Source organism: Enhydra lutris, unplaced genomic scaffold (genome assembly GCF_002288905.1).
Source record: "Enhydra lutris kenyoni isolate GAN:26980312 unplaced genomic scaffold, ASM228890v2 scaffoldscaffold49, whole genome shotgun sequence".
In the NCBI taxonomy this organism is placed as follows: Eukaryota; Metazoa; Chordata; class Mammalia; order Carnivora; family Mustelidae; genus Enhydra; species Enhydra lutris.
In genome coordinates, this window is record NW_019154133.1 from 5,834,267 (window position 1) to 5,906,355 (window position 72,089).

Genomic DNA, 72,089 nt, shown 5'->3' on the forward strand with positions numbered 1-72,089 from the left:
ATGGAGAAGTGAGAAAGAGACGGGGAAAAAAAAAAAAAAAGTAGAGAGAGAGTGGGGAGAAGGCGGGGGACACATCCATTTAAGTTACCAATATCAGGAATAAAAAGGACTTCAGTACAGATGTTATGAACATCAAACATGACAAGAAATTATTGTGAACAATTTTGGAAGCATTGATTTTGACATTTTGAATGAAATGGACAAAATTGTAAAAAAAAAACACAACTTAAGAAAGCTCAGAGAAAATGAATAGAAAATCTTATAAGCAGATATTTACTAAAGTAATGGAATGCACAAATACAACTTTTTGTACAAAGATATTCCAAGTCCAGGTGTCTTTATTTGTGGATTGTTCTCAGTATTTACAAATGTTTTGCAAGTGCTTCCAAGAGTAGAAAAATTAGGAATGTATCCAAACTTTCTATAAAGACCAAGAAATTCTAAAAGCTGATGAGAATATAAGAAAGGAAAATTATTGACTCATCAACAATATAAAATCTTAAGAGAAAGAAAAACTTTGATCATCTGTAAAAGATAAAAATAGCATTTAAATACAAAGAAGAGAAAGACAGCAGAGTACAAAGCATCAGGAGTCAATCTCCCCACCTAGACAACAATCACAGTGGCAGGATCTAATATAACTATTTTGGAACTCCGGAATCTATGAAGGCTTGCAAATTCCAGGGGAAGATTTGGACTGTAAATTGTGGTTAATTTTGATCAATTTAAGCTCTTTGCTCAGCAACAAGTTACCCATTTCCCACCTCAGAGTCTTACAAGGCTCATGCACGCATCCTGAGAGCAACTTGCGCACATCTTGTGGGAGCCAACGGAACAAATAACCCAATTTAAAAATGGGCATATGACTTAAATAGATATTTTTTCCAAAGAAGATATATGAATGGCCAATAAACACATGAAAAGATGCACAATAGAACTAATTACTTGGGAATGCAAAGCAAAACATTGTAATACTTATTAGGATGGCTACTAAAAAACAAACCAAAACCAAAACAAAACAGAAAGTAAGAAGTGTTGATGAGGATATAGAGAAATTGAAATCCTTGTGCACGGTTGGTGGGAATGCTCAGTTTTGTGGAAAACAGTACAGTAGTACCTCAAAAAATCAAATATAGAATTATCATATAATCCAGTAATTATTCTTCTGGATATATGCCTCAAAGAATTGAAAGCAGATTCGCTATGAGATATTTGTACAGTCATGTTAACGGCAACCTGATTTACAATAGCTAAAATGTGAAAGCAACCCAAGTGTCCACTGATAGATGAATGGACCAGCAAAATATAGCATATACATACGATGGAATATTACCCAGCCTTACAAAGGAAGGAAATTCTGACATATGCTACATGGATGAAAATTGAAGACATTATGCTAAGTTAAATCAACCTAAGACAAAAGGGCAAAGCCTGTATGATTTCATTTCAATGGTGTACCTAAAGTAGTTAAAATCTTAGGCAACAATATGGTTGTACTAATTATCACTGAACTATATACTTAAGAATGATTAAGATGGTGAATTTTGTTATATGTATTTTATCACAGTGAAAATATATTAAAATATACAGAAATGTAAATGGGTGAAAACAGTTAAGGCAATCTGGAAAAGAAGAAAGCTGGGACTTATACTACCTGATATCAAGTTTTATTATATAGCTATTGTAATTAACAGAGTGTGATACTGTTGCAGACACAAATAGAATAGTGGAGAGAATACTGAGACAAGAAACAAACATCACACATATATGAACATATTTTATGAAAAAATGATTCTACAATGCATTGGGGAAAAGTGGTTATTTTAATAAATGAGCCTATATCAATGGTTTTCCATATGAAAAATAATGTAAAAAACTCCAATTCCAAATGAATTGCAGATAGATTACATATTTCAATATGAATTTTGAACAATGAAGGATTTAGTAGACAACCAGAAACATATCTTAATGACTTCCAAGTAGGCAAACATTTCTAAAAATGGACATATGTGCTAAATATGAAGAAAAACAATCAATAAATGAATTTATATTAGAATTAACAACTCTTATTCATGAAATGCCCATTAAGTGAGAATGAACAGTGGTAGAAGTTATTCCAACATCATGTACCTTGGAAAGGAGTACACAGACTACTCCTGAAAATTTGTAAGAAAAAGACACACACACACACACACACACACACACACACAAGACAACCAAACAGAAAAATTACCACACTTCAATAAACAAAGTAAGTCTTCAAATGTCTGTTTTAACATACAAAATGGTTGCTCAACCTGTTAATTGTTAAAGAAATGCAAATTAAGGTTATAATGGATTACTGTTGCAAATCACTTAGAAATACTAGACTAAAAAATAAGGAATGTATGCATTGTTGAAGATGCAGAACAAGTGATAAAATTACTTTGGAAAACTGTCAGCCTCTGCTACAATTGAACATGTACAGAGCCCATGACTCAAAATTTATCCTCCAAGGTGTAGTTCCAACAGAATATGTTCAAATGTCCACTCTTTAGAAGACATGTATCAAAATGTGTACATAGAAGCCCAGTTCATAGGGCTATACACATTTCTGTTTTTATCTTATTCTTTAATAAATAGACAAAATTCCCTAGTGAAACACTAGGATGTTCTAACTTGTGAATACAACTTGTATGAACTACTCTGTTCTGGCCTTCTCTTAACCCTTTAGAGCATCTCTTATTGTTTCCCTTTTCCATCTCATCATTCCATGTTCCTGAAACAGTGTGTTCTCGCCGTGTTGAATTTCTCATGTTTTCCCAAATGCACTAAGCTACAGTATTCACTAAGGTACATTTGTAGGCTCAGCTTTTCCTTTTACTCTTTACACCTCTACCCTTCCTCATTTTTTTAAACTATTCTTCAAAAACTCTTATTGTTCTTAAGAGCTTAGCTCTCACTTCTCTGAGACTTCCTTCACATTCTTCTGTACTGCTCCACACCAAAAAGAGTGTGTGCTCTTCTTAGATATAACCTTTTCACTTTCTGCACATAAATATGACAACACTGGCCATGATTGGATATCATACTACTTGTGTTTATTCCTTATGAGATTATAAATCCATTGAGGGATGTTGAGGAAAGGACTTATGGGCACATTCACTTATTTTTGATCCATCAATCCATTTTGGACAATTTGTTAGAAAGTAATTACAAAATAGGTATTTGCTCAATGATCAAGTGAATTATTAAGAGATTTCCCCTAATGAACAAGTAGAATTGGCTGTTTCAACATGCATAGCTTCTATTTCATCTAGGAAATGTATGAACCTCATCTTTCAGCTCAGAACAATATATGGTCCAGAATATAATTACAGCAACATTTTCAATGTGTGATTCAGGGACTCCTGGGAGTCTGTAAGGTCAAGACAATTTTTCCTAATAACACTAAGACATTGTTGGTTTTTTTCATCATTGTTTCATAAGTGGACTCTTCCAGATTATGCACATTCTGTAGTATCACAACCACTTGGATGCAGAAATAACTATGAGATTCTAGATGTCTTCTAATGAGCCAGAGATTAAAGATATATGTAAAAACATAAAACAATGTCTCTTTTCTCATTGATATTTTCTTCCTGAAAATATAGCTATAATTCATAAAAATGTGCAATTTAGAATCATATGTAATAGGCTTGTTATTGTTATTTCAGAATCAAGTAATTAAAAAATTCTCAGTTTTAAACTTCTAACATGGGAAATATCAATAAATATAACCCACAAAAACTAAAGATCTTTGAGGTTTTGGATAAAAATGTAAAGTATCCTTATAGTAAAAAATAAAAACAAGCTGGGACTTCTGGGGAATGTGGTGGAGTAGGAGAAGCCTAAGTTCATCTTGTCACATGGATACAACTAGATAACAGCCATATAAGTGTAAAACTGATAAGTTTTGAAGACTGAAGACTGGCAGAACAGTCTCTCCACAGCCAACTATAGAAAGGAACCTGCGTTGAAGAGGGTAGGAAAGGTAGAGACATGGTTGGGAGCTAAACAGACCCACAGGACAGTTCACAGGAGTGAGGAATTCTTGGAGATGAGGAGAAGAATGAAACAGACTCCCCAAACCAGGGAACTTACACAGGGAAGACAAATCCTCATAACATTTGGCTTTGAAAACCAGAAGGGGCAAATCTTGCAAGTTCTTAAAATCAGTAGGGCTTAAAATCTGGAACTTTAAAAATCGGGAGGCTTGTGGAGGGCAGGAGGAAACTGAGTTACCACCCTTAAAGAGATAGTACAACAAACAGCCTTGTGGAGATATAGATAGAAGCAGCAGTTTGAAAAATGCTGGGGGTGTATACAGGAGGGAGATTTGTTTACTAAACTCAGAGCATGTGGTGGAGGGGTGGCGATCATTGGGAAATTTCTCCAGAAACGAAGGAGCTGGTAGACATCATTTCCCTCGCTGCTCCCCAGAATAAATTCAGGAACACCCATGGGAACATGCAAGCACCAACACTGGACACCTAATTTGTTCACACCACACTTTTCTCCCACATTCTCCTGTGGACATTCCTCCTCCAGCCAGGCTTAGGCTCCATGTCCCGCCCACCCCCTACAACAGACCCTGGCAAACCTTGTTAACATCAAGTCCAAACCCTGTGTGGTTCTGTAGATCTGCTTGTTTCAACCCAGCCTGCTTAGGTCCTGGCATCTTCAGGTCCCCTCTCACCTGCACAGAACTTACTGGCACCTATTGCCCCACCTCCACATTTTTCTGCAGTTTGGTGCTACTGCATGTCTGGCAAACACCTGGTCTGATTCAATTTAAGCCCAATGCAGATCCAGACTGGCCCACTAACCACACAGGGACAAAAGCCTGCCCACCATAGGCAAAGAGAGCCATTGCCAACAACTAGACTAAAGGCAAAAGAGGCTCAGCCACAATAGCAGGGCACATGCAACATACATAGGAGACATCCCTGAAGCTCCACATTTTGGTGAACAGGGGGTATTACATTGCAGGGCAAATAGGACCTCTTATTCATAAAGGTATTACTTCCAAGAGCAGGATGCATAGCTGACTTCCTTAACAGACACAGAGTTTGGCAAAATGAGAAGATGGAAGAATATGTCCCAAATGAAAGAATAGGACAAAAATCACAGCAACAGACCTAAATGGAAGGGAGATAAGTAGTATACCTAATAGTGAATTTAAAGAAATGACCATAATGATATTCACTGGACTTGAGGAAAGAGTAAAGGACCTTTGTGAGACCTTAAAAGAAGATAGAAAACATAAAAAAATACTAATCAGAGATGATGAATCAATAAATGAAATAAAAAATGATCAAGATGGGATAAATAGTATACTACAGGAAGTAGAGGAATGAAGCAATGACCTGGAAGACAGAATAATGGGAAGTAATCAAGCTGAACAGAGAGAGAAAAAATAATAATAAGTGAAAATAAGCTCAGGGAACTCAATGATATCATCAAATGTAGTAATATTTGCACTATAAATATCCCAGAAGAAGAGAGAGAAAGGCCTAGAAAATTTACTGGGACAAATAATAGTTGAAAACTTCCCTAATCTGGGTAAGGAAACAGAAATCCAGGAACCACAGAGAGCCTCCAACAAAGTAAATTCAAGGAGGTCCGCACCAAGGCACATAGTAATTAAAATGGAAAAAAGCAGTGATAAAGTGAGAATTTTAAAAGCAGCAAGAGAAAAGAAAATAGTTGGAAACAAGGGAAACCCCCATAGGCTATCAGCTGATTTTTAAGCAGAAACTTAGCAGGCCAATAGAAAGTGGCATGACATATTCAAAGTGCTGAAACAAACAAACAAACTACCCTACATCCAATAACACTTTAATAAGGCTATCTTTTAGAATAGAGGGAGAAAGGAAGACTTTCTCAGACAAACAAAAGTTAAAGAAACTCATGGCCACTAAACCAGCCTCACAAGAAGTATTAATGGGGCTCTTTGAATGGAAAGGAAAGACCGTAAGTAGGAGTAAGAAAAGTAGGCAGAACAAAAGCAGTAAAAATAAGTATATCTATAAAAATCAGTAAGGGTATTCACAAAATAAAAGGATGTAAAGTATGACACCACATACCTAAAATGTGGGGGAGAAAAGAATGGGTTTATACTTAAGTGACCATCAACTTAATATACACTGCAGTATGCAGAAGATGTTATGTATAAACCCAATGGTAACCACAAGTCAAAACCAGTAATAGATATGCAAAAAATAAAGAGAAAGAAATCCAAGTATAGTATTAAAGGAAGCCAGCAAACCATTGGAGAAGAAAACAATAGAAGAAAGAAGCAGAGAAGAACTACAGAAACAACCATAAAACAAATAACAAAATAGCAATAAATACACATCTACCAATAGTAACTTTGAATGTAAATGGACTAAATGGTCCAATTAAAAGACATGAGATGACAGAATGGATATAAAAATCAAGACCCATACATATGCTGCCTACAAGAAACTCATCATTTCAGATCTAGAGACATATTCAGATTGAAAGTGCAGGGATAGAAAAGGATTTTTCGTGTAAATGGCAGTGAAAAGAAAGCTGGAGTAGCAATACTTACATTGGAAAAAATAGACTTTAAAACAAAGATTATAACAAAAGACAAAGAAGGATACTGTATAATAATAAAGGAGAAAATTGAACAAGAATATATAACAACTCTAAGTACTTATGCACCCAACATAGGCGTACCCAAATACATAAAGCAGTTAATAACAAACATAAAGGAAATAATCAATAATAGCACAATAGTAGGGGCTTCAACATCCCAGTTACATCAAAGGGTGGATCATTCAAACAGAAAATCATCAAGGAAACAGTGGCTTTAAATGACATATTGAGGGGCTCCTAGGTGGCTCTGTCGGTAAGCATCTAACTTTGGCTCAGGTCATGATTTCAGGGTCCTGGGATCAAGCCCCATGTCAGGCTCCCTGCTTAGTGGAAAAGTCTGTTTCTTCCTCTCCTTCTGTTCCTCCCCCTGCTCATGCTTTTTCTCTCTCTAATAAATAAATAAAATCTTTAAGAATAAGATACATAGATAATAAATTTAAAAACGATGCATTGAAACAGATGTATCTAACAGAAATATTGGGAACATTTCATTCTAAAATAGCAGAATATATGGTCTTCTCAAGTGCATATGAAACATACTCCAGAATAGATCACATTAGGCCACAAAACAAGTCTCAACAAATTAAAAAAGATCAAAGTCATACCATGCATCTTTTCTGACCACAGCATCATGAAACTAGAATTCAAACAAAAGAAAAAATCTGGTAGTAGTAGTACAAATACATGGAGGTTAAATAACATGCTACTAAACAAAGAATGGGTCAAGAAATCAAAGAAGCAATAAAAAAATACAAAGAGACAAATGAATATGAAAACAAAATGGTCCAAAATCTTTGGGATGCAGCAAAAGCTGTAATGAGGGAAGTTTAGGGTAATACAGGCTTACCTCAAAACGCAAGAAAAATATCAAATAAACAACCTAACCTTAAATCTGAAGGAGTTAGAGAAAAAGAAAAAGAAAACCTTATAAACCAATAGAAGGAAAGAAGTAATAAAGATTAGAGCAGAAATAAATAAAATAAAAACTAAAAAAAAACAATAGAACATATCAATGAAATTTTTTTTCTTTGAAAAAAATCAACAAAAAACTTTAGTGAGATTCATCAGAAAGAAAGAAAGGAATAAAGAAAGAATTCAAATAAAATCAGAAATCAAAGAGGAGAAATAACAACTGACACCACAGATATATGAAGGATTCTAAGAGAATATTATGAAAAATTATAGGCCAACAAATTGGACAACCTACAAAAAATGGATAAATTCCTAGAAACATATAACTTTCCAAAAATGAAGCAGGAAGAAATAGAAAATTTGAAGAGACCAATTACCGGCAATGAAATTGAATCAGTAATCAAAAAACTCCCAACAAACAAAAGTGCAAGATCAGATGGTTTTACAGGTGAATTCTACTATATATTTTTAGGAGAGTAAATACCTATTCTTCTCAAACTATTCCAAAAATAATAGAAAAGGAAGGAAAGTTTCCAAATTCATTCTATGAGGCAAGAATTACCCTGACCAAAATCAGATAAAGACACTACAAAAAAAGAGATCTACAGGCCAATATCTCTGATGAACTTAGATGCAAAAATCCTCAACATCATATTAGCAAACCAAATCCAAAAATACATTAAAAAAATCATTCACCATCCTCAAGTGGGATTTCTTTCCAGGATGCAAGTGTGGTTCAAAATTCACAAGTCAATCAGTGTGATACATCATATCAACAAAAAAAAAGATAAAAACTATAAAATCATTTTAATAGATGGAGAAAAAGTATTTGATGAAGTACAATGTCCATTCATGATAAAAAACCCTCAACAAAGTAGATTTAGAGGGAACATGCCTAATAAATGCCATATATGAAAAACCAATAGCTAACATCATAATCAATGATGGTAAACTAAGAACTTTTCCCCTAAGGTCAGAAATAAGACAAGGATGTCCACTCTCACCGCTTTCATTCAACAAAGTACTAGAAGCCCTATCCACAGCAATCAGACAAGAATAAGGAATAGAGGGTATCTAAACTGGTAAAGAACTAAAACTTTGACTATTTGCAGATGACATGATACTGTATGTAGAAAACCCTAAAGACACACCAAAAATCTATTAGAACTGATAAATGAATTCAGTAAAGTTGCAGAATACAAAATTAATACCCAGAAATCTGTTGCATATCTATAGATTAATAGTAACAGAAAAAAAAAATAAGAAAACAACCCTGTTACAATAGAACCCAAAATAATAAAATACCAATGAATGATCTTAACCAAGGAGGTGAAAAGACCTGTACTCTGAAAACTGTAAAACACTGATGAAAGAAATTGAAGATGACACAAACAGAAAGATATTCCATGATCATGGATTGGGAGAACAAATATTGTTAAAATGTCCATATTACTCAAAAATCTAGAGATTTAATGCAATCCCTGCCAAAATGCCAAGTTATTTTCACAGAACTACAACAAATGATCCTAACATTTGTATGGAACACAAAAGACCCCAAATAGCCAAAGCAATTTTGAAAAAGAATGAAATTAGATATATCACAATCCTAGATTTCAAGATAAAATACAAAGCTGTAGTAATCAAAACAGTATGGTACTGGCACAAAAATAAACACATAAATCAATGGAACAGAATCAAGAACCCAGAAATAAACCCATGATTATACGGTCAATTAGTCTTCAAGAAAGACATACAGATGGCCAACAGACACAGGAAAAGAAGCTCAACATCACTCATCATCAGGGAAATGCAAATCAAAACCACAATGAGATATCATCGCACACATGTCAGAATGGCTAAAAAATACATGAAACAAGTGTTGGCAAAGATGTGGAGAAAAAGGAATTCTTATGTACCATTAGTGGGATTGCAAACTGGTGCAGCCACTGTGGAAAACAGCATAGAGGTTCCTTGAAAATTAAAAGTAGGACTACTGTATGATCCAGTAAGTCCACTATTTTGTATTTACTCAAAGAATACAAAAGCACTAATTTGAAAAGATATAGTCACCCCAAAGTTATTGCAGCATTATTTACAATAGTCAAATTATAGAAGCAACCTTAATGTCCATCAACAGATGAAGGATAAAGAAGATGTGGTATATATAATGGTATAATAGCCATAAAAAAGAATGAAATCTTGCCATTTACAATAACATGGATGGAACCGGAGAGTAGAATGCTAAGTGAAATAAGTCAGTCAGAGAAAGACAAATAACATATGGTTTCCCTTGTATGTGAAATTTAAGAAAGAAACCAAAGAACAATGAAAAAAAGAGACAAACCAAAAAACAGACCCTTAGCTATAGAGAACAAACTGATGGTTGCTAGAAGAAAGGTATTCGGGGGGTGGGTGAAATAGGTGATGAAGATTAAAAGTACACTTGTCATGATGACCACTGAGTACCGAATGGGATTGTTGAATCATTATATTGTACACCCGGAACTAGTGTAGCACTGTATGTTAACTATACTGGAATTTAAAAAAAATGAAAGCAAAGTATTAATCTAGAAGATTAATTAATATTGTTGGCTCTGACTTGGTCCATTAATTCCATGAATTTAGAGATTAGTGATAACTTTCTGTAAATATATCCATCATGTTACTTGAAAGGAAAGGTTGAAATATTCCTGCAGAAATATTTACTTTATCATAATCATTAAAAAAAATAACAAAAGAAAAATAGTACTTTCATGTAAAAAGAAACATGAGAATAAGTTTAGGATATGAACCAGAAAGTGCAGTTACAGATGTATAATGCAAAATGATTGTTTCCTCTGTTTTTTCTAGTTTTCTTGAGAATTTGAATATGCATAATAATGATGTTATTCATAATAATTTGCCTATGGACTGGACTGAAGATGCTGAAATTATTTTATATTCTTTTTGTTTCAGAATGTCTGATTTATATACTATGTGATTGGAAATTGTCATTTTATTTTTGGCTTTCAAATTAACTTTGTGCTATATCTCTATAGCTTTTGAGCTTTTATGTTTGAAACTACACATATATGTAGTTTCTATTTTAGTAATAATATAAAAAATAATCTCCCTCACAGTTATTTGTGTACACAAAAATACAATTTGATCAGGAGTTTTTGACCATTTTAAGAATCATCTAATTCAATGTTAGCTATTCCTGTTTCAATGATTACTACTTCTTTAATTCTATAATCATTAAATACTATGGGTTCTTGGAAAGATATAGAATAAAAATTCCATTTTTATAGTTATGTTTAAAAATAATTATATTATCATAAACCACAACTTGTGTTCATACATCAATGCTGAATATTCTAGTAATTTCATGACACAGTTTTCCAGTGTATGAGGTTTCAGGGAAAATTAACCATATTTATCAGAATTTTCTGCCTTCCAGTACCCTCTTTAGTTTAAGTAGCATAGCAACATATTTCTTTTTAACATCAATATAGAAGAATTGAATTTTAAAATTATGTAGTTACAGAAATAGAGCAAGAATAGAGATAGAAGAAATTATGCAAATTTGCTGTTGGACTTTGACTTTTATATTTTTTTTATTTTTAGATTTAATTATGAAAATATCCAAAGCATACAAACGTAAGGATAATGATATGATGAATCTTGTGTGTCTATTCTAAATTTAGTGCTTATGAAAATTCTGCTACTTTGTCTTCATTTATCTTGTCTATTTTTTATTGTTGGAATTTTTAAAATCAGAGTTTCTTTAATATTAATGTTCATAAAAATCACTTGGAGATCTTCCTCAAATGGGAACCTTGATTCGGTAAGTCTGTGGCGGTGACCGAGATTCTTCATTTCTCATATGTCCCAGGTGAGGCCAATGCATCTGATCTAGGGACCATACTCTGTAATGTACAGCAGTACCTACTTCAATATGCATTTCCAAAAACATGATTTTTTTTTTTTTTACAAAAACATGTGTTGGCCCACTTAAAAATTAACAATAATCATTAGCATCATCTAATTTCTAGCCCATTATCATGTTTCCCCAATTATCTTGGTAATTTATGTTTATACTTGATTTATACAAACCAAGCTTGACAACTTAGTGCACAATTTATCTTGCCTCTTGAAATTTTGTTCAGTATGTAATGGCCTTTCATTATTATTATTATTTTTTAAATATACTGACTAATAGAAGTCATCCTGTACAATATAGCACAATTTGTCTGTAGCCATTTTTTTTTTTTTTTTTGAGTCTTTTAGCTTGTCCCTCTATTTCCATGCATATTTAGGGTAAAACAGAAATTTCACTTTGTTGCTGTTGCTTTTGCTTAGTAAATGTACTTTTTCTAGTGTATCTTTTTTTGTTGAGGGTATAGTTTTTGTGGGGTTCTCTTTTCAACTCTTTACTAATGTTTACTTGAGACCTTGTCTTTGTCCCATCCTGAGGCTCCAGGATTCTGAAGAATTCAAAGTGGCTTCATTCTCTACAGATCCCATGTTCTTAGCTCTCTCTTTGTCTAAAGATCCAAATGTTTTCTTTATGTTTAAAAATTTTATTATAGACTATTTCAAACCTATACAAAAACAAAGAGAAAGAATAATCTATAATCTGATGAATTACTATATACACATCAAGATTAAAACAAAAGAATTTTCCAACTGATGTCATTTTGACCTGTAGACCCACCTTCCCCTCCAAAATAATGTTGAATCAAATCCCAAATACTACATTTTATCTGTAAATCTTTCATTACATAACTAAAAGATAAGAAGTTAAAAATTGTTCAAAACATATCTAAAGATCATCTTACAGATAAAAATTCATAATGATTTTTTAAAAAGATTTTTATCTATATGAGATAGTGAGAGAGAGCAAGCAAGTGCACAGCAGGGAGGAGGGGCAGAGGGAGAGGGCTAGGCAGGCTCCCCGCTTGCCCTGGATCCCTGTGCTGACCTCTCCCAGGCTTATGACCTGAGCGGAAGGCAGATGCTTAACCAACTGAGCCAACCAGGTGCCCTCATAATAATTTTTAACTTCTTCAAATACCCATGTTGTATTCACATTGTATCAATTGTGTTATAATTCTTAAATAGAGTTTTATTCAGAGTACAAATTAAGTTCTATATTTTGTAATTGGTTTATTTGTTGGTATCTCTTGTTTAAATCTTAGTCATCTCTTCCTGCCTCTCGCTCATATGTTGCTGATGTGATTGGAAAAAAACCAGAATATTTGTCCTGTTTCCCATACTCTAGATTTTGACAATTGCATCCCCATAATATCATTTGATACATTTTCTGCCACTATATTTCATGTAAATTGTTCATTAGATATAGAGACCTAATCAGATTTAGGTTTGATACACTTGATAGGTAAAACACTAAATTTATAGATATTTTCATGACTTCTATTATCAACTTTAAATTTAATCTGAAGTATGGAGCTTTTCACAAAAATCTAGAAAATGCTCGATCTCCCTTTTTCCTCCTTGTCCTCTTCCTACTTTTTGTAAAAAAAACTAATTTTCAAAGTAATGATTTGGTTATCTTTTTCTTCCAAAGATGACCAATCAAGCTTTTGTCACTGTTGTTTCATAATACCAATAGTAAACTCATGAATTTAAATATATTTGATGTTTTGATCCACTGCATTCATTTTTGAGGAGTATTAAAATACCCCAACTATGTACCTTAATAACCTATCCAAATTTGTTTCTTCAATGTTTTTGACAAGACCATAGTAGTTTTAGATGGAGTTTATGCTTTTTTGTAATAAGAAGAATAGAATACAGCACCTTAAAAAAATAGTTGATAAAATGATTTTTCTTAAATCCTATACTTTTGCATTCTCTTTGGGTTCTGGTCTATAATTTTTCTACCCAAGAGCATTTTTATATTTTGCTGATGAGCTAAATGTCATATTCTTGTATTCCATAAAGTTTAAGTACATTTGCTTCAATTGTTCTATCTGTATTCTTCCTTTACTAAACTCATTTCAGTAATAAGGCCATTGATTGTGGAATAAGCTGTTTTATCTCAATAATATATCAAAGAGGGTGATTTATCTAGTTATTAAACCCAACTATTTATGTACCAGTGGCTATCAATTTCATAAAAGATCATAACATACCATAATTTGTGGTATGTATACAGTCCCTATTTTATTAGAATAAACTTACTTATCTGAACCACACTTTCTCTCCAGGCCATCATATAGTCAGATCTTCAAAATATAACACAGAAAGAAAGTTGGTCTCCTGAAGGACGTCCAGACTAATTTTAATGGTTATACATATTTAATATAATACTGTGCTTTGGAAACCATTTGTCAAATGGATGTTAAAATTTAAGAAGACTATTTTAACTGAGAACATTGGTAATTCTATAAAGTGTAAATACAGTATAGATATCAGTGATTTCATAATGAGAATTATTAAATTCAGTGAAAATCTTTCATCTTCTGTGAATTAGTTAATTCCACTTTGTTTTATTTTTATTTTGACTGGAAGGACTTTACTTTCAGAAATCTCTCTCAAATAAATAACAAAGTTTAAAACTTACAGTTACAAGATTATTGAGCACGTTACTTTTCAAGATAGGGCAACTGCTGTAAGAAAAAGCAAGATAACATAATAACAAATACTTATCTAGATACATCATTTAGTGCCCACTAAATTTGTCTCTGAACTGCTTTAAATTTCTTCAATAAAATAGAATAATAATTAAGCCTGGTTACTACCCTTGTGCCAGTTGCCACATTAGACTTCTGTTTTTGTCTTCACCATGTATTTTCAGGGCAAATACAATCTTAATTTTTATTTATAATTAAGTAATTCTTAGTATTTCAAGGGGAAGATCAACACTCTTGGGAACAAAGAAACCAGGAAACAGTCTGAAATCTCCTTGTTTTCATTGTCATTATCCAAGAAAAGTTTTTTTTTTTTTTTTTTAAAGAAAATATGGCTTATCATTGTAGGAGAATTGCCATTGACATGGAGAGTAATTTGTTGCAAATTATCTTTAGCATAGTTCACATCCATGCATAACAGAAGAGAAAATGGGAGTCTTACACAAATAATCCAGGTAGAAGATACATTAAGATTCCCATTGTGACATGCCATGTGAAACCATGTTAATTTAAGTTAGTCATCTGTATCGTTCTATATTTTATACTATGGAAGATACCAACTCATTTCACAAAGCCACAGCTTCTACACATTTATGACTGAAGTAGAATGCTGCACACTCCCACTTAGGAATTGCATTACAAATATTCTAATACTGGGGCACCTGGGTGGCTCAGTGGGTTAAAGCCTCTGCCTTCAGCTCAGGTCATGGAGCCCCACAACAGGCTCTCTGCTCAGCAGGGAGCCTGCTTCCTCCTCTCTCTGACTGCCTCTCTGCCTACTTGTAATCTCTGTCTGTCAAATAAATAAATAAAATCTTTAAAAAAAAACAAATATTCTAATACGTTTCATTAATAAAGGTTATTTGCAGTGCTGTGTAGAATTATTACTCTATCAAACATTTCTTTTTTCACAATTAAGTCTTAAGTTTATAGCTTCTTAATGTGACTATGCAATGTTCTGGCAGTGTTAAAATTGAAGGAGGAAGATTTTTTAGATCAAACATTTTTGATCAATCTATTTTTAAATGACAGAAGAAATTATTTAGGTTTTATGTACCTAAATAGCTGGGTTTAATAATTAGAAAGGAAATACGTAAGGGAAAAGTGGGGTATTGTAGACCAAAAGAATGTAATGGCTGAGGGAGCAAACAATATATGTAGATAATATAGATACAACTATCTATTTGTTGTTGTTGTTATTCATGGTGTCCCAAAGAGTTTAACCAAAATTAGTAAAGATGAGTTCAGGAGCTAAGTTCAGAAAGGTAAGCTGTGACTGAAGAAAAGCCTAGTTTAATAAGCTATGTATTCCACATTTTAAGAATGCAGAGAAATTAATGGATTTAAAGACTTAGTGATTATCTTACTTTAATTAAAAAATCACTATGATCAAAAAGTAAAGGGCAAAGTAAAAAGAACAAGACACCATATATATAATATATATATTATATAAATATAGTCTCTCCTTTGAAACTAACCAATTATTCCTATAATTATATAAATTATTCTTTCCAATCACTGGATATTTGTTTGAACTTAAGTTATGGAAAGACAGTCTTTCCTCAAATACAGGTTTGAATATAGGTTTTTCCTAAAATAGGTTCCATAGCTCCAAATAGTCTATCTAATGATGATTTCATTAATGCAATGAGATTTAGAAGCATGGATGGGTCCTGTAATTTTTTTAAAAAATTCACTTTTAATGATCAAGGCTGATATTGTTAAATGTCAAGTGATCTGTTACTGAAGGGCAAAGAAAATTCTGACATGCTATTTTTCATATCTATAACTCAGTGTCCTAGCTTAAAATCCCTTCTGGAAGTTGAGGGGGAAGAATGTGGTAAAACAAAAACACACCTTATCAAAACACATAGAAAGCAACAAACAGGGAACCTTTAGAACTCTCCAAAGGAGGGAAGTCTTGTGTTCCTGAGCCCAAGGGAATAATATATTTAGTTTTAGATAGTTTTTGTGACATGAGCCTTCTTTCCACACTATCATTTAAAAAAGTGGCCCAATTCAGAAATGAATAATAATCCTGAGAAATACACATATAATCTATAGATACTGCAAAACAGAAGGAGGAAGAAAGTTAAGTAAAAAGCTGAGAAAGGATAAAAGAGGAATTTTCTATTAAAATAATTTCATCAACAATATATACTTACTAAAAAGATAATAATAGGGTATATTAAGAAACAAGAGCTAATATAGGTGATTATAAGAGCAAGATATAAATTAAGGTAGAAAACATCAGAAAAATATATAAAGTGGTGACAATGCTGGAAAACATTAGTGAGGAACAAAAAGTAGAATAAACACCACTAAAATGATAGGGAATACAAAGGAAATTCAGTCTATGCCCAATTGAACAAAAATACCTCTTCAAAGTGATACTAGAGAAATCCTTCTTAACTTTAATGGCTTATTTTTCAAATATACATGCACAAAATAGACTGATCAACACCAGCCTGAATATACTTCAAAGATGAATAGGAATTAATATAGGTATATATACACATACAAAAGACTAGCAGTACACCGAAAAAAAAAAAAAACCCCACTCTGGCATGATTTATTTGCAATAATACTTAATGTTTACATATTTCATATAGAAAATATGCTTTAATTTTTGTTTTACATATGCTGAGCTATTATAAAACAATAAAATAATAATCTTTAATATTTGAATCATATAACTGATAGATTCAAATGAAAATTTATTTAAATGCTATTGAAGAAAATCAGGAAACCAATGAGAATGACAATGACATAAATAAAAAGTGCAAGAGACATTTGCCACTCTAAGAGCCATTCCACTTAGAAATGTGAAAAATTCTATTAATCAACCTTCAGTGAAAGATTAAATAGAAAGAGATTAGAAATTTTCCAAAAAAAATCATAAAAATACAACATTTCAGAATCTTTAATTAAAAATAGATTTATTATAAAATAAGTCATGGTGGTGAAAAGTACAGCATAGGGAATGTAGTCAATAATGATAGAGTAATTTTGTGTCATGATCGATGGTAACTATACTCATTATGGTGAGATTATTGTAATGTATATAATTGTCATATCACTATGTCATACACTCATACACTTGAAACTAATATACATCAACTATACTTCAATTAAAAATTAAAAAAAATCTAAGTAGATTTGAAATAGTGATCTGAGAAAAATCTATAGCCCCAAATATCCACATCAATAAAAAATGAAAAAGTGAAAATAAATGACTTAAATTCCTGTGATGGTTAATTTTATGTGTCAACTTGACTATTCTATGCTGTGCTCTAATATTTGGTCAAACATAATTCTGGGTGTCTGTGAGGGAATTGTTTTGGATGAGATTTGCATTTGAATTGATAGACTGAGTAAAGCATATTGTGCTCTCTAATTTGACTGGCCCTCAACCAATCAGCTGACGGCATGAATAGAAGAAAATGGTGACTTTCCTGCAGGTTAGAAAAAACTGCTGAATTGTTGATCTGGAATGTTGGTCTTTTCATGCCTTTAGACTTGAAGTAATTGGTTCTTCCTGGGTCTGGAATCTACTTGCTTTTTGACTAGAACTTACATCATTGGATCTTCTGGTTCTCCAGTTTGCTAACTACAGTTTTGGGATTTCTCAGCCTCCATAGTCATTCAAGCCAATTCCTTATAAAACATTTCTTTGTTTATGAGAAATTGTTCTGTTGGTTGATTGGTTGATTCTGTTTCTCTGGGCAATACTGACTAACATGATTCCTAAAAAACAGCTAGTGAATGAGCATCAGAATACATAAAAATGGAGTAAAAGAAGGTAATTGTAAAAAGCAGAAATAAGGTAGAAAACAGAAAAAAAAGTAGAATTCTATTTCTCTGAAGATACTCTATAAAAGAGAAAAATAATTAATTTTTTGAAAGGAAGAAAGCTAATAAATAAAATAAGTAGGAAATTACCATTGAAGAAATTGAAAAGTGATAAAAGACAACTTGCACATACATATGTGAAATAAATTTGAAGCATACATTAAATGGTCGATTTATTAGGAATAAAAGAATTTACCAAAATTCACCCCAATATTAATAAGAACCTTAAGTTTGTCAATTCCCATAGATGTAGTGAAAATTCTGAAAGAGAACTTATCATGTCCATATTATTTAATTGGGACGTTCTATTAAACCATTAGAGGTCACATAACTCTATTGCTATATAAATTCTTTTCAGGGGTATCTGCGTGGCTCAGTCAGTTAAGTGTCTGCCTTTGGCTCAGGTTATGATCCCAGGGTCCTGGATCGAGGCTCATGTTGGGCTTTCTGCTTAGTGGGGAGCCTGTTTCTCCCTCTCCCTCTGCCTGCCACTCCCCTTGCTTGTGCTTTCTCACTCTTTCCGTCAAATAAATAAATTAAATCTTTAAAAATAAATAAATAAATATTCTTTCCAAATACAGAAAATGAAGGTCAATTTCCAAATAATTTATTTAGAGCAAGTTTACCATTGGTACCTAAACTTGAGATTTCACCAAAGGAATATTACATATGAGTCTCTCTTATGAATATCAGTGAAAAAAAATCTTTGAGGAACTAATAGGTGACTTTAACAGCACATAATGAAAACAATAGACTGCATTCAGGTGGATTTTACAACAGGCATGCAAGAATAAGGCAATATTTGGAAATCTATTAATTTAATTTTATTAGTAAGTCTAAAGAGAAAGATCACTATGATTTTTTCCATAGATACTGAGCAAAACCGACAATATTTATTAGTCATTTCTAATAGAAACTCTCAAACTTTGAAAAAACAAGGGTAAGGGCTTCCTGTATTAGATGGAATTTCTGCCCTCACCACTGTCATTTTCTGGGTTTACCTTATATGACAAAAGAGATGTGCATTTGTAATTATGGTTACTTATTACCTGAGCTTAAATTAGGGAAATTATCTTGGATTATCCAAGTGGGACCAATGTGATGACATGAGCACTTACAAGCAAAAGAGAATAGTAGCAGAAGGCAGGGAGCTAGGCCACAATAGGCAGTAAAACAGTGTTGAAACCTGAGAAGGATTTGGCCCATCATTACCGGCTTGAAGTTTTGACTGTGTTCCTGTGTAGATGTACCTCAATCCTAAAGCCAGTATGTTAATTAGTGGCTAATCAGTGGGTAAGCCCTTGGAGACCTCCCACAAAGCCTAGGAAAATAGGAAAAGATTCCTGTTATCTTAAGTACTACTTAACATTATATCGACAGTATTAGCCAATGCAATTAGATGAGATAAAACTATTAAAAGCACAAAAATAAGCCAAACTAAAGCTTTCTCTATTTGCAGATGTTATGATATTTTAACTGGAAAAAAATAAAACCTAGAGAATCAGTGACAATGCTTATCTTAATAAAATAATTCAACAATATGTCAAAGTATAAAATTCAGTCACAAGTTGCTAGCATTGGGATGCCTGGGTGGCTCAGTTGGTTAGGAATCTGACTCTTGGTTTTAAAGATTTATTTATTTGAGAGAGAGAGAGAGGAAGAGAGAGTATGAGAGGGGAGAGGTCAGAGGGAGAAGCACACTCCCTGCCAAGCAGGGAGCTCAACGTGGGACTCGATCCTGGGACTCCAGGATCATGGCCTGAGCCAGAGGCAGCCATTTAACCAACTGAGCCACCCAGGTGCCCTTGACTCTTGGTTTTTGACTCAGGTCATAATCTTATGGGTTGTGGGATTGAGCCAAGAGCTCTGCATGTGGCTCTTCAGGCAACAGGGAGTCAGCTTGAGGTTCTCCCCCTCTCCTTCTGCTCTTCTCTCCAGTCACACTCTTTCTTGCTCTCTCTCTCAAATAAATATAAATAAATAGCATTTATAAACATAATTAATCACCATTTGGAAGTTATAAAGGCTGAAAAAACCCAATTTTCATTAACAGAAATATGAAATATATATGCATAAACTTAATGAGAAATATTTAAAACCTATCTAAAAAGAAGCATAACACACTTTTGAAATTCAAGACACAAAAATAGATTTGAAGAAATGGAAAGACATTTCTTATTTCATAATAAAAATATCTCAACATGAAAATATAAGTGTGTCTTAAATTAACATATTAATTTAATTAATAAGATCATAATAATATCATGACTTAGATTATTTGATTCTAAAGTTTATATGGAATAATTTCCAAAATGCAAACATAACTTGGAAAACTTTGAAAAATAAACTTTTAAAAGAGGCTGATTTTATCAGATAACAAAATATAATACTATGCCTCTAAAATTAAGACAGTATGATACTGGCACATTAATAGTAAGGTCAATGAAACAAAATAAAAAGTCCAGAAAAGGACTCAATTACCCATAGAAGTCTAGGGCATGATAAAGGTACTATATCAAATCATAAGGACAAAGATGCTTTTTTAAACAAATGTTTTTGGTGAGTCAGTACAGCTTTTGGAAAAGGAAATAGTTTATCCATTGCTCACATCATAACTAGGAATAAACTCCAAGAGCATCATAAATTTAAATGTTAAAAAGTTAATTCCTCCATAAACTGAATATAAAGAAAAACTTTCTATGACTAAACTGTAATAAGACAAGATTGACTTATTGGACTGCATAAATATTAAAAAAAATCCTTCTCTTTCTTTTTTTTTTCTTAAATAATATTCACAATGAATTGGAGAATTAAAAACAAAAACTGATCAAATTAATCTATAAACACAGTATTTTACTATATAGCTTCAGTCTTGAGTGGGATTTATAACAATAGAAATACAAATGAATCCTGGCCTTCTAAAAATAGGTTATTTTGTGGTTGTATGGGAAAAGGTATTTTGAAACTATTTTAGATTATAGATTAAACAAATGAAAAATTATGTTCATGTTTTTGAGAAGGAGGGTTCTCACTGTGGAAGAAGAAACACATATGGTATGGGTGAAAATGGACTGGTGTCAGACATATTGTTGTGTGGACATGATTTCTAATGTATGCATATTTGTGTATATATATGTGTCTACCCATGTATACACATATGTACACACACACATATGTACATATATACTGTGCACATGTTTGTATGGATATGTACAGATATATGCATATATTTCCTAGCTCTGATCTTGAAAGTGACTAGAAGCACAAATACCTAGTAGTAAAAAGCATATCTAGTGCATGTAGTGCCCAGATCATGATGTTTAATATCATTTTCCACTAAAGTAATCCTCAGAAAGTAATTGATTTCAAAGTTAGAGTAATTAACTGATGAAGCATAAATTGTGGAAAATACAAAAGAATACTAATAATGAATAGATATAGTTAAATAAATACATAAATAAATAGGAAAAAGGAAGAGTTCTTGCCTTACAGTAAATTGCCAAGTGACGTGATTTATGGAGAAAGTACTGTAGTTGGCAAAATTATCAATTTTGCAAGAATCATAGTAGAGATTATCGCAAGCAATAATCAACAATTCATGCTAAACGTTGTGGGATATTGAGATAAGGGACAGATTATATGTGTCTTAGGGTGTCTTCCTATAGATTGGTTACTCACTGTAAAGGGAAAGTAAATAACTATCCTTTGGAGAAACTGGACAACACTTCACTGTAAAGGGAAAGTAAATAACTATACATTGGAGAAACTGGACAACACTTTGACCAAGTGCCCAAATAAATATCACTAATGAAGAGCAGATATACACATTGTGTGCTGTCAGACATGGAACCCAGCAAAGAATATAATATTAATTATGAAGCATTCTAGTCAGGAATACATAATCTGATTCCAATCATCAGGATACATCAGATAAACTCAAAATAAGCACAATTCTGCTAAGTATAAATGAACAATTTTCTTACAAAAATATCAATGCCATAAAACATAAAGAAAGGCTTTGAAAATGTTCAAAATAAAGGAGACAAAAAGAATGTAAAAACTAAATTCAATAGGTATTGTATTGAAACCTTGTGTATATAGTATGGAAGGAAAGAAATATTATAAATAAATCTTTGGGTCAATTCATGAAATTAGAATAACATATAAAATTATTGTGCCAGTGTTGTTTACTGAAGGTGATAGATCTACTATGTACTACTATACTTGTAAAAAAAAAGAAAGCTTCATTCTGGGGTGCCTTGGTGGCTCAGTGGGTTAAGCCTCTGCCTTTGGCTCAGGTCATGATCTCGGGGTTCTGGGATTGAGCCCCTCATTGGGCTCTCTGCTCAGTGGGGAGCCTGCTCCCCCCTCTCTCTGCCTGGCTCTTTGTTACTTGTGATCTCTCTCTGTCAAATAAAAAGATGAAGTCTTTAAAAAAATTCTTATTCTAAAGAAATATAAATTGAAGTGTTTAGAAGTAAGGGGTCATTATATAAGCAACTTACTTCAGATGGTTCTGAAAAAATATGCATATAATAATATATTATTATAAGTATATAATATATAAATATACATTCATTATACACACACATACATAGAAACACATCCATAATGTGTACTTATATATACACACAGACACACACATATGCACATAGTATTTTGGTGGGGGGATATGCCTCATATATTTTAAATGCTTAAATCTTATCCATGAGGCCAAAACACCTGCAGCCTAGAGGGAAGGAGGGAGGATGGAGGAAGGAAAGACAGAGTAAGCATAACATGAAGTAGAACGACACTTAGTCTGCGCAGTCTGGGAAAGATGATGCACAAGGAAAGTGCACACACTCTGACCCCTTGGAAGGAAGTAGGGATGGCATTTCTTTGTCATGTATATGGCTGTGCAAATCTGGAGTATCTGAGATGCAAAATGGTATCTCAAGGGTGCTTCTCTGAGAGTTTTCTCTGTAGTCTAAGAAATGTTGCTGAATTCTTGGGCTGTCGGGAGTTCAGAAATATCTTCCTGAGACATTCCTGTTTTTCCTTCATGTTGCAATTACATATATAACAATTGTTAAGGAGCCCAACAGACTAAGATGTCTACTATGTAGCATAGACTAAAGTATCCAGCTGTGAAATGGGTCATCTAGAGGATGTGGCTGGTACTTCAGAGCAGATGATTGGAAAGCTGGCCTCAGGTGAATTTGTGTATCAAAACATTTACATGTGGTGATCTTAGATTAGCTAACTTCTTACATTGAGCTCAGGGTTTCCAGAGAGAGTGTTCCAAGGGTCAGGCAGTGGAAACTACCTGTCTCTTAAGACCTGTGCATGAAAATGGCACAGTACCACTTCTGTTCCATTCTTTTAGTCAAACTAGTTATACAAACCAGCCCAGATTCAAGGAAAGGAAACTCCATATCTCAGTAGAAGTGAAGAATTTGTGTTCATCTTTCATCAACTATACATGTTTGTTTACTGAATATTAGAAATTCTATATCCCTGGTCTCTCAAATTTATTTACTCCACTTATCATTACCACTTCATTCTTATTTAGACTTTCATGACATATCAGTTAAGTCATTGTATTCAGAATGATCTTGCTGCATCTATCCAATAGTTGCTCATTACTAATAGAGAAATATCCTAATTTTTAGCAAATCATACCACTCCTTCTATGATCTTGCTTCTGCTTCGCTCCTTAGTTACATAGTTTTGCTTTCTCTTGACTTGCCATCTACCCTAAACATTTACTTAACCTATAGACCAGGAAAAAAAAAAAAAGATTATTTAGAATTTTAGGAGGACAATAATTTTCTTTAACTTCTTACTTATATTCACCTTCTAAAATTTTGTTCTAGTTTGACTCTTGTGTGAAGCCTTTACTAAAAACTCCCAGTTTTAAGGTAAGTATGATTACTCCTTTGTTTGTACCTTGTTGTTCATTGTAAATATTTCTAGCATCATAATGTCTTTGCATTTATCCTTATATAAGTATAATAATCTTTATGATCATTGAAAGGATTTGCTATGTTACTATGTTTTAGTCATATTTACAATCCTGCCTCAGTAGAGGTTCCTTTGTTGATGCCTAAGAATTATTAATTAAATAAATATGTAAAGAATAATGACCAAATATTTCCCCCCTTTAAGCTGAGTCAAGCAGATTTTCAGGAAGCAAACATAAGTGAAGGAGAAAAAGGGATAAATAATAATACACACACAAAAGAGAATGAAAATTTCAAGATAAAGTATAAGACTTGGGCTAAAATATTGATTTCAGGATGTGAGAATAAATAGTATCTTAAATGTCTTAGTGAATGATTTTCTCTGGCAAGAACTAATTTTAATGAATCACCTTTTGCTCTACTTGAGTTACTAACATAATTCCAGTTATGCAGATACAAATGAATGTGTCTTTGTACTCTTTGTAAACAATAAAATGACCCAAGTGAATCTAACTGCTCATTACATTTTGGTAGCAAATGTCAAGCACTTCCATTCTAAGAAGTTTAGGTAAAAGGTGAAATAAATTGTGCAGTATATCTCTGGAATGAACAAAAAGTGTAACACAGCTTCAAGGATGACTGGAACCAAGAACCTGAAAATGACCAGGTTCTTTTCTTTCTTCTAAATCTTTGCAGGTTGTCCCATTTTCTCTGGCCACCTTCTCTGTCAGGTAGGAAATAAGACCACCACAGGATCCCAGGTTTCACCCGATTATATCATCACCTAAGAGATAATAGAGTTTCTTTTTTTTTTTTTCTTTCTCACCAATGCTAAATTCAAAGATCCTTGAAACCTTTAAACAGATACAACTTAAGACACATGAGCATTGCAAGATTAATCAATAGTATTGCATGGAGCACTGGGTGTGGTCCATAAACAATGAATCTTGGAGTACTGAAAAAATTAAAAAATTAAATTAAATTAAATTAAAAAAATAGTAATTTGGGGGTGTGAATAAGGATTAAGTGTGCTGTTTTGTCCAGCTTAGTTCAGGTGGTGACTTTGAACCAATTAATAATGGAAAGAAAAGCAAAGCTCTATAGAAAGATGATAGTTATCATTGGAATTATGTAGCTGAAATAGGGGAAGAAAAATTTTCCACAAAAATGAATGCTATTACTGAAAGACAATCAGTGGTACACACCATGTATTTTGCATCTGCTAGGAAATTACTTTGGCTGTTAACAACAAAGACGTAAAATAACAATAACTTCAAAAACTAGGATTTCCTGCCTCTCCTTTATTACAAAATTATATCCTAGCATCACATTGTCATTTTGTAGTGACCTCATGGACTTAGGCTTCTTTGTCTTTCTTTTCTGTCATCTTTATTCTGTGGTTTGCATATGCAAGCTCTCTGGGCTCACAAGATGATTGCTGGAGCTCCAATAGCTATGTATTCAATCCATATAGGATGAAAGGAGAAATTACCAAGCATAAGAAGGAATTTTCTGAGAGACACATTTAAGAGCTCACAGAAGTCTAATCCAATTCTAGATTTTTTTTTTTTTTTTTTTGCTGGGCCAATTGCCATCTCCTGAAAATTTCAGAAATCTGTAATAAAATGAACAACATAAGAGTGGATATTGGGTGAGCAACTAGCAGTGTCTGCCCCATCTCAATCTCTCTGACAAGAGTCAGCGTAGGCCTTAAATCATAAATATCTCAAGAAGTAAGAAATGCATTACAAGTAAAATTTAAATTTGTTTGAAATAAGCCACATATTAAGCTATAAATCCAGTATTTTTATTATTCTAAAATATGTCATAGTCTGAGCTTCTCCCAAGCCCATACTTCTTCTGCTTCTTAGATTAAGTAAATAAAATCAACATTTTCTACTATTGGCAAATTGTCAGTAGACCATGATCATGAACATGTGTATGTGTGCAAGCAAAGCAAAACATCAAGAAAGCTATAGATAAACTTGATTTTTTAATATTATTCATTCAACGCCTTTTATGAAGATGGATACAAACCACCCTGCAATTTCTATATTTTTCTCTTCCAATTACGAAAAAAAGCTTACATGAAACATTGACTGTATTTTATGCCAACAAGTATGTTTTTGTTTTAGCTATGACTTTTGTGTCCTTTCAGAGACACAAAAAAATTCTGTTTATAAACCTTTCCAAATGGCTTGCAAATACCAACTTGGAAATGAAATTTGAAGATACCAATAAGAAAGAGATTTTGTATATGTCATATTCTTTGAGACCAAATGGTTAAAAATAAATATTTTTATCCAAAGGAGTTCCGTTTTTAAGGTATTTTCTTGTTGGTAATGTCATTGCCTTTAAATCTTTTTAAAATAATGGGATCAGCTATTTCAGGAATTTTCATTTCTGAAGAATGTTCCAAGATCTTTTGAGATGTCTAACCCCCAGAAGACTCATCATTCTGGCTATTTAGTCACTCAAACTACAGTGATTAATTTGTCAAATACCTAGACAGAATGAAGTGATGTGGAGGTCTTCATGTTGTAGGCTATAATCGTATATTTTGCAAACAACCACAGCTCATAAAAGTACATTTCCTGGCAGAAATGTTGTGACTTAGAGCCAATGCATTCTACTACAGGGACTGGGGAGGGATCCCTATGGCTATCCTTTGATGAGTAAATTGGTACCAATTCCAGGAAAACAATAGGCATGCATGCTTACAAAAAAGAGTGAAAAAAATCACTTGCCAGACTTTCACATAACCAAAGGAACTTACTTAGGTTTAGAATTTTTCCCTAGTGGATTAACAGAATGGTCTTCAGATTAAACTCTAGCAAAAAAGAATAAGGGAAACCTGTGTGAAACCTTATTAAACAATATTAATGTATTTCTGGGGATGGTGTTTGGGGTGTGTGTGTGTGTGTGTGTGTGTGAGAGAGAGAGAGAGAGAGAGAGAGAGAGAGACAAGAGTTTTGAACACCAATCGTGATGACTTGTTGAAATAGAAGCAGCACCAGATATGATTCTCAACTAGAGTTATGGGTGAAGACATGAGCAGTGTAGCAAAAATATATTGGGTAAGATAAGTAAGAAAACTCTGCCTTTCCCACTGAATGCAGCTATAAAACCTGAGAAAAATGCTTGGAAAAACTATTTGAGAACTCTGAAAAGCAAATAATAGACAGTAGATTGGAGGAGAGTAAAATTCAAAATCCTATCACACTGTTGGTGGATTTAACTATTTCTTTCCTTCCCATATTCTGAGGACTAGATTGAACATGACTGGAAACCCAGAAATGAGAATTGATGCTGAGGGAGAAAGCTCCAACAGACCTCCTGTAGTTCTGATGTGAGGATTTGGAAGGGGGTCTCCTAACATTCAAAAAGAGTATGGGAAGTCCATCATTATTTTTCTTTTACATTTTCTCTTCTTTTTGCCTCAGCCACCAAACATTCCCATGGTGTTGGTATCATGGGGAACTGTAAGAGCCTTTAACTGTGAAAGAGAGAAAATTTCCTCCTCATTGAAAGAGCTGTGATGCTAAAAGTGTGGTGCATAGCCATGTTTTGTTTTTTGGTCCGCCTCCACCCCACCCCCTGCCACTTGCTGCTTATCCCATAGTTGTGGGAAGGACACAACAGTGCAAGGTTAAAAAAAAAAAAAATCCCATCTTTCTGCCCAGAGAAAACAGGAACCAAAAGAGGAGCCCAGGGTAGCAGAAAATATCAGGGAGATTGTGGAGAGGGAGTAGTTTGGGAAAGTGACCCCCTTGATTTGTTTATGAGCTCTTGTACTTACTCCTGTTTTGTGTATTCATGGACCTGATCCTAAACAACACATCATAGATGTTGAGAACTGAACTTAAAAAAGACCACTGCCTAGGTCACAGACTATATACTTGGTACTACATATATGAGACTGATCTGAAAAACATTGTGACACAGACTTCATCCTACAGAAAGTAGTTGAAACTGTGGTCTGAACCTAACTGGGCCAATTGCCTGCTAAAACAAATATATCAACATTATCCATAGAATTTAGAGAAGATCCAATGTCTCATAGCATAATATTCAAAATATCTGGGGATTTAGTGCAATTTACTCAGCAAAATATGAACAAGGAAAACCTCATCTCACTTGAGAAAAGACATTCAACAGAGGCCAAAACTTAGATGACAAAGATATTGAAATTATTTGGCACAGACATTAGAGCAACTATTATAAAAATATCCTAATGAGTACAGGGAACCTCATGGAATGAATGGAAAGGTAGAAATACCATCAAAGAAATATTTGAATTGAACCATATGGTAACCAGAATAAAAATCCCTGGTTGGGCTCAATAGCTGAATGGAAATGTCCAAAGAAAGAGTCAGTGAACTGAAAGTGTATTTAGAAATTATCTAATCTGAAAAAAAAAAAAAAAGAGGAAAGAAATATTAAAAATCAGAAGGGCCTCAGAGACCTTTAAGACAGTACCAAAAGTTCTAAGAACATGTTATCACAATTTCAGAAAGAAAGAATTATGTAGTGAATTAAAAAAAAAAAAAAAAAGCTGGGAACTTCCAAAACTTAGTTAAAGGTATAAATCCACAGATTCAAGAAGTTCAGTGAGTCCAAAAAAGATAAACACCCATGCCCTGGTATTAACCAGGCATGGGTAAATTGCTGAAAATTGAAGACAAGAAAAATATTTGAAAGCAGCCAGAGAAAAACGGCACATTATTTATAAGGAAAAATGATAAGAAAGACTGTGGTTTCTCATTGGAAACTATGGAAGCCAGGAGTAAATGGACTAACATTTGTAAAGTGCTGAAAGATAACTATCAACCCAGAATTCTATATCTGGAGGCAATATCTTTCAGGAATTAAAAAGCAAAATAAAGATGTTCCCAAATGAAGAAAATCTTGGAGAATTTGTTGTTAGAAGCTTTCAAATCATTGTGAAAGTAAATTTTACAAATAGGAAGGAAAGCAACCAAAGTAAGTTTGGAACATCAGAAATGAAAAGAGCAACTGAAATGGTAAACATACAGATTAATATAATGGACTATTCTTTCCTTCTATGGTTCTTTATTATATGTGTTATGGCTGAGAGCAAAACCCCTAAAATTGTCATGGAATTCAAGGTACATAAATGTAATATGTAATGTAAGTAAACTGTAATTTGTAGGGTAAACTGTAATTGGTAGGATCTCTATTGTGGTAAGTGTTCTATATCTCAGTTGAGTGTCAAAAAAAGGATTCCAAACAGATTAAAAAGCTAAAATTATATTGTGATCCCAAGAACAACTATTAACACAAATATACGCATATAGTCAAGAAGCCATTAAGTACACTAAAAAGGTTCAAATAACCCAAAAGCAGGTAGGAAGGAATAATGAAGGGATGAAAAACGAAGGAAAGAGAGAGAGAGTAGGACTTTCAGAATGGCAGACTAAGGACCTCAACAAATCCTTTATTTAAAATGAAATGGTAAATCAGATAAATTTATAGAAAACTCATCCGTTTAAAGCATCTAAAATGGACCAAAGTCATGTAAAAACTATGAAGTATTTCTTCAAGACGTTATACTGAATCTCGGTATATAAGAATAGTGGAAGCCTGTGGTGTTTTGGTCAGGGATTGCTCCTCATCTCTATAGCACAGAAGCAAGACTAAGGTCATGAGATGGTGCTGACTTCATTTGGAGAAGAATGCTGGCAATGCCATGTCCTGTGCTGTTGTCAAAACAAATAGAAATGTCAAACTTTATAGTAAAATATTGCTACCAGAAGAGAGCAATCCAGAGTGTGTCACTCTACCTCTGCAGGTGTCAAAATGTCTACTTTTGGCCCTGTGGTCGCAGACAAGCCAATCAGCTTGCTAACTAGCCTTCTCGATGTCCACTTATCTGTCTATTAATGGTAAATTTTCTTACCTGAGATGTCCTATCTCTGTTCTTTTTCTCATATTTTTTACTCAATTCCCTTTGGGATTCTTTCTGTAACTCTTGCTTTTATGTTTCCATATAGCAGATTGTGTATGATAGGATATATTTCAGGAAATGCAGTGACTGGTAAGCTACTGTACTAGGTGCTGTAGGGGAAGAACAAAGGTAAGGATAGTGACTTTTGAAAGCAGAGAGATGAGGAAATCCAGCTTCACCATTTATGAGTTATGTGACCTTTGATTTGCCTAAGCCTGATCTATCTTATCCATAAAATGGAAATAATGTCTATTTCAGAGGGTTGTGATAATTAAATACATAATGTGTGCATAGCAAATAGCACAATTCTTAATACATAAGTAGGAATTGACATCATAATGAAGTATAGAGGATGCATTTCAAGGCTCTCAAATAATGGGTATGTTAAAGTGCTTCCTTATTTACTGGTTTTCTTGAATTTCTTATGCCTTTCCCCAGCGGTAAGATTATAAACTCCTCATTTGTGATTACACTAGGCGTAAGTAATCTGCATCTTTACATATCACTTCCTCAAAGCATGTAAGGTTTAGCAGTGAACACACTCTCTATGCACCAAATGAATTCATAAAGGAAGTAGTCACATCCTACGGTAGGCCAAGTCTTTTAAATGCTGATTTGTCTGAATAACTGATTCAGATTGTGCTTGTGTGTATGTACATGTCCATACATAACCCCAAATATGTAGACATAACTGACTATAGTGCATTGAAAACAGGGAGTGTATTTAACACTCTCTCTTTTTAAACAAACTGACTTTAACCCTACTCACAAAATACACATCCACACAGCAACTACACAACCATACCTACATAATGTGGGAATAATCTTATAATCAGAGGATAAGAAGATAATTTTTCTCACAGTACTGTTTCCCTACTTGAAGATAGCACTAGACATGGCTCTACAGCTGTGTACAGAAAATGGAATGGAGCCCAGATATGCTCAAGTGTGGAAAGTGGTCCAGATGTCACTGCTACTGCTGGAGAGAAATACTCCAGAGGTTGTCATCTGGGCACTACCACTGCCAAAATTGTTGCCTTGGCCACAGCTGTTGGCTTTCTTGCTGGAACACGATGGAACAAGAAAACTTTTGGAAGTCTTGCCAAAATAGTGGGAGGCAGCTACAAAATGAGTACACACTGGTGTAAAAGTCACTGCTCAATTTGCTTTGTCACAAATCTGCTATAAAATGACTTTGTCTGTAGATTAATTGTAACACTATGTTTATATGTATAGACTGTAATTGTTTATAGGCTGCATTGCAGTATCGAAGCCATAATTTCAAAGCTCATAAAGACTTGATCAACGATTGGTTGGGTTTTTTAGTGACCTATTTGACGTAACGCTAATCTAAGAGAGTCAAGTGTTTCTTGACCGAAACTGAACTTTGAGGTACAGATTCAAAAGTGCACTCTCTATTTCTACATGCTTCACTAAAATTAATACTTGTTTATGGATAACTTCTTATATTTGTATCTCCTATAGGGCCTAACAAACTGTATTTCTTATAGTGGATGTTCAGTACATGCTGTGGAGGGGATGGGACCAACATTTAATTGAACTGAATGGAATTGAATTGAATCTTATCAGCTGGCACTATGAATTAGCTTTTGGTCTTTGATTTTGCCATTCACATTGGTAAATATTTCTTATTGTCAGTCACTTATAGGATTTTTTCAATAAATATTAATATGTAAAAAAAAATTGAGGCAAAAGTGAAAAATAGTGTGGTCCAGATACCTGGGCAAATGCATTGTCATATGTATTCATGTTAGTTTATTTATATATTTTTGACTCAGTATTTAATGTGGAGCTAAATTAAGAATTATGTAATAGATATCTACTTATAGATGAAAATAATAACATTTTGTCTTAGAAAAAAATGAGAAAGAATAATATTTTTTCCATGGATATGGAGTACCCTGCTTCCTGTCATTCATTTATTTATTCAACAAACATGTCTTGAGCAATACCTTTGTAAAATAGTCTCTTAGAAGAAACAAACAAATAAACAAAATTAGAGATGAGTCTTCTGTTTAAAGGGTTCCCAGTGGTATGGAGAACCCATATATTAATGTGCATAAGTTTTAATATACATGGTAAGGATTATTAAAGAAATATGCATAGGAAATCTGTTTAGAAAAAAAGGTCAGGGAAGGATTAGTGGGAGGGTGAGACTGGAACCAGTCTTAAAAGGAATGTAGAAGGAATCTAGATAAAGGGTTAAGGGGAAACAGAAAGAAGAGTCCAGAAAAAGGGGCAACATACATGAAGTCAGGAAAACATGAAAATGCATATCCAGATCACTAAGTTTCTTTTGGATAATGGTATTAGCATGTGTTTTCTTTCTCTGTCTTTCCTTCTTTCCTTCCTTCTTTCTTTCACTTGTTCATTCTTTTTGGTAGTCTGATGCAGAATTTTAATTCAATCTTAAATAAAAAGAGACTTTGCTCTCATCCAAACCCTCAAAAACACAAGGACACATTGTTCAGCATGAACCAAGGACAGAATTTTCTTCTTTGTCTACTGTTTCTTGTATTTTTGCTTTATCTTCCCAAAATGCAGAATGGCTTTATCATATAGTCAAGATCAAGACCACAGATGTTCACTCTATTCCATCTCTGAATCTCTGAGTGTTCCCCAGAAGTTCCAGCTAGAAAAACTTTAGGTAGGGGACATTGATTGGCTCTACTTGGACCATGCCAATATCTAGTTATATCCCTGAGGCCAAGCAGAGAAGCAATATGATAGGCTCCACTTTTCTTACATAGCAAACCTTTCCTACCACAAACCAGCTGGCCATATTTACCAGGATTATATGGAATTTAGGGGAAGTTTGCTCTAAAAAAGTGAAAAAAAAAAAAAAAAGATATCCATGAGTTGAAGAGACCAGACTCCTGCTCTGATAAATATATCAGGTGTGCATCTGATTCCATGAAGGGGTTTAGAATTTTTCCTTTAGATCATGTGGAATTGTTGAAGGGCTTTTTCCAGAAGAGTAATTTGTTTGTTGTGTTGTTAGAACCTGTCTCAGTCATCCTCGTGGGAAATGAAGAGTTTCTACATTGACAGTGGCTACCTATCTATCATCTCTCTAACTGTCTGTCTATCATCTATCTATCTATCTATCTATCTGTCTATCTATCTTTCTATCTATCTAATATATCTGAGAAATAGGAAGATAATTTAACCAAACAGTGATCAGTTAAACAGAATATAGGTTTGGAAAAGTAGAGGGTGGTACAGAAAAGGAATGAAGAGTTCCCTTAATTCAGTTATTTTTATGTTAATTTTATTAACCAATTCAAGTTAATTTTATATTAAAATGTTTCTTCTATTTATCCCTTCTTTTGAACTCTGTTGTCACTTCATTTAATTTAATCTTCATCATTTCCCCCCCACCCCGGAATATAGCAATAGTTTATTCAGCAATCTGTGGGCTTTCACTAGCCTACCTTTCTAGTATATTTTTATTCTGTAATTCAAGGTATCTTCTTAAAAATATCTGACTTTTTTTTTAAGTTTAGATACATTAAGTGCTACTTGGAAACCTAAGGCTGGGAGAAGATCCTAGTTTTTCATAATGTCATACAGATTTATCATAAGCAAGTCTTAATCTACCCCATGAGTAACTACAACACGGTAGAAATTATACACTACAATTTCATACGAGATTGTCAGAGACTTCTCACTTTCCCACTTTCTATGCTCTCCCAGCTGGAAGTGCAGGATTTTTTCCCCTACAATCTGTACAAATAGAGACAGGTTTAGAGTCTGAAAATTAGAGATACTAATGGAAGAATTGGAGGCAGGAAGGTGACAGAAGACTTATTATAATTCCTCCAGTAGCAGTGACAAAAACACGAGCTTTATCAGGCACAAAATTGCTGTTGCAATCTCCAGAAGTTTTCTTGCAGAACTTCTGCCTCATGTCTGCAGCCAGATGTGTTCATTGCCAAAAGTTTCTCGTGGTTCGTGCAACCTCATGACTCCCCAAGTGTTAGTGGCAAATCTGAGAACTATCAGCAGTTTTCTTGAGTCTTGAAGTGTCATCAGTTTTGTTTAAAAAACAAACAAACAAACTGTTCTACTGTATTCAATCTTTTCCCTCTTGAAATGTCTAGATTGGTTACTGTCATCCTCACTAAACACAAACTGAGAATTTTATTAACATAAGTGATTCCATGAAGTCAATTATAAAGATAATATTTTGGGATTTATTATCTGATGTGTTTATATTTAAAAACAGGGATGACATCACTGCCAGTGGAAAAGAAGGCTACACTGATGCAGTGACCATACAGTTAAATTATCTGCTGCTGTTAGGTGTTGTGAAGTGCCTATTGAATATTGTCTGGTAGGCCAAGGAGCAGGTGGAAATATTATTACAGGTAATAAAAATATTACAGGTGGAAAAGAGAACTGTGGCACAGGTGAGCAGCTGCTGACCATGCTAAGGAGTTTATAGAAAGAAAACTGTGAATAAATCCAAGCCTATGATTGCTCAGTTTAAGGCATGTTTAAAGAAGTAGAGAACTTTTACGTTTGGCCCCATAAAATTTTTTGAAGTTTTCTAGGCACAGCACAAATACATTCAAGACACAGATGCAAAGTTTGATCCTGTATATTTTGAATGACGGTGCAGTTTGAGACATTGAGTGTTAAAGATCAACATCTACAGTTTGTAATTAAGTTTTTAGTGAATTTTAATTAATCTGAATATCTTGATTCCCTCCCTTCTATATGCCAGTGAACATCTCTTGCCAGGAAAACCAAGTTTCCATCCCCTGTCTGAAGAGAACTTCCTACCCTATATTAGTTATTCCAAGTCCCTTTAACACTCACCTCCTCCATCCAGTCAGACATCAAATCTATATTTTACTTCTTTATATTTATATTTTATATATTAAAATATTATATATTTATATATTTATATTTTACTGCTTTAATACTCTTCTTTGCATTAATATTGAACAACTGTTGCTTTAAATCCAAAAAAAGCCAGCCATTTCAGCAATGAAGAGACAAGAGCATAAAAAGAATACTTTTGACATTGCATATTCCTTTAATGCAGAAATTATTCTGTGATCCTCTGAATTTTCATATTGCTACATTCATTTTTCTCCCTTTTAATATTGAAGTGTAGTTGATGTACACTGTTAAGCTAGTTTCAGGTGTACAAAAATGCTACATTCTTGGTGTAAATAAATTAACAACAATATAACAATGACTATGTTTTTTGAAGCATCCAGTAAGCCACTACAGTTTAGTGCTATTATCACATTTGAATTTCACAGTAGCACTACAAGGGAGGTAATAAAAGTACTCTCAGTTTTAATGTGTGTACACTGACATTTACATGGACCAAGTCACCTAGCGAGCAAGGGGAAGATCAAGCACATGAATTCATGAGGATCTAGATACCATTCCAGTCCCTATGCCCTTAACGAGAATAAACATGGAAGAGAATGAAGTTACTTTTAGGATCTCATAAGGAAAAAAAAGAGATTTGCATATTTTTTCTTATTTAATTCTTTATATTTTTGTATTTTGTGACATGTTAGCATCACCCAAGACACAACGTCAAATCTGCAACATTGAAATACGGTCTTTGGAAGATGGGTGCCAGGATTTTGAACTTCAGCATCTTGAGATTCTGCAGAAGAGTAAGGTGCTTAATTTTCTACAGAATAAACAGGCTTCTTTGGACAGCCAACAGAAAGACTGAAATTTGCAAATTTCTCACAGGTTAGATCTAGCATACATTCTCTCTTATTATAGAAAGGCGAAGAGGATGTGACTGATACGTTTGTCTTTACAGGTCCTGCCTGTGGTATGCAGAGATTCTCTGTGGCAATGGTGCAGTTTCAGTTGTGAACTCCCATGCTTTGAAATTTTAGACTCAAATGTATCTTTTGGTGCCTGGGTTAGAAATCCGAAACCCTCATTATTTCTGCATTTGTTAAACTATGTCTTTTGTTCCACTTGCAGACCAAGTAGTCAGCTTTGATAAAACTTGATCTACATTCAGAGATCTCCTCTGATCTAGGATTTCTAAATGGTTCATCCCAGGGCACCCTAGAATGTTTGAGAAGACACTTTTAACTGGTTTCCTTTTTTCCCCCCTTTTAGCTTGGCTGTTTTCATTTACATACCTGAAACTTTTGAATTTTGCATTTGTGCTGTCTATTTCTAGGACTGAAAAGGTTTTGTGGCTTTTCTATCATAAAAACTTTGCATTATATATATTTTGCAAGGTTTTCATGAATCACTGCTCTAATTCGAACAGAAATTTTTACTTAACAACATGATATATATGCGTGTGTGGTTTTATAAAGAGAATTTTCTAGTATTACAAGTATTACAAAGACTTCCATACTCTTCTCTGGATCACAGGTAATTGATTCACGTTACATTGTGGTGATCTAAATTTATCTCTGGTGTTTAGAGTAATGAAAGTAATGGCATATTTTCTGCCTTAAAGCAGAAATATGGGGTAAATTCTACCTATGTTTGCTCAAAATGTTATCAAGATTGGAAATTTAAAGGTAATGCTTCCATATCTTTTTTTCTTTGAAAATATATTGCTTGAAAGATATAGTCTGATTCCTGTAGCCAAGGGTATCTTGAAAAGACAGTTTATTCTGACGTTCTCTACATGAACAATTCATGGAACCAAAATATAACCTTAAACAAACTATAGTGTCATTTTTGTATTTTCCAGCTACTCTCTGCATCTCTACTTTTAATTTATTAGAATTCGTGAGATTAAATTAGTGATGCTAAACAGTGCCCTTTTCTCTCTTTCTCTCCCCTCCACACTATATTTACATCATTCTTCTGTAATAATCTTCATTGCATTATTCTTTTCTTATACAAGATTCATATTTATATCACGAACTAAAGATTCTCTTTCCTTTCTCCTGCTGTAGCCCTCCAATCTCATTTTCATCACTAATCCCATTTTGTCTTTTGTGTCTTAGAGAGCCCAAATTAACATGAATGGTAACTAGAGTCGTTTAAGACAACTAGTGGCAAAATGAAAATTCGGAATTGATTCACTCTCCACCAGGCTGGTGAAAACTACATCATGCCTAGTGGAAATTGGGGCATAGATAGTTTTTAACACAATATGGTTTTTAACACACAGTTAACTATAGATTTTCCTATTTAATACCTGGGAAAATACCCTGTTGGAGGGAAATATTCTTAAAGTTGTGGTGGTTTCAGAAATTTGTAATATATAATGGGAACTCTACCTATAAATAGAGCAGAGTTGCTGGTTGCTGCTCATCTATATTGACTCCTTACAGAGGGATAAGGAGAAACCAAGGGCAATTAGCGAGCAGTCAAAGGCCTCTTCAGCAATTTACAAAAGTCCCTTTCACTCCCACAGCAAAAGCTGGGCAACAGACCAAAGTTCTGATACAGTGGAGATCAGGTGATGTTTGAATGCTCTCCCAGGAAAGATCTGAACACCTGTGAACCTGAAAGTAGGGATGGTAACTTCTGGAAGCATGCCTCTGAGAAAGTGGCCCTGCAGACTCCTGAATCTTGTAAGTTTATAGAGATGTGCCCCGCGCCTTTTTTTTTTCCCCCTCAAGAACTAGGACTTGTACTGTTTTGGAAGATGCTGCAAAAGCCTCTCCTCCACAATCTAACGTGTGACTTTTCAGTACCTCTTTCTGCCACCTTTGTTGACTCACAAGGTGCCAACCAAGGTTAACTTGGTTAAAGATATGCAGAGTGTGATAAAAAAGAAAAGAGGTATACATTGGAGAAATTTCAAAAATTAGCTAGCAGTTACCAGGAAGAGTCAAGGAAAAAACTCTAGAACTGGACTTTAATGATACGTGCTATTTACTGTTGGAAAGGTTCTAGAAGCATGGAAAGAGTGAAGGCCAATGCTGAACCTTTGATATGGCTCTATTCCTATAAAAAGGCAAAAGGTCCCTCGTTGATTGCAAATAATCCCTTACATCCCCAGAGGCCTACTTTCCATTCCCATAGGGACAGATACTTACTTTAAGTATGAATTTTACTTTCCTGCCTTCAGAGTCCCAGCACACCTACCCAGCATAATTATTCAGTGTCTGATCCATAGGCACAGAATGTCATACAATAGACCATCTGACCAGAAGACCCACTTTAAGTGAAGGAGGTACAGGATTGGACCCATGACTCTGGAGTCCAATGGTCACATCACTTAGTACAGTAGAACACATCAGAGAAGTATCTGGCTTCATAGAGTAGCTGAGTAGCTTTTTTTCTTTTCTTCTTCTTCTTCTTTTTTTTTTTTTTTAGATTTTTTTGTTTCTTTATTTGATGGAGAGAGACACAGCGAGAGAGGGAACACAAGTAGGAGGAGTGGGAGAGTGAGAAGAAGGCTTCCTGCTGACCAGGGAGCCCGATGTGGGGCTCGATCAGGACCCTGAGATCATGACCTGAACCAAAGGTAGATGTTAAAGACTGAGCCCCCCAGGCATCCCACTGGTGGATTTTAAAAGCACAAATAAATCACAAACTTGGAGGCAATCTCTGAAAAGTTAGGATACTAACCATGATGTAGTTAAATTAAATCATTAATCATCATAATCATCATAAATCATTAAATCAGAGTGTATACTTTGTATGGGGCATGTCCCCAGTAGTGCCAGGATGCTTGGGATGATCAACAGATATGAAGAAAAGTCACCACCGTGGTAGGGATAATCAGTTTTGATCAGCAGGAGAAATTAGGGCTGCTTTTACAAAATGCAGTCGAGGAAGAATCAGTGTGAAACCCAGATGATACACTTGAGCACCTCTTGGTCCTCGCTGTCCCCACTGTAACTGTGAACAAACATGTTTAGGAGACCTGGCTTGAGACCTAATTGACAAGAACTCAGAACCTCGGGAATGAGTGCTTGAGTCACACTGCCAAGACCTTTGAAGTCATAGTGGGAAACAAGCCTCCATGAATATTTTCATGTTTTTGCAAAGTCACAGCGTTCTGAGTAAAGATTACTAAAAATCTATGTAAAAGACAATTGGATGGCAAACATGCCTTGAAAATTAGAGATTGCACATTTTTCAAATGCCATTTGCTTGCATTCTAATGTAAAAAATCTGGAGACCCCTTTCTTATCTTTCTCAGAGCCATTTGATGACAATTCAGAATAGCATAGAGAGGATTATTTACACAGCAAAGTCCAAGTCTCTTATCTCTCTCCCTCTGGCCCTCTCATCCCCCACCCCCAAAGGGGTGAACCAACAAATATGTCAGTCTCCCTGTGTTAGCACCAAGTTTCATAATTTCAAAGATCCTTTCCTGTATTGCAACTTTAGCACATTCAGGTAACATCTGGCCCATCTTATCAGGTCAGGGATACTTAGAACTGTTACTGGAGATGGGCAAGGATGAGTACCAGCTGTGGCTCTGAGACCATTTGTAGAGAGAGGGGCTGTAGTTTATCTCACTAATGTCCACTATTTAAAATTATTTATTTATTTTTATTTATTTATGAAAGAGAGAGAGAGAGAAAGTTGGGGGAGGAGTGGGGGGAGAGGGACAAGCAGACTCTGCAATGAGAGCCCAAGCCCAACATGGGGCTTGATTTCAGGACCTTGAGATCATGACCTTAGCTGAAACCAAGAATTGGATGCTTAACTGGCTGAGCTACCCAGGTGCCTCTAACCTTCCAATATTGAGGTTCTCTTCAGGAATATAAGCCCATAGGAGTTAGGCTGTGGAAGAGCTGTTCCTCTAAATATCATGGAGAATTGGATATGTGTATCACAAAGGACAGACTGGGGTAGCTTTGTAAACATGATCCTCAGATTTGCTATTATAAAGAGAATTGACTGATGGCTCCAGTTACTGCCACATTTTCTGCAGGTTGCTCCCAACACAGGACAGAGACTGCTGGGGACAGCAGAGCAAACTACTCCTGTGAAATGCAAGATTGCCCCAACAGGTGACTTGGGCTGAAGGTTGGCGCGTTGGCCTTGCGCCACAGTTCCTGGAACTGTGATGTAGTCTGTGGTTTTTCTTATTTAATCTTTTTCTTATTTAATCTTCCTTCCATTTCTCTCTCTTTCTATGGGAATCGGATTTGCACCATGCTCTGAAGGTTCTCCTTACCTTTTCACGCTCCTTCTACTAACAAATATCTTGAAAGTCTGATCCTGTCTTGCCATCTATTTTCCATGGACCCAGAATAACCAAGTATAAAGGTATGGAGCCACTTGAGGGGATTCAGCATGATCTTCTCTTATGTATGTAATGTACACTCTGGAAACATTTCTTAAATATTTCCTGAGTGAACTTCTGTTGGAATGTGGATGAGGACAAAGAACAGTAACCATCATGTATTGCTGCTTGCCATGTTACATATTTTTATCTTTTGTACTAAGTGAATGTAGCCTTCCATTAGCCTATATGGACAGAGGCAGGAAAGAAAGGACTCTTCATCTTAAGAGTGAATGAAAATAGCAGTTGACTATAGATGGGTAGTGAGAATTGTATCCCATGAAGGGACAAAAGGAGGTTGTCCATGTTTACAACCCTTTGTCACTTAGTAACATGATGCAGAAACATTTCCCTGTCAAATAAATGTACATGTCAGTGTAGCATTGTCAATCAAGCTGCCTTTTTTTTTTTTTTAAGAAAGGATAAGGGATTCTATCTCTGATCTGGTCTAGAAAGAAAAGGAAAAAGAAGGAAAGAAGGCAAAAAACCCAAAACATAACATTCTTATGAAGCAGTTGGCAGTGGCTATTTAACATTACAATGGAACAAATTATTATTTGGGAGCTAGTAATCTACTCTGGGAATTGGTCATAGACACACAGACTCACACACATACCTCCTGCTGCAATTTACACTGAGTAAGCTGTTGATTAGCACTTCTAAAATGCTCTCAATGTTGGGTACTCATTTGGGTCACTTAGGGTGTTTTTAAAAATACCCCGGGCTGGACCACACCTCTGAAGACTCTGATTAAATTGGACTGAATGTGGTCAATGAGAAAAAATGGTGAAATGTAAAAACAAAACAAAAGAGAGAGAGAGAGAAAGAAAGGAGGACTGGATCAATGGAAGTTCTGTGTCCCCTGGAACTGTTTGTTTGCAGAGGTGACAGTAACAATTATATTACACTCTGAAGGGGTTGGAGGCATTTCCTTGTCATGTTATTTCTTGATTGACTCGATCACATTATACTTTAATCTCAATCTAAAAGACCCATGATATATTCTTTACTTGATTCTTCCGGTCCTCTGTGTTGATCCCACTGTAGCTTGGCCAGGGTCTTCCAGCCTAGAGCCCCAAGAGTTCCATGTTTTGCAAATTATGGTTTTATTCATATCCTTTTAAGCAATGTTTTCAAGTAATTAGTAATTTTATTTATACTTTTTAAAAGTCCTTTTTAAAAGAAAAAAATGTATTGTATCAAAAGACATTTACAGAAATAAACCTGACCAAATAATAAGTCAATACTTGGGGATTAGACCAGAGGGCCCTTTGCTCCCCATTCTGCTGCTTAACTCACTGAGGCATGCTGCTAGTCTATGGCTTTGATGCCAGCCACAGACTCTTTGGATTAATCCTTAGCCTTAATGCCTTAAGACTTAGTGAGCTGCAACACACCGATTCCCACATGTCCCGTTTCCCTTAGTGATGGATTCGTTTTCGCTTCATCATTTCTGCAAGTATCTTAAGTGTCAAATGGGTCGATAAAAGCATCAACTTTCAGACAGTTCATGTCCCGTTGGTCAGCTAGTGCCCACATGCTGAGAATCAAGTGGTGTAACATTCCACGAATGTTCCGAAGACATAAGGATTAGGCTGCATTGACACGTTTCTCAGATGGGGCAAAACAATAATTTCTAATCTGCTACATTCCATTGTTGGTTTACTCATTCATTTCATAGAGACTTCTGGTAACAATTAATACTACCATAAAAAAAGGGAAAATAACAGGGGAAAACATTCACATAAATTGAAAGCAGATATCTGAATGCTGCTGTCCCACAAATTTAGATCAACCACACGTCTGCCTGGAAACTTGTAAATAGCATTCATAAGTGATGTTATCATATAAAGTGTGGTGGAGAAATCACAATGGAGCCTATTTGTACATTCTGGAATTAATATCTATGTGCAGATAATTAAGAGAACAATAAAAATACACAAAATGAATGTACACAGGGGAAGGTAGGAACTGAACATGATCCAAATATATCATATTGTGGAAACCTTGGGGAAATAAAGCTTTATGGGATACTGGCAGACACCATTGCTGCTGGAACCAGGATTCTGAAGTCTTACAGCTTGGAAATGATGCTTTCAGTTAATAAGGATGTGTGGGTGGAATTAAACTCACCACTCCCACTATTGTAGTCAGAATTATGTGCCTAATTCCCAGACACGGTGCTGGAAATAACTCTTGCAAACTCTTATATGGAAATGCTTTCAAACAAGCCATGGTAGCATCAAGATAAAGCTTCTTCCTGCTGCTTATGTGTACAGACTCTTAACATCATAAAGGTTTAGGTATGTACACTAGCATCAGGCACACCCCAGTGTGTTCCACTTAGCCAAGTGACTCAATTTTACTTTTTGACCCAATGAAAATCCTTTTGAAAAGACGATAGGTTATTCAAAGGCAATACCACTAAATTAAACAGTACCTTCATAGTCTTGTGCTTCTTGGTTTTAGGAATAAGTGTTGAAAGAATATATGCAAAATACAGATACAAGACAAGTTATGGTCTAAGTGATCTAAAAGTTTTGTTGATTTATCTCTCAGTATAATGCAGAAGGCTTTGGGGAAAAGAACGTCTCATATTTGAGGCATGACTAGGCACACGTGCAGCTTTCTCTGTGCAACTCTGCGCTTTGATTTATAATAGACTGGATTTCAAAATAAATAAGTTTATATTATCAATTGTGTGTGTGTGTGTGAAAGGAAAAGGAATTCAGATTTGTTTTAAAAGTCTTTGGTATTTTGTTACCAATAAATTCCAAAGAAATTAAAGCACACAATGATTTTTATAGATAATTTTGAAAGAAACTACAAAAAAATTACACAAGGGAATGTCTGGACACAGTTTCCAAATATCCCAAAACATAATTTCCTTTTGAGATGGACAAAATGGGTTAAGCTCCTCGAATAATGTAAGCACAGCTTTTTCTGTCACAAATTGCTTTAAAACAGTGTGTTCCCATGTTCACTTATCTTTGTAAAATTGTTAATAAGTAAATAGGAAGAGTACTACTCTCCTGATGAAAAGATATTAAATGAAAACATAGACATTAACACAGGCATGCTTAGAATGTCTTCAGTAAAGTGCCCCATCAAAAACCACAATAAGAACAAAAAATAGAAACCAATTATTACCCCTATAATATATAATTCTTCTTCCATGATCTTTGCGCTGTATCCTACAGTGACTCATAGTAAATTGTTTTATAGGTCATCATGAGAAATACAACTTTTGTCTCATGCAAGCAAGACTTGCTTGACTTAAAATGGAAATGCTATCATATTGGGACTTGGTATGGGTTTCAACAGACAAATATTTATAGGAGATTTTTTTTTTAATCATTAAAGAATGCCTCAGTTTGTTAGTCATGGAAGGGCCGGACAGTATTTGTTGTTAGTCAGGGAAAGGGGCAGTTAGTCACCACAGGAGAAAGGATCACACATTGAAGGAAGCTTCAATTCTGTGACACCTGTGGGACCGGTATTAAAATTATCATCCCCAGCTTCTTGCTGAGAAGATTTAAGAAAAAAGCCTTTTGACTGTGATGTGTCCATGCTCTTAATAATTCTCAGGATGGATAGTTTGAGAGGGAGAGTCTTCCTTCTGCCAATGGCAAAACTGACAAAGGTGAAGTGTTACTCGATCTACATAGAAGTACAAGCAGTTACTTCTCACTTGCTCTTCTCCCATCTCTGGAACGCATTTTCTCAGCCCTGCTCTCTAACAAAATTGTCTCTGGAACATAAAAAATCTCAGCCCTGCTCTCAGCCCTGCTCTCTAACAAAATTGTCTCTGGAACATAAATTCATCATTCTTTCAGAGACTAAATATCATTTCTTCCTTGGGCCTTTGAGATTTTAAGAAATGCGGTTAGACTCTTTGGCTTAAACTAAAACCTGAGTGACTTTGAGAAATAAAGGGGATGTCCTAACCAGTGTGTGTGTGTGTGTGTGTGTGTGTGTGTGTGTGTGTGTGTGTGTTTGTGTACTAGGGGCACAGTGGGAATTCTCTTGAGGTATAAAACAGTGTATGGAGATTATATCCTATCTATTTTGGAAAAGAGTCCTACCTTTGAAAGTTGCTCAGAGATCAAAACTTCTTAAAACATTCACATTCTTCTTAGCATTAAGATAATCAGAAAACGGGGTACCTGGGTGGCTCAGTGGGTTAAAGCTTCTTCCTTTGGCTCAGGTCATGATCTCAGGGTACTGGGATGGAGCCCTGCATCTGGCTCTCTGCTCTGCGGGGAGCCTGCTTCCCTTCCTCTCTCTCTGCCTGCCTCTTTGCCTACTTGTGATCTCTGTCTGTCAAATAAATAAATAAAATCTTTAAAAAAAATCATCAGAAAACAATAATAAAAGTAAGGTTTTCACTATATAAAAATGTTCTTCAGGATTTTCCCTTACTAATTAGAATCAAACAGTTGTTCAGTGAGTTACTCTTTTCCAGGTCTCCTTGTACATTGTAGACACACTATTTTTATGTATTTTATTGGATATGTGATACAAATGAGTATTTTATTAGATGTGATGCAAATTATGCTATGTTTGGCTGATATCATCCCAAGATGGTTTCATGATCACCTGCTTATTATTGGAGATCAAAATTTAGTGCTTATTATTGGAAACCAAAATTCAGTGATAAATTGGCTTTGATAATGATGTACACAAAGAAAAAAGGTAAGTAGAAGTGTCGATTGCTTTTAATAGTTGATCCAATATTGGTAAGTGATCATATTATAATAGAAACAAAAGTTGAGTCATTCTGTACCTAAAACCCCAACCCCTGTCCCCCAAACTGACACAATGCTCTATAAAAATCTAAATAGATTTATTTAGAATCCATGATGTAACCTTTATCTTCAGGGACATCCTTTACTAAAAACTAATCTCTGGGGATTAAGAATGACAAATTGGTAATTCTCATGCAACACATATTTTGGGATGTGTGTATTAACTATTCATTTTTATATAGGATTGGCCGTTCCTTCCCTGTGTTGCTTCCTTTAATCTTTCAAGTTCTTACCATATACTCTTTAATCACTGGGTAAGTGCAAAATTATATAAAATATGCATGTGATATAATTTCTTACCTTGATAAATTCCCCAGTCTAATGCAAAATAGGAAGCATAAGCAAATGATTGTATTCCCATGTGACAGTTTCCTCCATGGAAGTAGTACAAAGTGCTCTGAAGACATGAAAACAGAGTCATAAAATAGATGATATTTCAGTTAATTATTGAAGGCAGAGGTAGAGATTGGAGAATCCAGGAAAATCAAGTAGAAACCATTTTTCAAAAACTGTTAAGGGCTTCATGTGGTTGGAGAATAAAGGTGAATTAGAGGGGGCAGGAGACAAAGTAGTTAAAGGTAAGCATAAGGAGGTAGGGTGAGTCTAGACTCAACAAACCATTCCTGTGTGCACAAGTAGTTTGTACCTCTCCTTGTGCACAAGAGGAAGTTTTAAAAATATATTTAAGATATTTGTGGTCATATGGAGGCACCCAGATTATTATGGGGAGAGGATTAGATGGGTGATGAGGAATAGAACAATCAGTTCAGATTGAGCTGGAAACTTTATTCCTGTTTGAAGGTATAAGACCCAACTTTGGAAAAAACCAAGTAGCAGGCTGTCAAATTTGCATTGATCAAATGTGAAAGCATGCAAGATCAGCATACCCTTTGGAAGACTGGCTGACACAGTGTCTGCCTTACACATGGTAGGAAGCGTACAGCCAAAATGCTGAGTGGTTCTCATTCCTCATGGCTCATTAAGATGAGACGAAAGGGGCGAGACTCACATTTCCAGCTCCACATCTCTAATAGAGGAATGTCAATGGGTTGTGGCAAATTGAAACGACAAAATATTACTCTTTCGTGTATTTCCAATGGAGATTCAGGGTATGATAAAATTGTGTACATAATCTATTGTCAAAATCCAGAAAAATAATTCCAGACCCAATATTTATATTGGGATTTTAATTTATATTTGATATTGTAGACAATATCCCCAATGAGGGGATATTGTCTATAATTCTCGACATTAGCCTGACATCAATATTCTCTCTAGCATCATGGAGGGATGGCAGGGGGAGTGATTCATGAAAACTATAATATATTATGTGTAACATATAATCATCTTAGAGTCAGGCAACTTCTCTAGCTACTTATTTAAAGGGATGTTTCATAAATAGATAACCTAAGAAGAATGAACAAAAATCTAGCACCTTGGTTATTTGAATTATTTTCCTTTAGGTTGGAAGTAGTTTAGTATTGTATGGGGCTGGCCGTTACCTAGCACCTGAACTGAGTTTGTGAGCTTCTAAGTCACCTAATACCAAAAAGGAAAAGTAACCACATATCATTTGTTCGAGCATTCTTTCATTGTTTGCTTTCTCATAATTACCATTTTATTTATTTATTTTAACTAAACTCTGCCTCTAATGGGGGCTCAAACTCAGGACCCCGAGATCAAGAGTCTCACTTCAGACTGAGCTAGTCAGACACTCCATACATAATTACCATTTTGGATAACTTTACCAAGCACTGTGGATACAAAGTTATTAAAATAATGACTGCTTGAGAGGTATTTTCAGACTAGTAGAGATATTTTCAGACTAGTAGAGATAAAAGGCAGAGTTGCAAATAGATAAATTGTACCATGTGACAAGTACAACAGAAAGATGGAATTAACTCTGCTAAGACAGTCCAGGAAGGATTTACAAAAGTGATATTAGAATTTTGTCTTGAAGTATGAATGGCAGTGAGCCAGGTTTAAAGGGGAAAGTCATATTAACAAAAAAATTTAGTTTAAAAAAATGTATCTCTAAGAAAAATAGTTTCAATTTCTTGAGATCTAGTAGAATGATACTTTCAAAAGCAACAAGGAACAATAGGTAGCAGATACATTTGAAGTGCAGTAAGCAGCTTGGACTTTATCTTTCCAGGAAGAGTTGGATGGTCTATTGTACTTTGCCAAGACCAGTAACAAAGGAAAATTTACCCATTCCTTTTAGTGCTAAGGTTTTTCTTCCTAATGTCATGCTTTTCTTCCATCATACCCTCATTTTGAAAGGCAAGACCATTAGAATACATTATGTGTTAATTTAAAAAATACTAGTACAGAAAACACAAAAAAGAAATATTATTCTGGATATGAGTATTCAGGTACATGATATTGGGAGCCTGTATTCGTATATTGAAGTATTTTAATTTGGTAGCCAATAATTACTGGGTTTAGAATTTCATCTGCCCAATTAGATTCTTAGTTTTGCTTCTTAGTAAATATATGAATTTAAGCAATCTATTTATCATGTCCTCAGTTACTTAGTTTACTTATCTACAGAAAGGAGGCAATTTCCCTGCTTCCCTGCTCCATAAAGTGGGAGAGACAAATGTTTCTTGGATCATGCTTTTCTTTGGAAAATGTAAAATGCTATAAATGTGAATGTGACATTATTATAACAATGATTATCCATGGTATCAATGCTTGTCTGTTGAGTTAGGGTCAGAATGAATGTCCTGTTAAGGAGAAACATACTCTGCTTATTTTGCCCTTTGGAAGATGATGGAGGAAACTTAAGTAAATATATTGATCTTCTGATTAAGCCCTACTAATTAGTGGTCATGTGACAATTGACTTACCTTTCTGAATCTCAGTATTTCTCTTGGTGTATATTGTGAATGGAAATAACATATATATACATGTAATATATTTGTGTTTACAATAGGATTTTGCATACAATAGTTTGTGAAATTTACAGAACTATTAGAAAGAAGGTTTCTTTATGCAAAATCTGAGATTCAAAAAGGTGTATTGTTTGTTTGAAGCCAGAAGTTTAATAGCTATGAGAGCCAAACCTTTTTTTCAAAGATGTTATTCATTTATTCGACAGAGAGAGAAAGAGAGAGAGAGAAAGAGAGATAGAGAGAAAGAGAGAGAGAACACAAGCAGGGTTCATGGGAGAGGGGGAAGCAGGCTCCCCACTGAGCAAGAAACCAGATGTGGGACTTGATCCTAGGACCCTGAGATCATGACCTGAGCAGAAGACAGAGGCTTTAACTGACTGAGCCACCCAGGCACCCTTATGAGAGCCAAATTTGACTCCCCTCATTTGTTATTATACCTTTGATTCTTTCTACGAATATCATGTAGCTGCTTTCTTTAATTCTAGGTGTACTACATTTCTTTAAGGGTTTAGGTTCTAATTAAATTAATACCTATGTATAAGGCACCGTTAGTGTCATTATCCTCTAGAAAATAAGGGTGAAAGACATGTAACATATTTGTGCCTATTTCCATGTATATATATATGTCTTTTTATTTTTCACTTTAAATTATATAGATATCTTATTCCCGCAAGATAAAAAATAAAGTAAATATTCTCACTAGGGTTTTACATTTCAATGATTTTCTATAAGTTTGGAGGATTTTAATTTTATTCCAGATACACGAGATATGGCATCAGTGTCTTGCTAATTTAAGTTTTAGGAAAGAAAAAGCCCATTCAAACCAAAGTTGCTCTTAATTCACACACTTAGGCTCTGTTTGCTTAGGTTTCATGATAAGCTATGGCATCCTCAAAGAATTAGCTGTGGGCGAGGAAGAAATCTTTTCTCCCTTAGAATAATCAACTGAATCACCCTGGGATAGGGAAACAGGAGTGAAACAGGGTTTTGAGTACTTTCAAGCCCAATATTAGATTTGAGGGTTCTTGTCTGCCTACACTAACAGATTTTAAACAAGAAGGTATCCATTTACTTTAAGAAGTACAACGTTTATTTAAGAGCCCCTGATTTCTTTAGAATATGATATGAGTCTTGGCAATAAACAGAAACACATGATTTCACAACATGTGTCCATATGTGGTCGTCGTAGTCCACATGTGTTCTTTCAATGGGTCCTATGACCTTGCTCTGGATCACACGTGTTTTACATACGCTTTGTATGGTTCACATCTGTCTTAAAATTTTTGTTCCCTGACAGTAGACACTCTTGTTATATTACCATTTGCTATAATAATTAAATTCAAGGAACTTAACTTGAGAGGATTTGTGGGGGAGGGCATGTGTTAGTTTTGATTTGTATTTGGTGTTGTGTCGAGTGATACCCATTAAAACTGCTTATCGTATCTCTTTGTGGGCATACAGTTGTTGCCTTTAACCTCACTGAAGCCAGACTAATCCAGAGATGTTCTTAAACTCCTGTGACTCATATGAAGGTTATCATTTTAGAAGAGACCTTGAAAACATACTCCAGATTTAAGGTTAAAAAAAAAAAAGAAACTGACATTTTCAAGAGGAAAAGACCTATTTTTAATTTTATAGTGTGGATACAAAGCTAAAAGTCATTTAAAGACATATGGTAAATAATAATATTAATCATCTAACAAAAATTAAATTTAAATGAAAACCTTATGCAGTAGGTCATAGTCACAAAAGAAGATATGAATATAATGTGGGCACCTGCCTGTTTTACTTATATTGGGAAAAAATAAAATTCATTGTCACTTAATGAATTACTTTCTATTATAGTACAGTTAATTATCTTCTCCTATTGCCCCAGGAAATATCTTTTAAGACTCACAGCTGTATCTGAATACTTGCTATCTATTAAACAAGGAGGCGATACTTTCTATTAATTACAGCGTATTTGTTTTCATCTGTCTTTAAAGAACATTATGAAATTAGAGCTTTGTCCCCTAAATAAAACAATGCTGAGCTTAATGAAGTCTGAGAAGCAGTGACTCCATTCTGTATCTTTTCTTCACGTGTGGATATAATGCTCATTAGTGTTAATAATACTTGGAAGTAAATGAAGCATATTGGGTTGTGGCTACCTTATCTATACACTGAGTAGGAACGTGGCACCCCCCCAGCCAACAAGTTACCTTATGCTCAGTTGGCCAAACGTTAAAAGAGATTTGGTGCTGTAGGCGATTAAATCCACAGTCTGCCCCTGTGGACCAGGCAGCCGTAAATAAGCATTTTAAAGGAATCTCAGCCTTTAATGAAGAACAGGGGAATTTCTATCAGTAATCAGAAACAGCTTTGGAAATACAGGGACAGTGGTATGCATATTTTGATTTGTTGCATAGAACATGCATTGTTTTAGAGACATTCCAAAGAATGAATCCCACTGTATTAATAAATGTTTAGTGGCTTTTGAACATTTGAAGAATTTAGAGGCAACTTTCTAGAATAAAAGGAAACATCCTGGTGAGAAGTGATTGTACTTAATTAAAAATAAGTGGTATAGAATGAAATGAGAGAAAGAACAGGTACACCAAACAAGGAAAGTATACAAGCAATTGTAATCCTTGCAGGCACTGCATATGAATCTGTGTCTATATTTAGAAAGAACTTTTAAATAAAAAAAGAAAACATGCTTTTATCCTATAGTCTGTAGTAACAAGCACATTAATACAGCATTTGAAATCATTGCAGCTAACAAATCATCAGAATTCTCAGGAGTAAATAAAATTCCATTTCCCTGTAGTTAAATATACTTAGAACAGACCAGAAAAACATGAACAGCAAGGGTAGGTTAGAGGAAAAAAGTGAGACCTAGTAATAGGAGGAACATACATTCAGACTCATGGAATGAAAATGATTTGAATGTTTACCTTCCTCTGTGAGGATCACTATTCTGATTCAGCTGGGGAGTCAAAAGTAGTAAATTATTTTGTTTCCCTTTTCTCCTTCTGCGTGGAGCCAGTAATCACCCTATACATCATGTTGTGTATGAGACCAGAGTTCAATGTGATGTGGATCCGGAGATATAATTTAGGCAAATAATGTCTAAATGTAGAGAGACGGCCAAAAAAAAATGGTATCAAGAATTGATGGGGCTGTCCCTTTACCTCACACCATGCAGCTGTTCATCAAGCTTGTGGAGATGATCTCTTACAGCTCTACCAATACTCTGCTGGGTGGAGTGGAAATGATCTATTTATTATTTATTGTCATACCAATGGGCATAGATGTACTTACTGAGAGAAATGACTAACAATATGTCGTTAATGCATAAAAGTCATGGATATATCCCAAATATCCTGGCAATGATGAGTTCACCCCTGTGCTCTCACTCCCAGAGTAACCACACCTTGACAATTCACCTCACTGCCTCCTTGTTTCGACTACTCAAATATTTGATAGCCATCTCCTGTGTAAACAAATTAACATGACCCCAGATTCCTCAAACTCTACCCATTCCATAATTTTGCCAGCTCATTAAAAATCAACCCCTTCTTCCCAGATACAACCAAAATATTTAAGTTGTCTACAACTTCTGTCACTCATATCCACATCCAGTCTGTGGGGAAACACTGTTGGCTCTATCCCCAAACCTAGACATCCAGAATGTAAATTCTTTCTCCATCATCATCATTTCTTGCCTGAAATTTGGAGGAGCTTTCTAATTGCATTAGCTCTTGCTCTCATTCAATCTATTTGCAGCACATCAATCAAAGGCATATCTTTTTTCCCCCCATAAGCCATGTTTGATTATGCCCCTTCTTGACTTCAGCCCTTCAGAAGTTTCATACTGCGCAGAGAGAGAAAGCCACATTTCTTACACAGGGCTGCACGATCTCCTTTCTTCCCTCACTTTGCCTCAGATACATTGGTTTCTATGATGCACTACCCAGCCAGTATGATCCAGTTGCAGGGGATTGGTGCTTACTGTCATTGGCCCCTCAAACACTCAGGCTTCAAATATCCTCCCTGATAATTCACCTTTTCCCATAGGTCTCTGCTCACATGTCACCTTACTGAATAACTGATACTCCCCAGCATGATTTTCCTCCAAAGCACGTATCTCCATCTGATATAACACTCACGTGTCCACAGTGCCTATAATAGTATCAGGCACATAGTATTTATTTAATAAAATCTTACTGGATAAGTGATTTTCTTCATGGTAAGTGAAGAAAAATAAAGGACTAGAAATCTTATCAAGTCTCAACTTGGCATAGAAAGCTACAAATTAAGGAGTTAGAAAGTGGATAAGTTCGGAAGAAACACCAAAAATGAGGAGCTTTAGCCCTGTGCTCTCAGGATGGTCCAGTGGCTATTGGGCACACCAACTGGGAAAATTGGCACCAGAGATTCATCCCATTATGATTCTATGCTATGGATCTTTTTTCTAAGCACATTGGGTATTCTAACCCTCTGAGGTAAAGATCACAGTCACCTTTTTTTCTTCTTCTTTTCCAAAAATGAGGACATCAAGGTACAGAGACATTAAATGACTTTTCCAATTTGCTTGGAAAGTGTCAGGGCTGATGTTGAAACTAAGGCAAGCTGGCTCTTAAATAACAATGTATTGCCTTGAATATTGTTGTGGTCAAGAGGACCCATGTCCTTCTCACTCTTGACTTAATAGAATTTCTGGGCTTTCAAACCTAAGTAATTAATTCTAAAATTATTGTGACTCTGCTTGCCAAGCCCCAGTACCACTTGAAATTCTGTAACTCTGTGAAACTCACAGTAGATGATGGGTAGACACCTCTATATCTTACATCTCTTCAAATAAATGCAACATACATCAAGTCATGCATAATCAACTTTAAAAAGATACTCTTCTCAATGAGGATGGCTTCACTCTGCAGTTATAAGCCTAAATGTCTTTATTTAATCCATCTATTATAGAGTAAGACCAGGCCAACTTTGCATGTATGACTTTAACCACCTTCATATTAGAACTGCTGTCTCTTGATGAGTTCTGTGATTTACATCTTAATACATTTCGCTGGCTCAATAGAATATCCCATAGAATTACAATGTTTAATATTTGTATAAGGTATAGATTTTATACTCATATCACATTCAATATGCTGTCCCATTAGTTTGTATTCAGGTGTGTAAGTAGATGTAGACAAATACCACAGATGCACACGCACACACACACACCCCAACACACATCTGCATTTCTCCTTGGAGATATTTAGCAATGCACACAAGGTTAAGTCCTACTTATGATGTTGGAATTTGGCCTTTTTTCTTGAAAGATTGTTTACTAGCTAGGAGAAAATTCTCTGAATTCAACTTGAGAAACTAAAAGACTTTTTAAAGGTAATCTATTTTTTTCTGAGTCTTAGAGATAGAATAACACTAAGAGTTTATAATACAATACATTGTTTTTCTATATGGCTAAACTGAGGCACAAACAAGTTTGAGGATTATGCCAAAAACATACTGGTGTTAGACAACAACACCCCCCCAACACACACACACGCACATGCACACGCGTACACAACATGATAGTGGTTGTGTTTCTTCCCAGTCTATTGCTTCAGGAATGTGCATGAAGAAAGCAAAGACAAGAATTTATCTTAAATAACTAAGCTGCAGGCTTCTTACAGAGAGATAAAGGTTCTCTATGGCTCCCCAAGGTCCTTTGTATCGCTATTATTGTGTCACATTGTTTCTGACCCCTCTTTTTATTCCCTTTTTTGTGTTTCTCTCTCTAAAATAAAACATTGACATTTTAAAGAATGAATGTATCAAACGATAGTATATTTTGAGTGTAAATGTAAACCTATATGCACAGATAGATAATCATATTATCTCTACTACATCAATAGACTTTTAGTATCAAAACTCACTGATTATAAAATTACCTATAATTACTCATGAAATTGACTCATTTGGGGAAAGGTAAGTCTGGGGTTTGATGAAAATGAGCAACATTTCCTTTTTTTTTTGCATTAGAAGTGGAAAAATCCATGATTTCCTCTTTTTTTTTTTTTTTTTTTTTTGCTTTTTGACAGCAATTTATTCTGTGGTATTTCAGGGCTAGTTCTTCTACTACTCCTCATTTTTTATATTCATAAACTCAGTCTTTATACTTTTCCCATGGAAACACTCCACTTCCTTTGTGGATTAATAAATAAATTTAAAACAAAAGATGAACAAAGTAGTAAGTAAGCCCATTTATATGCCATCTGCCATAGTGTATTGGGGAGTATTTCAAGCTCTGAAGAGCTTTTAAGAAACATAAGCTCTTAATGCTAAGGTCGTTATTGTGTTAATAAATACCCTTCTATAAACTCAAACTCCACAGCTGGATGAAACATCTTTTTATTTATTTTTGGTTTGAAATTTTTACTGCAGCCAAGAATCTATCTTTTATGATCATGCATGTTGAAAACATACTTGGGTTAAATCTTACTACTTTGGTCTAATAAACAGAGATGAAAATGGAGCAGCTGAATGAAGCCCTAAAATCCTGACTTTTGTGTCACTTAACTCAGCCACCTGGTTGCCTACAAAGAGATCCTGACCTATGTCACAAAAGCATTGCTGTGGGGATTAAATAACGCATAGCTGCAAGTGATTTGGAAGGGCACCTCTGGATGACTTTTGGGTGTTCCTTTACCCTGGTGGCCTGTGAGAGGCCACTTGTCCCCTGGTGTGAGACTTGACTACTGGCAGGTAACCAGTATACCTTATTTTGAGTCTACTAGGAAGCCAGGATTAAAAACAAAAGACTCACTTAAAGGTTGAATTATATTCAGTCCAAATAAGAGATGATCTTAAAATGCTGGGCTTTTCTTACTTGTTTTCTTCAAGGCAAAAAGAAGTTGGATAAAGCCAATAGACCTTCCTTATTTTTTTAAACTTATAATTTCACCAAATACTGAAGTAAAAGATTATCTTCTTGGCCTAAAGTTTTATTAGTTTTTTTTTTTTTTTTTCTTCAAGTGGGAAAAGGAAGTGCTTTGTTATCTTAAGTGAAGTCGAGGGCCCTTTCTCAGTGTAGACGCTAAGATCATATGTTAGTGTATATGCAAAAGTATCTGGACAGGTAACTAAATGAATAATAAACATTAATCAAATAATAAAGCTGCTTTAAAATTTATTAAAATCTAAATAAATTCATTTTATTACCAGTATTTTTTCCCTTCATCTTCAATTGTAAGAAAGATTTGTTAATAGGGATATATCTATTTTGTTGGAATATATTTGTCGTACTTATTCTTGAAATAGGTTTCCACATTTTCATAGGAAAAACTATGCCTATTCATCTCTCTCTTCCACTCTCAGAGCAGATATACTCATTATTTCACACCTGGGCTAATGACTCTCACCAATCTCTCTCCTTCCAATCCCTCCTAGACAACAAATCCACTCTGTCTCTTATTATTCAACTTATGTCACTTCTCCATTTTCTAGAGGATTAAGTTTAATATTCATAGTCTCATAGTGAAATCATTCTACAAACTCCCTTCATGTTTCTGGCCAATTTTATCATTTTTCTTCATAAAGCCTTCCTTTCAGCCAAATTATTTTATTAATTAGTGCTCATACTCATTAATTCGATAACTATATATCATCCACTCTGTATAAGAGCTTGTCTCATGGGTCTGTGATGACTCAAAGGAAGACCACAGCTCTCCATGGCTTTGGCTAAGACCAAGTCGTGAGCTTGCTCCTCCATCCAGGAGTTCCTTACCTGTTGCTTTCCTAGCTTCACTTTAAGACTCTCCTGGAAAGTTCAAGTCTTAATGATCAGTTCCTTCTTCTGCATGTATTAAGATTACATTACTATATCACCAAATTCACTGCATCTGTTAATGCACAGGAAGTGGGAAATTTCTGTTTATTTTAGCTTATATAGGGTCTTAGTACCCTTCGTAAGATACAATTTTAATAATTATTAATTGGAAGAAAATATAAGGAAGTAAGAGCACCTGTTTTTATTTATTTTTATTTACTTATGACGGAGAGAGGTAGTGAGAGAGAAAACACAAGCCAAAGGGGAGCTGGAGAGGGAGAAGCAGGCTCCCTGCTTAGCAGTGAGCCTGATACGGGCTCGATCCCAGGACACCGGGATCATGACCCAAGCCGAAGGCAGACGCTTAACGACTGAGCCACCCAGGTGCCCCCAAAGCACCTGTTTTTGGTCAGATACAAGTTTGAATCCTGTTTGTGTTGTCTACTATGTGTCCTTAGGCAATTTATTTAATCCTTCTTTGTGTTTTCTCCTTATCTTAAAATGGGAATGATGGTAACTACTCCATAGAGAGCTGTGAGAGCTAAATATTTAATCACTTTTCCTCTTGGTGATGAAGAGGTCCTAAAAGTTGAACTTGTGAATTCATTCTTTGGATAATCATTAAAAAAATGATTACAGAAGATTTGGTAATCCATTCTGGCTTCAAGCAAACATGAATTGTCTTTCTGGTTTATGTATATGCTTAGCATTTACATATGTGTAATTGTATTGTAGCTGCTTTTCTTTGGACTGAAATTACTGCATCCTGTAAAAAGGTCTGATTTTGATATTTGGTGATAAATAGAAAAACCAAATTTCTACTTCGAAGTGTCATTAAGCAGTTTTCACAGGGCTGAAGATTCACCTATTTTAATCATAATTACCTAGCAACAAAATTCTTAGCACAATATTAATGAGTTCAAATAATATCTAAATTTTTTTAATGGTCCCATCTGTGTGATACAGTTCAAAAGTTACTCAGAAAGGAATGACTCTACCTCTCTGCACTGTAGAACAACATTTTCCCCTCATATGCCATACTCCAGTCAGTCAGCTTTTATAAAATGTAGGTGCTAACACCTTGGTGGTTCTCATCATTGGAAACCATTATCATAGGAAATTAAGGAGCCAACCACTCACCCAGAGAAAGCTGTCATGGTGGTTATTTCTCCAAGCCACCAGCCACCAGTTTCCTGAGCTTTTTTTTTTTTTTTTAATATCTTATTTATTAATTTGAGAGAAAGAGAGAGAGGGAGAGCACAATCAGGGGGAGCTGCAGCGTGAGAGGGAGAAGCAGGCTTCCCACTGAGCAGAGCCTGATGCGGGGGCTTGATCCCAAGACCCTGGAATCATGACCTGAGCCACAAGTAGATGCTTAACCACTGAGCCACCCAGGTGCCCCTAAAAATAAGAACTCTTTTATTGTGGCAAAATGTGCATAAAATTTACCATGTTTAAGTATATAGTTCAGTGGCATTAAGTATGTTCACATTGTTGTGCAATAGTTACCACTATCTATCTTCAGGATGCTTTCATTGTCCCATCCTGTACCCATTAAGCAGTAATTCCTTATTCCCCCCACCCGATTCCAACCCCTGGTGGCCACTGTACACTTTCTGTCTCCATGAGTTCGACTACTCTACGTGCCTCATATATTTGCTTTCTTTCTTCACTCTTCACCTCCTAAAAATATAAATTCTTAACTTTGTTGCTTTTGGAAATGTGGACTTGATTATGAACAATTAACTAAAGTGGCCCAGCCCAATGAGAGCTCCCGTGCTGGTCGATTGATCTGGTTCCCCCGTGAGCAGCTAGGCCTGCTGCTGCTGGGCTGAGCTTGGTGGACCATGCCTCCCGAGGGGTGCTCCTCAGGTTTACTTTAAGAGACTGTTAAGTGACCCTGCTGAGGAAACCTTTGGATCACAGATGCCCAAGCAAAAACATTTACCATTACAGTATAATGGAAAGCAGATTTTAACATTCAGGGAAAATGTGATTTCAGAAATATTAAAGATCTTTATGTGGAAAAGGCATCTTTTTAACTGAGTCCCTGCAGGAAACAAATTCCCCCCTGGGTGTTATGTAACATAAGCATGGTTTAGGCTTTGAGATAGGGTTCAGGCAATTTAATGGGGGACAAGCAATACGCTCAAGATCTCCAGACTTGAGCTTGAAAGAAGTACAGATGGAAAAAATATAGAACGATCAAAATTTATACAACATTGCTCTGATCAGGAAATAAGTTTATCAGAAGGAATGGTTGGCAAAGTATTTATAAGTCAGTAATTTAAAATATTCCCTTCTCCATAAGTTGCCTTTTAATGGTACATTGCGTGATAGATGCAAAGTAGAATATTATACATGATAAATTCCTACAAATGCCTTATTCTTTCATAATTATTTGTGTGTACAGAGAATAATGTACTGCTCTGCAGAGAATACTGGGTTTTAATTTACTTAAGTGACTTTATCAACATACAAATTGGAAAAATGTATATTTATTTGTCCCTAGATCATCTCTTGGTGTTATTATCACTAGCAATAATAATCACACTATTGTATACACTATTTAAAATTAAACTATTTTTTTTCTTTTCATTTATAAAATGCTGAAGGTTTTCAACACTCATTTCTAAACATACAGATGTCAATGCTAAGGTACTGAAAAGGCATTAAAACCGAATTTTTATGCAGTGATCTAACTGGAAGCAGTTTCCACTGATGTCAGTGAGGGAAAATTACTGGCTTATTCTCTGTGACCCTTTCCAGAGAAATAAACTGGCATTTATATGTTATAAACAGCCAAACAGCATCCTTTAAATATAAAACTTTACAATCAAATGCCAATGTTTAGATCTGATACGAATTCTCTGATGAGCGTTATGGTATAATGAGTAAAATGCCAGGAAAACAAAGACTTATAGGAGGAGAATTCCTCAAGGGAAACGAAGCTCAAAACCTCTCAATCAAAGCATCAGTCACATTTCTATTCTTATATTCAGCCAGCAGTATTGATACTGACTCATATTCTGAATGAGAAAGAATATAACGTTTGAATGACTGCAGGACACACAATAGACCTTTGTCATGGCGTCTGGCTTTGCACATAGACTATGTCTTCACAGTGGAGAAATCATCAGTTTGCAGGCAAGGAGAATGTGAAGAAAGATCTTTGTCAAACAGTTGCCTATTTCTATTTCCCACAATTCCCCATACATCCTGCACTGACTCAGAGTTTACAATATCAATTAACTCCTATAGTTCCCATTTGCAGTTCCCATCCATTCTAAAGTAAAAATGGTTCATTGCTTTTAATCTGTTTCCCGATTTTTCTTTCTCTTTGAATTTAATTTTGACTATAATGATCATTGGGGAAAATATCATCAATAATGTTTGCAAGAAACATTAAAGAAACCTATGCCTTTCTCACAGAGGCGCTAACATCCTACTTCCCGTTAGTAAGAAATTTGAGTCCTGTTGGTAATAACAACCAGCAGGGTACGCAACTGTCTATCGTCTTGCTTTCCAGCCATTCTCAAATGAGAAACATTTTCTCATTGAGAACATTTTCTCATTGTTCCAAACACAACAATCTATTTTCTATTTCCCACTCTCTGCTTTCTTATGTTCCACTCTCCACTCTTCCTTCTCTTTTCTTCATTGACAATCCTAGCAGTGTTTTATATCTGAACTCCTTTAGGAAGCTTTCTTTAATCATTTCAGACAAGTGTAATAGCACTTAATAGATAAATCACTACTTTTGATCTTGACTAGATTGTGTGTTTGCGTGGATAAATACATACTTTTAAAAAAATCATATATAAACTGCTTGAGACTCAGGGATGTGTCTTCCTTTATCCCCCATAATACCTTTAATACTAACTTTTGTTGTAGGATAATGAGGAGTTTCTCTCACTAGAATTCAACCTTTTTGAATTATAAGGAGGCTATCTAAAATAAGTAATCAGTTTATGTTGATTAAAACCCCAAATCCTTGTTAGCAAGGATAGGACCTCCATGATCTTACCTCTTTTCTCTCCAACTTCATCCTGAACCTACCATTGTTTTATGCTCTTGTGGTAAGGGATTGTGTATCTTAGAACACACATTTTGTCTCGTCTTTTCCTCCTTTCTTTTCTTTTCTTTCTTTCTTTCTCTCTCTCTTTTCTTTCTTTCTTTCTTTCTTTCTTTCTTTCTTCCTTTCTTCCTTTCTTCCCCTTTCTGTATAGATTCACCATCTCCTTGTCCTGTTCTCCTCTTCCCACTCACGTCTTAATTCTTCATCATTTTTTAAGATTCAAATCAAACATCTCCCTCATGAAAGACTCTGCCCCCCAAAGGCACACATACCTCCCCACACACAGCGTCTGTCCTCTGACAGAGCCTACAGTATGCCTCTGTCAGGGGAGGTTTCATATGACATAGCCTTCACAAGCAATGTCAGTGTCTCTTTTTTCTGTGTGTGTGGGGGGGTGGACTGTAAACTATTCAAAGAAAGGGGCTGTCTTTTAACTGTCCTGAATTCCTTACATGTGCCACCAAGCTGTCATGTGGTCAACAGGTAACAAATCTGACGAGGAGTGAGGGCATAAGTGTTGGATGCCTATTTCTCAGGTAAATTGTGATCCACTGCTCCGACCTGAACTTTAGCAGCATCTTTAAGTAGGTTAATAACTATGACCCGTATAATAAGGAAATGTGTCTTTGAAACTGCCAAGCACTATCAAGTGGTGGTGAATATTTATTATGCAAGAAGTTTTAGCAGTGGTGATTGATTTTTAAGCTTGCTTTATTATGAATATGCAAATTGTTTGGACAATTAGTGATGAACCAATCAAACTGCTTTTTGCTTCATCAGACAAATCAGGCCACAAACTTAGGCAAACCTAGAGTGTTCTTAGCTGTTGGCTTTCTGTTCTCACCAGCGAGGAGATGAATGCTGTCACCTTCTTCAGTCGGCTGCACATGGAATAGGTCAGGTTTCAGTTCCTCAACACAGGACAGCTCTGAGATGTCAGGGTGCTCCTGGGAGAACCATAGGGGTGTGGAGAGGCCCCTGAAAGAGAGACAATGGTGGGGTGAAGCACCAACAGAGGATCCTGAAACAGGGAGCAAAGAACCGAAAGATGGACTTATACACAGACTGTTTTTCATCTAAAAATGTACCACGGTATTCTACATTCTCCTTGAAAACTTTCAAGTACTACATTTCCACATATTGAATTTGTTTTTCTTTTCACTTCATGCTCTCCATTTCTATTGAGTTACATATAAATCTGTGAACTGTTGCTCCTCTGTGCTTCTACCACAATTAAAAATTGGAAGTAGAGGTTTCCCATGGTATCTTCTGTTTCCCCAACATCTTTGAAATCTACCCTGTATTTGTAGAAAGATCTCAGATATTTGCACTGATAAGAATGGAAGTGGGGCATCTGGGTGGCTCAGCCAGTTAAGCTTCAGACTCTTGATTTCTGCTCAGGTCATGATCTCAGGGTTGTGGGATCAAAATGTAAAAGATGCAGAAAGAGAATGGAAAGATTAAGTATTTCTATTCTTCTTTGATCTTATCATTAATTTTGGGGGATGGTATGATGACTTTTATTTTTGCTACTTTAAAAATTTTTTTTAATTTATTTTTTTATTATTATGTTCAATTAGCCAACCTACAGTACATCATTAGTTTTTGATGTAGTGTTCAGTGGCTTATCAGTCACATACATGCCTAGTGCTCATTACAATACATGCCCTTCTTAATATCATCTGGTTACTCCATAGCCCTGCACCCCCCTTCTGTACCCTTCAGTTTGTTTCCTGGAGTCCAGAGTCTCTCATGGTTTTTCTCTGTCTCTGATCTCTTCCCGTTCAGTTTCCTTTCCCTTCCCTTATGGTCCTCAGTGCTATCCCTTATATTCCACACATGAAATCATATGGTAATTTGTTTCTAGTTTTATTGAGATATGACATATAACATTCTGCAAGTTTAAAGTATACAACAAAATGATTTGATATAATATATATATAAAATATGTAATATCTATATCTATATCTGTCTATATCTATATATAATGAAATGATTACCACAATAAATTTAATTAACATCTGTCAACTAAACATATTTACAAATTTTTGGTACTTATATTGAGAACTTTTAAGATTTACTCTCATAGCAACATTCAAAAATACAAAACAGTATTGTTAAATATAGTTACCATGCTATGCATCACATTTTCAGAACTTATGCATCTTATAACTGGAAGTTTGACAATCTTTACCCATTTTCCCCACCTCCTACCCCTGCCTCTGGCAACCATGAATTTATATCTCTTTATGAGTTTTGTTTTTTCAGATACCACATTTAAGTGAGATCATACAGTATTTATCTTTCTCTGTCTGACTTATTTCACTTAATATAATGCCCTCTTTGTTTTCTTGCTGATTTTGTTATTTGCCCTAATTTAACAATGATGAAATGTTTACTGGAGATTAGTGAGAATATCAAGACTAAACTTAGAGTTGTCTCACACATTTACAGTATGTCTCACAGAGCCATTTAACTAATCTCTCTACTTTTCACACATATTCTAATGACACATTTGAATTCTAGCTGATTTTCATTTTAGTGTACTGAATTTGCTGGATACTTTGGCCTCAACCTTGTCAATAAAAATAATTGTAAACATTGGAAAAATATATATAAATTTTTTCCTTTTTTTTTTTTTGACAAATATGTTCTGTCCACCATGCCTCAGACATTACATTAATTATATTTTATCCATGGTGGTTAAAGTATTTGTGTGTCTTACATTAAAGGTGCAACCACCTCGCTATGGGATTATCTTTATTTTTAATTATGCTATGATTCAATGCGGTACAGCAGGAATGACTAGTCTTTTAGTTGTTTACAGGTGAATGTGTGAACAATAAATGCAAAGAAAAGAAGGTAAATTGTTATTGTGACTAAAACAACTTCCTGTGTGGGTACAGGCATATCGTAATTATTTCTCATGCCTCAGATTCCGTCTGTTTTCCTTCCTTTTTTCTTTTATGCAATAAATGTCCGTATTTAAAGCCAAAAGGAGAAGGGGAATCTTAGGGAAACATCAGTTTAAACTTATGTCTCTGACTACAACAGAAGATTGGAACTATAAAAAATGATTATGAATTGGGGAGTTAAGTGAGTCCAGAAAGATCTGGAATTTTTCCAAAGATTTACAGAGGTTGAAAATATAGCCTACTTGTAGGGGAAAAGAACTCTAAAAAGACAAACTTTCAGTTAAACTAAAATGAAAACAGCTAAGGAATATTATAGCCAAATAAATATATATAAATATATATTATGTAATATATAAATAAATATAAAATATTTTAAGAGTTTCGGTTTCAAAATTAGGTTTTTAGTACATAACTTGCTTATATAACATCTTCCTATCTTATTTTTATTATCTTATTTTTATTTATTTATTTATTTATTATTATCTTATTTATTATTATTTTATTATTATTATTATTATCTTATTTTTATTATTTTTCACCAGAAAGTAAAATAGATTTTAAACAGCTAGTATCTTTTGTTGAGTACATAATATATAAGTTAAAATATCTTAACACTCAGCATTTTTAATTGTAAATCATCATTAATAAATCCAAACATTTATGTTCATTCTTATTTATATAAATTATCTTTTGAAACTAGTGTAAACAAAATGTAAAGGGTCAAGTTTAATTTTTTTTTACATGACAAAGTTCTAGTCTGTCAATAAAAATATACAAAATTATGCATATTCTCATATAAGAAAATTACTTCATCTAAACAATAAATCAAAGTTACAGATGCGTTTATTAGCACTTGAAATATTCTGATGTAATAAATATTTAAGAACAATAGAAACAAGAACAATAGAACTAGTGAATACTTCAGACTGAAATAATGTTTAAAATAGACTACATTAAAATAGCTTTAGTCCACTAACTCCTATTGTGCCTTCTTCTATTTTCCTTTTAAAATATATATGAATGATTTGCAAACACTAAAAATTGATGTAAAAAACATCCTTCTAGAGTGATGATATTGTAGTACATTGGATTTTCAAAGACACAGTCCTCCTGATTGAAAGTATTGGCAAAATACAGAAATTTTTCCTAGCTGCATGATTAAGGAATTGGAGTTAAAACAAAACAAAAAGAAAAGAGCCTACCTACCAGCACTAGGCAGTCAGAGGCAAAAGAGACCTTTATGAAAGGAGCTTTCTGTCTTACTCTACAGAAGACCAGTGTCAGAGGTCATCAGGATAGCACACGCTATGCTGTGTCATAATATAACAGTGCTTTGTTAATGGGAACATACCAGTAGTCCCAAAAAAACTTCCAGCTTCATTAAATGACAAAATTTTCAGAGATTCTCAGTGTATACTTAGAGATAATGGGAATATTACCTATGCCATTCTCCAGGTAATTTTATGTCACATCTCCCCCTCCCTCCCACCCCCAAGAGGGATCAAGAGCAACATATTTCAACGTGGAATCTTGGGATAACTGAAAAGTTATTTTCCTGGAATCCTGCCACATTGCTCATGAATGCTCTAGGTGCTGTTCCTGGCTCCCACTCTTTTATTCTTTTTCATGCAAAGCTGAAAAAACAAATCACAACAGAAAATTTTTGGCAACATGTACTTAATGTTTCAATAGAAAGTTTGTGGAGTTTTATGGGCTTGAGGAAGATGAGGAAAGTTTTCATATGAAGGCCAGAAGTAAGAAGAGTAGCAATCAATAAGTGCAGCATCTGAATCTAGTCCAACACTGAGTTTGAGTGCGACACCAGTTTACAAGTTTTCAGAGAGTCGGAGGTGGAATGGTAGATGAGTTGACCAGTCCTAAAAGATAATGCTCCTTTTGGTCAGTATAAAGCATCTTGCATAGAGACATCAAATGTGCCTCTCAGCCTAAAGATTCAGAGTCAGTATTTTATTCATTATTTATTATCACACACTCTTTTTTAAATGATAGAATCCATTACATATTCATTTAAGACAATTTTCCCAAAAGTATTACATGACTTCTTGAAGTGAAGAACTCCTTTAAGAAACTGAAGAACAGGGGCGCCTGGGTGGCTCAGTGGGTTAAGCTGCTGCCTTCGGCTCAGGTCATGATCTCAGGGTCCTGGGATCCAGCCCCGCGTCGGGCTCTCTGCTCAGCGGGGAGCCTGCTTCCTCCTCTCTCTCTGCCTACCTCTCTGCCTGCTTGTGATCTCTCTCTGTCAAATAAATAAATAAAATTAAAAAAAAAAAAAAAAAAGAAACTGAAGAACAATAAGAGATCTTAATATATGAAAACCTAAGAGATGTAGCCAGATGATACATCTTGGAAAATAGACAGCTTGAATGAATTTCTTATTTGATAATTTGTGTCAGTATGGGTTCGAGAAAATGTATTTTGCCCTACAGGATAAAATCCAATATTATGATATTCTTATGATTAATTTTGTTCCAGTCTTTGTCATTAAGAGCTCCTACTCTAAATTTCAATGAATATTTTAGGAAGAAAAATAAATAAGCTAGTTAGTTAAGTAATTCATTTAAGTAACTAGAAAAAGAGCAAGAAAGCCATGAAAAATGTTGAAAGGAATTAATAACAAAAATGATACATAACAAAATATAAAAATAAAATAAATAAAATTAAATGCAATACTTTAAAGAAATATAGATACAGCCCATGTCAACTATTTTTAAAAATAACATTAGGTTTGAGATACAGAAGAGACTGAGAAATCATCACTAATTATAGTCTGATATCAATAAACTTTAAATACAATATTATATGAAATTTTTTCAGACACATATAAAGTGTGACATAAAATTAGGTCAAATTCAGAAACCAGAATAGACCAGTAACAATAAAAAATGTGTTAGAAATTGTACATTATGCTTCTACAAAATGTCTCCTTCTCCAGGAGATCTACCCTAACCCCCATATTTAAAATTGTAGCCCACTTTCTCACTCCCTTTTTCTCGATCCCCTAGACTTTACCCTTTTTATTTTCTTCCATGATTTTTTATCAGCTTCTTACATACTATATTGCTTACTTCATTATTATACTAATTGTTCACTGTTTCCCTCACTAAAGTACAGTCTCAAAATCTCAAAGCTCTTTGTCTATATTGTACACTGATATATCCTAAGAGCCTAGGACACTTTTGAGTGTATAAGAAATACTCAAAAGTTTTTGCTGAATAAAAAAAAAGAAGAAGAAACATCAAAAACATTCCCATTAAAGTGGAAAAAAAATAAGAAGCATGCTACCTTACTATTATTACATATTACTCTGGAAGTTCTAGACAATTGAGACAAGATTAGAAAAATGTACATATATTAATCAACATAGCAATTCATATATATATTTACTAAGTAATTTAAAAATATAGTTAAATAGTTAAATTAATAGTTAATAAAACATTAATACAATAATAAAATAAATAAAATAAAATAATAAAACAATAAGTTAATAAAATTATAGTTAAATATAGTTAAATTATGTTTGCAATAGAAATAATAATACAAATAAACTACCAAATTATACCCAATATGAATAAAAACACAAAGCTTTGGTGAAATATAATATAAATATATATAAGTATATATATAATATAAATATAAATATATAAAAATATAAATGAAAAAAGCTTTCAATACAATGTTCAACTGTTTCTGGGTGAGAAGATAAAAATTGGTGAGAGTTTCACTTCTCTCTGAATTAATCTGAAGACATTAAATAAAACTTCAATTAAAATCACAGGATGATGTTTTATGAGAATTAGTAAGATAATTGTAAAATTCATTCAGAAGAGTAAATAATAGACATAATCTTGAATATAGAAAGCCCCTTAGTAGGTAAAGATACTAAGATTAAATTAAACCACCTGAAATCAAAGTGATTTAGATCATCTGAAATGGAAGGACATTCTGAGATTTAACATGCAGGTATAAACAAATAAAAAGACTCATGGGACAAACCAACCCTCAAAATGACTCTCTCTTTGAAGTTCCTTCTAAGTAGCCATGTTCTCCACATAGCCTTCTTTTAGAGGTGGCCATATTTAGAACTGCATGAGCTCACCACCACTTCCCGGTTTGCTGGGTAAACTGAGGTTGTACTTTGAAACCAAGGTCAATCAATTCTTAGGCAAATCTGTGACTTACGTATATGAGTATGGTGAAATCATGCATGAGGTCAAACAAATTCTCTCTCTTGATATACTGAACTACAAAATACTGAGTTAATGGGGGGGCAATTTAGGGTGACAAGTGAAACTAATCAGATTCTGTGAAGAGAAGTAAGGACATAAGGTGAAAATTGTTCGTATATTTAACATGAAGGGGCAGAAATCGAGAAATTGAAGAAGTCATGGGAAAGAGAAATGATATTTTGAGGAGGGGATGAGGAGGCTGGAAAATAGATAGTATCAGGAAATGAAATCAGAGAGCAGCAGGGGCACCATGAAAAAATAGCAAATGAGCCACGGGAGAGTGAAAAAGTACTCATTCATTAGAAATTCTTCTATTTCCAATTGAGGGATCAGTAAGCAATAGCCCATGAGCCAAATTCAACCTCTCTTCAATTTTTGTACTACTTACGAAGAAAGAATTATTTTGCATTTTAAATGATTTAAAAATTTAAATAAGAATAATAATCATAAGTAAGAATTATATGAAATTCCAATTTCAGTTTCCATAAATAAAGTTATTAGAACATAGGCACCTGCATTTGTTTGTGGATTGTATATGGATGTTTTTATGGTACGTTGGCACAGTTGAATACTTGGGATAGACACTCTATGTGCTGATTACATCACTGTGCACCGATGTACTGCAAATAGATGGGATGCAGTTAAAACTCACAAGCATTTTAAACCATGGTATGTGATAAGGACACCAAAATATTCAAAGTTTAAGTATACAAAATCTCATAACAGAGCAGTATTAACAGATAAACATTTGTAGTTTGCAATTGATTTTGATGACAGAGAGCACTAACTCTGAATCATAGCTAAATGAAATGCTGTCCCCCCAGAAAGGAATTCCATTCTTCTCATTAGCTAACCATTATGACAAGCAATTTTATACAATTATTGTTAATTTTTAAATTTGGTACAAATTTGTTTTCCCTGTTATGTAAGTACCTAAATACTTTCAATTTTGACTTGTGTCTGCAAAACCTTAAATATTTTTCTTCAGGAAAACTTTGTGAATCTCTGATCTGAAGAATTCGCAGCTTGTTCTTTCTTTCTTTCTTTTTTTTTTTTTTAAAGATTTTATTTATTTATTTGATGGACAGAGATCACAGTAGGCAGAGAGGCAGGCAGAGAGAGAGAGAGAGAGGAGGAAGCAGGCTCCCCGCTGAGCAGAGAGCCCGATGTGGGGCTCGATCCCAGGACCCTGGGATCATGACCTGAGCCGAAGGCAGAGGCTTAACCCACTGAGCCACCCAGATGCCCCCCAGCTTATTTCAATGCACTTGTGTCTTCACGAGGTGTCTGTGGTGGTTAATTTTTTCTGTCAACTTGTTTGGGATGCCCAGATAGCTGATTAAACATCATTTCTGGGTATGTCTGTGAGGATGTTTCCACCTTCCACCTTTGGTTTAATTTAGAGGGAAGTAACATATATTGGCTCTGTTTCTCTGGAGAACCCTGATTAATACAGGCTCCTCCTTCATTTGAGAGAAATTTAGAAATTTTTTTCTTCTTGAGAAAAATAAAAGGAGCAAATATAATAGTAGGGGGTGCCAAGAGTGTTGTTTAAAATGTTAAGATTTGAAGCAAAAGCAAAATTTATTAAATGAAATTAAATGGATAAGTTCATATTAAAAAGTTGTAGGTACTAATGAATACTGGTCAACACATTCCAACTTCCACAGAGCATAAACTGACTCTGAATGCTTTGTAGATAACCTTTGGTGTGTACTGTGTTCTTCCCTCCAAAACGCCTGTTTCCCTCACAAGGCACCATAACCAGTATCTCCAAGGGATTCTGCTCTAGAAGACTCTTTCACCCTTGTCACTGTAGCATAGTGATGAGCAGCAGATAGAAAAACACATCTTGGGGCGCCTGGGTGGCTGAGTGGGTTAAGCCTCTGCCTTCAGCTCAGGTCATGGTCTCAGGGTCCTGGGATGAAGCCCCGCATCAGGCTCTCTGCTCAACAGGGAGCCTGCTTCCTCCTCTCTCTCTTCCTGCCTCTCTGCCTACTTGTAATCTCTGTCTATCAAATAAATAAATAAATAAATAAATAAATAAATAAAATCTTTAAAGAAAAAAGAAAAACACGTCTTATAATTTGTTACCATGTCCTGCATGCCAGGCCTAACATCCCCTTTAAAGATGTAAATATTTTTGACAATTATATTTTCTTCTTTTGTGTGTCTAGCGGAAACAGAGATTGATTTTCATGTTTTATTTGTCAAAAATTTCAATATGATCTTGTCTTCTATTTTTCTAGGTGATGTCTTCATCTTTCCTGATCAACTAAGAGACACTTTTCTTGTTTTTCTGCACAGTTATGGTTTGTAAAGTAATATCACATCATTTACTTCTAGGGATTTAGAATAGAGCTGGAAGACTAGCAGCTTGGACTCAAGTCTATCTTAAAATGGAAATTTGGGGGTAGTTTTTTTGCTCTTAAAATATATTAGTTTTCCCACCAGACTCCTTTCTCTTCATTAAACATACAGTGCCCTTTATAGAGTTCCTACTATGTGCCAGACACTCTTTTAGTGGTTTAATGATTGATATTACAAGATATTAGAGATACAGGTGGATGGATAGATCAATAGATAGAGATACAGAAATACAGATATTATTAAATATTTCAGTAAGAGAGAATTAACAAAACAATATGGAATCACAGCATGAGGAATACCAAAATGTATATATGAGCAGTGTGAAGGGGGATATTAGGCACGGTACCTTCCCTAGACATTACTTTATATCTCTTGACACTTGGTCTTGGGTCAAGTACTCATCCAAATCATTTTATTTCCAGTTGAATCAGAATTCTGGAAGCACTGCCAAGTTTGGAAAGCTACCATGACTTGAAGCTGTCAGAGTCGGTGATAAAGATTCTCTTGTAGCTGTGGCAGTGAAATCTGCTGCCATATGGCATTCTCATATTTTCAGATGGTCATTCAAGACATTAAGTGAAGACCTTGGTGTTCAGTTTATCTGCTAAATAACCAGGCATCTTACAACTGTAAGTCACTTTTACTTTAATCGTCCCTGAGCTTTCTACAAAGTTTCTGGATCATTTTCCTTTTTCAGTTGATCCTCTATCCACTTATGGCACTGGCTTTGTGTCAGTGTTATTTAACAGGTGACGTGCTGTCTAATGGACTATAGTGCTTCCTACCATCTCATGTTATACACAGAAAGGCTGCCCAATTAATTCATAGTGATTCATTAAAAAAAATTGACTACTTGCCTGTCCATTTGGAAAACCCTTCTTATAAATAGTGTGAGGGTAGAAGTAAGGCAGAAATTGGATCCCCAGAAACTATTTTTTTCTCCCAAAATTTCTTTTCTAAATAGAAAGAAAACTTTAATAGTGACTCAGCTTTATCTTTATAGTTAGAATTGGGAAATAATCCTCACCTTTACCAGTCTGACAGCTATAATCAATTGCCAGGTACCTGTACTATGGAAAGTTGGTATGTGCAGACCTACATGTCAGTGAAGGCCCAGAGAAACCACTTATTCATACCAGGAACAGGGGCACTCCAGGAAAGCTGGTGAGTGGCTATTTCCAATTCTAAGTCTCTTTTCATATAAAAACAATAATGATAGCACTAAATTAAGCATCCCAAGTCCCCGTGCTATAGTGCTGAATGGCAATGAAGCTGGATTCAGTGCCTGTGGAGTGATGGCATTCCCCAATCTCATTACTGGAAACTCTGCCTTGTCATTTAACATTTAGTGGAGCATGCAGGGTTGCAGGTGGAATTTTCTTTCAGTTTAAATACATGACTGTAACAGCAAATGGGAGTCCTCTTTATCTGTATGTGGATGGATAGAGATATTCATTTATTTTTTGCATATATTGGACTAAGTACCTGTTTTATGCCAACATGATGTCATTTGCTAAGGGAGACAAAAGAAGTATCATTCATGATCCCAAGAGTAGAGATGTGAACATTGAAATCTTCCATTTTATCTAAAGTTTCCCCTAGTCTAACTTCTTGGTGAGCAGTGATAATAATAGGTGCCATTTTTGGGTCACTTTCCACGTTCCAGGCATGATGGTAAGCATCTTCAAAAACCAGAGCATTGATCACATTATTATTTTGAAAAAATATATATAATTTTACACATTCAAGATCTGAGTCTTGGGGAGGTTAAGGTCTTGTCCAAAGTAAGTCAGCCAGTGAGTGAAGTAATACCATGGTAAGTAAAGTGACTGAGCCACGTCCTCAACTCAGGTTTGTTTTACTCTGAAGTCACTTGTTTTAACTTCTGTATGCCTCCAAAGTCCTAAATTAAAACTGAAGTCCCTGCATCTTCAAAGTAAAGCATAAGCTGAAAGCAAGGAGGGTAAAAGGTCTATTAGAAACACCATAATTCCAGCCTCTACATCAGAGGTCGAAGAGACCTAGTTGATTACTCTCTCCCATTCTTCACATATAAATCTTTTTTTAAGTGCCCTTCCTCTTTGTCCCAACTGTTGCTGTCGTATTACAACAGCATCTTGACTTGTTTCTCTGCCTCAGATTTTGTCCCCTAAACTATCCTCTGAATTATCACATACTGATCAATCCAATACACAAATCTGACCATGTCACCCTCATGTGGAGAACACATGATTGGCCTTCCATCATCTGATCCAGGGTCCTGCCTATGGCATGCGGTTTAGCCTATATACTTCATCTCCTGCCACCCTCCTCTTCCCACCAGAATCCCTGGTGGTACAAGGACATGTAGATTGTTCTGCGCACATCATTCTGTTCAGTACATCTTTCCCTTCAAACATGTGCTTCCTTTCTTCTGAGATGTTTGAGGACCTCCATGTATTTCTAATATACCTGGCACACATCTCTATCTTGGCACTTCCCATGTGAGATTAAATAGATCTATTTTCGTGGGGGGTTTTCTTTCCCAGAAAACTGGACTTCTTTAGTGCTGATGCCATGTCTTTTTCATATTTGAATCTTCAGTGCCTTGTCAAAGGTCCAATAATACATGTGTGTTAAACAGAAGTAAAGCAAACCGACAGCAAAACTAACCAACCAACCTATAAAAAATGGAAACAAAGATATTCCTAATTTTTCTAGTAGAACATTGGAACTTCCTTGATAGATAAATTTGGTGAGAAATCAAACCATCTGGGTTTACCACATCTTCGCACTT